At 37.7% G+C, this 72089-nt stretch overlaps 2 protein-coding genes across 2 annotated transcripts; both read right to left on the bottom strand.

Annotated features, from left to right (window-relative positions):
• Window positions 1–20038: 20038 nt before the first annotated feature.
• On the bottom strand, window positions 20039–32409 carry LOC139129760 (probable inactive protein kinase DDB_G0270444). Its single transcript, XM_070695447.1, has 10 exons — window positions 31632–32409; window positions 30230–30331; window positions 29183–29317; window positions 28067–28185; window positions 27377–27581; window positions 26181–26324; window positions 25680–25798; window positions 23578–23690; window positions 22476–22582; window positions 20039–22177 (listed from the first exon to the last, which is right to left on the bottom strand). The coding sequence occupies exons 4-7, from the start codon at window positions 28111–28113 to the stop codon at window positions 25742–25744; spliced, it is 453 nt and encodes a 150-aa protein (XP_070551548.1). The 5' UTR covers window positions 28114–28185; window positions 29183–29317; window positions 30230–30331; window positions 31632–32409; the 3' UTR covers window positions 20039–22177; window positions 22476–22582; window positions 23578–23690; window positions 25680–25741.
• Window positions 31997–46473, bottom strand: LOC139129759 (uncharacterized). Its single transcript, XM_070695446.1, has 4 exons — window positions 46304–46473; window positions 44798–44932; window positions 33446–33574; window positions 31997–32411 (listed from the first exon to the last, which is right to left on the bottom strand). Exons 1-4 carry the CDS (start codon window positions 46357–46359, stop codon window positions 31997–31999), a joined length of 735 nt encoding a protein of 244 aa, XP_070551547.1. The 5' UTR covers window positions 46360–46473.
• Window positions 46474–72089: the final 25616 nt, after the last annotated feature.

Genomic DNA, 72089 nt, shown 5'->3' on the forward strand with positions numbered 1-72089 from the left:
GGAGAACGTGACGTAAGACTAACAGGCAATGGAAAATGACTTTGCGGCACAGCGATGTTTTGACTCAGGTGCCACATTGCTTGCACAGAAGAGGTCTGTTCTAATGGAAATGGAGATTTGCAATGAATATTTATTTAGTTATATTGGAATTTCAGTTTAAGCTGTTCCGTAATCATTAGTCTTTTTATGTGTATTCCTTGGGTAAATGTGAGCAAAATTTTAATTTGTTGAAGGCACGAAGCTGCCAAATCTCATTTTTCTCTCGCATCAATTTTTATGCCACCTTGAAATGTAGTTACTGTATTTCCAACAAAGTGCTTGTGAAGGTGTCCCTACAGCATTGATACATTATAAAGACACACACGAGAAACTGGTTTGAAATGAACAAGTGAAGGTCAAGCATGGAGATTACTCATTATTTTCTGTTCAGCACTAACTGAGTCTGGTCCACAGTGAAAATTGCAGCAGCACTGTGGGATATCGTAGACTAGTGAGCAGTGTTGCATCAATGTTTGGCTACTGAGACGGGCTGTTTGCCTACGATGATCCCGAAATTGAATGTACAGTAGTGCTTGTTGTAATGATGGGTTGTTCTGTGATGTGCTTGCGATGAGTCAATGGTGGACTGAATTATCGTTGTATCAATGTTCAGATGCAATTGAACAGCAAGTTATCAAATGTTGCGTTGCAGTGAGTCAGTGTTAGATTACAATTATGAAATGATGCGAGATAATTGTTGGTGCAGTAATGCACATTAGTTTGTCCTCAGACCAAAATGTTAGATTCTAACGATCTTAATGTTTGGTTAATGTGATTCAATGTTGGGTTAGTGATGCCATCATCATGTTAACGTTAAATTCACTTAATGTTGGATCAATGTTGCTGCAATGTTGGATATTGCAGATCTGATCTTGAGAGCTGATTGTTTATCTGTACATGGGATAGAAATGACACTGTATACCGGTACAGTACTTCTCCCCATCCACCCCCTCCCCCCGCAGACACAAGGTTACAAAGACCTACTATTTAAACTATCTTAGAATTGAACTAAAGCTGTCATGAGCTCAATGTTGCTTTGTGACATTGCATATCCTGCAGGTTAAAAGCAATTAACACAACCAATGGTAGTGGTAGGGTATAATGAATATATCAGTCAAAGAAACATAAAAGCCGTAAATGAAAATTTCAAAAGTAGAAAAAGAATAAAAAGATTTATCTCAATGGACAGAAACACACAAAAAAGGCATTGATAAGACATTGCCACTGCATTTTTATTTCAATGTCTCTTAATTTCTTTCTCTGAAGATTTTGTCCTTTCAATAAAATATTCCTATTTTCACAACAGAACATTTAAATACCAGTAAAGCTTACATCAATGCAGACAACAGATGTTGCGCCTTGGTTTTTTCTTAAAGCGTTAATTAGCAATTTGCAAAGTACAGCTAATTCAGATATCCCCCTCTGGCCTCCGTGCATTTTTCAGCCGTGTACAATCCTCGGTGGAATATATTCTCATAACACTGCGCTGCATGGAACTCAATAATTAACAAATTATTCCAGATCATCATGTTAAAGAAAACCATTTACTGTCTGTGGACTTATCATGCTTATACAAAATGCGTAATTTGCGACTAAATGTAGCCCACAGGCATGGCACGGGTAAATTTAGAATCACATATAGATAAATGTTGGATTATCTTCCGTTGAAAAATTACATTTTTTGAGGTTGTCTGGTTGACATTGAAATACAAACTAAGCTCAAATACATATTCACAGGGGATAAGTGGGTTAAAAAAAGTCAAATTGATTCTAAATTGAAGACTCTAAAACACACTTTGGAAAAGGTTCATACATGCCAATTTTCGTTACTTCACATCTTTGAACATTTCCTGTGCAAGTTCTGCTAGAGTTTTTTACCTTTTACACTGAAATGTGACCAAAGACCACCGTCTATTTTATAAAATTTCATGTATCTAATATCCATGATTTTATGGCAATACTTGTTAAAAATTTGGAAAGTTATCAAATTACTCAGATAGGTTGGAGGAAAATCCTTTTTTTTCTTTTTCTTCTTGTTGGCTGAGACCCATAAAACATCTTTAAATTTAGAACGTACACTCATTTTTTTTTTTAAATGTGAAATGTCTTAGGTCAGAGGGTTTTACTAAGGTGAGACAAGATACCAGAAAGACATTTTTATTTATTTCGCCTTCATCGTTCTGAAAACGAAATGCTTCTTTTTCATGATTTGAACTTCCCCACTTTTTTTAGCCCCTTCACTAGGCCCCATGAGTAAAGAAGATCCCTCTTGCAAGTTTACAATAAACCTGGCTGTTATCCGAGAAGTGGATTGGGATTGAATAAAAAAATTGGTAATTTAAGCATTAACTGACACAGAACTGTAATGCGAGATCAACACACAGTACAAATTTCGCGGGATTAAATGTATCAGTACGAATGTTATGAAAACATCCCCTGGTTATAAGAGTTCTATACATTGAGACATTGTTGACACACTCACACAAAAATTTTTACCATTCACGAACTGTGTATACCCATTAAAGAGTGGGGACAAACAGGGACGATAGAAAATAACAGCCTTACCTACTGCCGGTGTTGCGCGTTGCCTGTGTAATATGTCCAAAATTTCCGGGGGAAACAAAAGGTGGAAGAACTCAGTATTCCGATGGGAATTTCCACAGTAAGAGGCTAGGTTAAGTGGCAATTGACAGATGGGATTCCGTGTTGAATCCGCATCAGTCAGCGTTTGGCTGATCAAACTGTCAGATCACTATCATAAGTCAAGACTGCCCATGTCACCTGGTCACTGATTGGACAGGGTCTGTGTCACATGGCGGTGAGGCCTAGGCAACACTGTTACACTTTTCCTGATTGGCTTAATCTGATGATCAACCATATCATATTTTTTTAATTATTGTAATTGTTCTGCTGGAAACTATGAATTAATCATATTTCTTAAAATAATTTGAATTTCTAGCAAAACTCTAGCACAAGCAGGAGATGACATTATATGTAGCTCATACTGCATCCAATTACCCCGGGCTCTTTGTTGAAAAAATGAATTCACCCATTTGCAAGAATTCATTGAGGCTACATGTATACTACAGTTTAGTGCCAAATGGGTGAAAACAAGATGTTGAACTTGCCAAAAAATAATTTCTACTCTGATATGATGTTTGTTGAATCAACAAAAATGCTGACTACCGGTATACCAACCGATTTCTACCACATACCAACAGAATATCTTTCCTTTTTGTCAAGCATTCTGAGCAAGATGAACTTTCAGCATAACACAAAACTTTTAATCTTGCTACAATTTTTTTCGGTCATTTTTGGCTGACTGTAGAGTTTTCACAGATAGTTTTTTCACAGATAAATTCCCTGAGACAAATTGAGTTTCTGTCAGAATATTATGAAAGATAACGGAAAACGATAAAGATATTAACTACGGTAGTTCTGTCTGAACACTACTGGCAATGTTCTTTAAAACGAAATTTTACAACAGCTCGGCCTCTCGCATTCGTAGATTCGTGCAAATGTTATCAATTAAAAACTGTTTTTGTGCCGTGTCCCTCTATTACATGCACCTCCCTAGAGAATACTGTCATTAGACACACACCACACACACACACGTTAATGAGGACTGATTGATTAATTGCTACACAGTCAGCATTGAAAACAAACAAGTGAATTCCATGTGCATTCTGGTGAGCTTCAGAGAATACTGAATGTCCAGATGATTAAAAAATGCCCCCCTTCAGTTTGCAGCTGCCGCATGAAACATTGGGAAGAGACTTCAGCAATGACACTATACCGGTATATCAGTTTTGAAAAAAGTCAAACTTGGCTATGTTTTTTTCTCTTGGCAAGTTGTTTGAGTGTATGTTTATGTTTTAAATTTAGTGAAAAAGAGGATAAAATGCATCAAACACAAATCCTACATATGCGCTACTTTCTACGAGAATTTCAGTTACCACACACTACTACCAGCATAGCTGTGGCACACATGAAGCAAGTAAAATTAGCCTAAGATTCACATTCCATCAATATATTGGCATTTCCTTTCACATTCAATATAAATCAATTGCATTTCCTTTTCTCATTCAATGTACATCAATATTTACGACATCAAGGACATCTTAAAATGATACGCCTAATGCAAACATACTCCATATACATATATTTACATATTATTTGCATATCAATCACACATGTAATAAATTCATATGATCATACAATTAAATCCTTGATAACAGATATCATTTTGTTTTAGGTCGGTAGTTTTCATTTTTGGATGATAAGCATATTACGGTAGTTTCCACCTTTACAGTCCTTATCAATGTTTTGTATCACCCTTTCACCACCATAGTTTGGCCCCAACCAAGTGTTATCAAGGGAGGTTGTGGACCTGTTTACTGGCAAACAGGGGTGAATACATGTAGGTTAAATGTTTAAACTGCTGGTCACTGTCTTGTCTGTTTTAACCTTACGGAAGTGTGGCTTGGGGCCAACACTGGTCATTTCAAATAAATGTACAAGTATTTCCTATTCACCCCTATTTCTGAGTGTACAAGTCGGCGCATCCAACTGAAAACTATGGTGAGTTCAAAATTCTGGTACTGAGTGATTATACTGAAAAGTGAAAGTTTCCATCAAAACCACTGTGTAATTTTTACAGTGAGCACGGTCCCGTACAGTGGATGTGCGCATTGTACAGTGCGCGTCCTATTGTTTGCAGCTATGATGACGTAGCAAGTGACTCGATCACCCTTATACCAGTATACACCAAAGAGGTTCATTTCTGCAGAGTTTCAAAGGCTTTCTGACTTGGTTTCAGTTAGAATCCACCTCTAGGGACAGATATTTGGACTCTCAAACTTTTACAATTCTTTTCTGATCTACTACTTGTGGCGGCTCATTTTAAAGCTCTTGGAGCACGAAAAAGTTTAAACATCTCAGTTTTTTTTAAATATGAAATTAAATTTTCTTAATGTTTTCTTGTCCAAATCTTTCCAGCACAGACCTTGAGTTCTAACCATTCATAAATTAAACCATTAAAACCTGGCCACGTACATGTACATACCCTTTGAGTGTTCTAATTTTTCCCGCCAAAATTTCAGTACAACATTTTACTAATTTTTCTGAAATTTTATTGATAATTTTCAACCAAATGGACATCACATTTCATTGGATACATTTTTATTTAAATTTTGACAGAAATATGAAAAAAAATTGACTGGTTTGATATATTTTATAAAGGCAACAAAAATTGACTTTGGCGCTCAAAGGGTTAACCAACATGGTGGTAAATATCTCACTACACAGTTTCTGACTGCACTGAAGTAGGGAAACCTGACGATATAGGTAGGGCCAAGTTTGTTTTGAACAATCCGCTGTACAGTTCTACGGAATCGTTCTCCAAAGGGAGAAGATTGTCGTTTTACCAAGAGTAGTGCGGAGTAAAGCAATTACAATCACGTATTAAAAGTCAATTTTTCAAGGCAGCATTTATGATATGTTTTATGAGTCAGGAAGACAAACGACCTTGAAGGTGACTGTCAAAGAAAATTAATCACGAGTCAATACTCAATGCAAAGAATAATGGCATATGACCTAAATGGATTCATCAATTTGAGAGAGAAAAAAATTACACAAAGAATTTAATATTATGAATGAAAACAAAGCAATAATTGATTAATGACCTTTCATTAGTAAATGTCAGAGAACTTTAATTGCTTGTCCTTGTGTCAGAGTTATTGTAATTTTATGAGTGACAAAAAAAAAAAGTAAATGGCCCAATAATGAACTTGATTGGTGATTATTAATCTTGATGTGAAATGTACAATGTAATGTGTAAGATTTTGATGAAATTTATCAGTTTGGGTTAATTTGGTGAGGTAGTTTGCTTAGTCAGAATTGAGACAGATTTCTGCTAGGTTCACACTGAGGCCAATGGCTGCCTGGGCCTGACGGAAGACAATATTAAAAGAAGAATCGGTCTGCGTTTTAAATTTCATGCCTTTGAATCACTAATTGACCTCCCTCTAGGCCGACTGCTAGGGCATAAACTACTGGCAGACCAAGCGCACACCTACATGTACGTCCTAAACCATTCACGCATGTAAAATTTGGGTCTGGTCTCAACTTTTCCACGAATTTATCTTCCCGTCCTCCTTCTGCCCAACTCACTGATACCCGTACATTGTAGCATCAACATTTTGTATTTAAATTTTCCATTATGAGCATTTTACTGATCAGTAATTACAGCTCCCAACAATACTGTACATTTTGCTTGTACGGTACAGAGAATAATTTTTGCAATAACATGACGCTGAGTGCATGGTGAATTCGGTATGAATTTGCCAGGAAGGAAGACGCCGCTGGGACAGCTTCCTGAATCCATTTAGCAGATTCTTAATTTCCCGTTTTCCAGTGTTGCCGTTAACTCGGCGACAATGGAAGTGGACACGTTCCTGGAATGTTAACATAGTTTTTGTTGTCTAGACATTTAACAATAGTGCTACAGATCACAAAGTCCCTAGAAACCAGCCATGAATCAGTAAGTGCGTGCAATGGTATAATGAATAACCAATTACTGAATGATATGCAATCATGGGTCTTTCGACTTCTGCTGAGGTAGAATGTGAGTTGCGGACAGATATTAGAGTTTCAAATATTTTTTTTCTCATCTACCACTTATGAGGCTTCATTTTTAATCTTTTCAAGTGAGAAAAATTTCAACCTCTTAGCTTTATTGGAAATCGGAAATTTATTTTTTGCAATAGAGTTAACACAGGGATGGCTGCTATTTTGAATTTCAAGTACGTATCAGTAAATGTCGGGTAATTTGTTTCCATGGTACCAAATTTTGCATGGTCACACCTGATTTTTATTCTTGATTTGGTTTAGGGAATGGTTGAAAGTTCTGAAGAGAAAAGTTTGAGAAAAAATTTAAGGCTTTCACTTTTGAGGTACATACTGCCTTAAACTACAGTAATTTTTTCACAATTTCTGTTCAGTTTGTAAAATATAGTTTTGTTACCCAACTCCTAAAATCATGATGAAATTCCTAGCACTAGTAGTATATGACTTGTCATCACAGCCTTTATTTATGCCATGGTCAATGTCATTATCACAGTGTGGATAACCAAAGTCTTGTCTTTGCTAGATTTTATTTGTCAACAAAAACAGTTTTCTCCCCTTCAATACATGGTTCTAGTGGCGAGGTCCTTGGACAAGAATACGCTACGGATTTGCTTACTAGGCTAAAACACTGTCCCCATCGGACCGTGGTGTAAATTATATCTGTAATGTGATGCACTGCATACATCCTATGAACACATATCAACGAATGAAATTTGTGTTGCCTGTCTAATGACAGAATGTAGATCTGCTCTGTCAATTCATTTGAGAACTGGACATATAGGACAGCCTAGCTTTCAACCCTTTGAGCGCCAAAGTCAATGTTGGTCGCCTTTACAAAATATACCTCAGTCGATTTTTTTTAGATTTCTGCCAAAATTTTGCTAAAAACTTATAGCCAATGAAATGTGATGCCCATTTGGTCTAAAATTTTCCAAAAAATACTGAAAAATTCTAAAAATTTTGGTAAAATGTTGGTGGGAAAAATTACAGCACTCAACAAGGTTAAAAATGCCATTTTCATCTGCGCCACTCGGAAAACGGAAGAAAACAACTTTACACACAGCTGTGACATGCATTCCTTTTTCTTGACTGATTACCTTCAGTGCATTTTGTAAGGCATGTGCATATATATGTGCGTATGTGTGCACAGCGGACTTCCAAGTCATTAGCGATAAGTGTAAGACGCTAATGTAAGTTCAAATTTGTGGAACTTGAATTTTCAGGCAGGGAGTTGTTGTTTGGAGGAGAAAGACAGTGGACAAACATTCAGTGCTCTGAAGTTAATTGATTTTTGAAGTCATCTTACGTCTTGTCCTTAATAGTTTTCCCAGAGACAAATAGTTATTCTATTGATCAGTCGGTATGTAATGGCAAAACTAACACACGATAGGGGTCTTTCAGGTTCAGTTACCACACCTATTTTGGTGTATTACCTAAGTTTTAGTGCCAAGCAGGACAAAAGTCTTATAGCGAGCGATACACAGTTTGTCTGTGTCAAGATGTCTTACGTTTTTTTAATATTTTCATTCAAATCGATAAAGTGTGTCTGACTGAATACTGGGTTCAACAGTACGGCAAAAGTTGGATATTCTTTTAAATATTGGCATACTGTATTTCTGGATAAAAATCTCTTTGAATTTGCTCCATGGTGGTTGGTACAAGTCACATGAAAAATTTTCTTGTATAATGAAAGCTTTCACCGTTATGTGACAGAAAAACTGACTGGTTTTGATACAACATAATATACGGTAGATCTGTATCACCGACATGTCAAGGGACGGCATTTTCACTAACACCTGTATGAATGTGGCCTTCCTTCTTAAAACTGCAAGTTTGTTTTGATGCTTGGTGATCAAACGCTGGCAGATGTATAGAATAAAGATGTTACAGATGTGGTGTACAGTAAAAGGTTTGAGGAGAGGACGGATGGGAAATTGTGATAGTTGTGCGGGATGCAGAACGTGGGTACATGTATAACAAGGGGTGTTGATTCACGTGGCGCGTACGGAACTGTTCAACAATATCACTTACCTGGAAAGCTTTGTTATTGTAGTATCTGTCTTGAAGTTTGGCCGAGAACTCCGCCGGGTCCAAGCCTTCCTCTGTGAATACAGACAAAAAAAGAAGATGAGAGACACACACTTTTATAACTTCATGATCCAACAACGAAGCCAGACAACAGAGGAAAGAACAAGAAATGACGCACCGATTGCGCACTCGGTAGAATGACACGCTATATTGCATTTTAATATTTCATTGGTAAAGCCGGCAGTCAAACAGTTTGATTGATTGATCAAAAAAGATAAATTCACCAATACCGATTAGCAATTTGTGTTTTCTATTGCGGGGTAGAGAAAAGATAATCAGCAGCCTCGCCTTTAATTTACAGAGCTGAATCTTCTTGTATATTTTGTATCACCATAAAAAATACTACCACATCATAACAATTAACTTCAGCTATTTTTATTCTTTAATATTTTAGATATCAATATCAACACTTGGATTATTTAGAAAGGGATATTGCTAGCATGACTTACAATAAAAACCTGGCTCATTAGTGCAAGATGTCATTTTGGGCTGTACTGTACCTTCATTAAAAATTTGGCAAACATTTATGCAAATTGGACACGACAATTTATCCCTCAATGACATGCCAATCCTACAGGAATAGATGGGACTTTTCTCTGAAAATGGCAGCAGTTTGGTGGTAATCTCCAACACTGTATACTCTCCCATATTGTAGCTGTGTGTTGTAGAAATCCTATGGGATTCATTCCCAAGACAATTACGTTGGAAGTGACGATACCACCTCGGGAGAAGTGGATTTACATTTATAAGGCTTGTTCACAGTGGAATTCTGCCCGATGTCATATGGTATAGTTCCTCAAAAGTTGAGGACACTATAGATGAGAATGCCTGTTGCCGTATGTTCTCAATTTCAGTCTTTACTGAGGTATTGTACAAAGTTATGGTGCAGTATTGCAGCCAGGAATTTTAAACCAGGGGAAACTGTCCTACTGACATGTATTTTGGGGGATATTTTGCACATTTTTTGGACAACGAGCGTCAGTTGTCAATCAAATTTCGTATTTTTTTGTAACAAACTAGTTTAACTGAACAAAGTTCAAGCTACCGGGAACGCACCTGTGTGTTTGAATTCGAGGCACTGCAGCAGTATACCGTATCTGCCACCAATCAGAGCTCAGACGGACTACAGTCAAGCAAATTATGGTATCAAGCGGTGTTTTAATTACTTTTAATCATAGCTAGCTCCGATAGCATGTAAGCGTAAGCCTCAAAATAATTATGCAAAACAAAGGTCATCGTCAATAACAGATATTACTTGCAGACTACACCCAACACAGTTGACTCACGAGTGCGCCTGAGGTGACCTGCAGTACGAAAGAATGCGGGACAACAGGTTCCGTTTTGGGGACATGTCACAAGGGCGTGTCCTGGAGGCAAAACTGAAAGTGTGTTATTATTTTGCTATGTGCACTCAGGTAATGTTAAAAAGATTTCATCATTCTTTTTTCATTTTCATTTCTTGTCATTTTTACATATTTTATTGAAATGTTAGCTGAGATTAAAGACAAGAGTACATATACTCGTGAAAGAGGTTGACATGAATTTGGAAACAAAAAAAATAATTCACATGGCCACTGTACTCCAAACTTCTCCGAAAAGGCCCTTGTCTTTTTTCATCAATTTCACTCAATTCAAGCGTAATATTAATGCGAGGTCAGACACTGACCTTTGCTATAGAAACAGCATTGTTGAAAAGAAAAGCCTATATAGCTCTAATATACACGTATTTGCCATCCATCACTTTTTTCTACGTGACAGCAATGCATGGATAATCACATAATTTGATTAAAATATGAAAATTATCACATCGTGCTGATCACAGACAGACAGCCAGATGCTGTACACTCTGCCCGAGGTCAGAGCTGACAAATTCTCAAAGGTGCCGCCAACCTCTAAAGTCAAAGTTTTGAACTTTTAAAAACTTAGGCCATGATAAAATATGCTTTTTTCTGCTGACATGCTTTCCAGAAATACATAACGGGTAGGTAAATTGGGAAATTTTATCATTTTTTATTTCCACAAAAAACAAATGCAAATTTGTTAACATCATGATTTTTGATTTAAAAAAAGGTACGGGTAGGAGAATTTCAAGAGATAATTTAGATCTCAGATTAAGCCTTTTAACAGGGTAGGTTTGGTTACTAGAAACAAGGCCACGTTACTAGAAACAAACATGCCCGTATATATTTTTTGCTTTACAATATTTATAAATTTATAATGCTAGCCATTATTTTTTCTTTGCTAACCATATGCCTTTGTACCAGCAGCCAGTGCGGGTTTATATAATACCGTATAATCAATAGTTTATGTACTGTCACTTCTACAATGTGGTATCCAGCTAAACTAATCGGAGAACCAGATTTTTTTTTCTATCACTGTTTCAGTGTTTGCTAGTTTGCTATCTTGTTTTTCAATTTTTCGTGCATTAAAACCATACAAAAATTTTTAAAAATCATTTTTTTTTTTCAAATTCAATTTTCCTAGTATATTGCTTCCACAGAACTACCATAAATTAAACATTCTTTTTGGCCGAATATCGATTTACACCATTTTCTCTTTTGTACTTCCCCCCTTGATTATGAGAAACGTCATCGCTGCGGTTTCTGCAACGCTGGTTTGTTCCTGCCGTTTTTGCAATCTATAAAAGAGCAAACAGTTGGCAACTTCATTGACAAACTAATTTCTTTTCCACTATTATCACACAGTATGGAAATGCAAAACCAATGCTGGGACAAAAAAAATCAATTTTGACTAAAATAGAGCGTGTCAATAAATGGAAATTCAGTCGTGTTGCATATTTACCGTGAAAATATTTCTAAAATAGTTCAAAATGTACATTTGAATACTGACCTGTGATAATTTACATCGGGTGGCGTTGAAATATCGTGACATGAGTTTACGAAATATAACCACTACTTAATTATTAATTATGATCGATGATTAATGATGAATTAAACAGTGCTCATCATTTTGCTTTAAGTATTTCATGGATGATAATGTTCCTTTTCAAGGAAGACTCAGGACCTAAATGTCAGACAATGTGGTGAATATCAGAAATTTATCAATTTTGTGGTGCAATTAGATTTAATTTAGTGGACCAATGTCTGACAAAATTAACAACTATTGTCTGACATTTAAAAAAAGTGTCATTTTTGTACCATATCTACACGTATGTGAGTCCTTCAAATGACCAGAGGGATTTTGGCACAAAAATTCTAAAACAAAAAACCCATACTGTATCTGCCCCCTTGAGCCAGCGTGTTGCAGGACAAGACCCTCAAATTTGACTCTTCAAGTAAGATTTCATTGAGAAAAGAAATTACCTTTCGTGCCCTGACAAAATCTTCTTGTCACCTTGCTCATTTGTGAGGAGAAAACTCTGTTATGTACTAAGTATGTGCAGATGGAAAGAATGTAAAATGCTGAGTCAGCATATTTCCTTGCACGGCCACCATGTTTTGTTGTGGATTATGACAGAATTATGATCTAAACTCCACTACGAAAAGAAAGCACGATACTTTCCACTTTCTGGTTTACTCTGGTAGTATATGCTGCTTGACAGTTCCCACCCCTCCCTAACCTAATAAAAGTAGGATGGCTACAGGGTCTGATGCAATTGGCCGTACTACGCATATGGTGATACCGTGTATATTAAAACCCTTTTCCTGCCAGACAGTATCACTTCCCCATCAGCCAAGTCAGTAAAAAGCGGTATTGAGCCAAAACATGACGTATTTTCACCCACTTGGCTTGGTCCGGTAAAGCATCTTTAGTCAAAAAAAATCAAGTTTACAGTATTTTTGTTTTCAACAGCTTTCAAATTTACAGTATTACCAAAATACACCATATGGAATATGTTGTGTTTCATTAATTTTAACCATCTTGACCTGATTGTGAAATATGGACTTGGCAGGAAAAGGGATACGGTAGTAGAATCCACCTCTAGGACAGATATTTGGACTCTCAAACTTTTACTATTAGTTTTACAATTCTTTTCTGATCTACTACTTGTGGCGGCTCATTTTAAAACTCTTGGAGAAAGAAAAATTTTCATCATCTTAGTTTTTCAAAAACCTAAAGTTTTATTTTTCTCCACAGAGTTAACACAGGGATGATAGCCATTTGGAATTTCTAATATCAGTAAATCTTGGGTTATTTGTTTCTCTAGTACCAAAACACATGCGATGACCCCCGAATTTTATTGTTGATTTTGAAAGAGAGCAGTTGAAAGATTCCTTGAGGAAAGTGAGCACAAAAGTTGAAGTCTTTCACTTTCAAGGTGCATAGTCCCTAAAACTGCTTTGTTGCCATGCAGTGTAAGTTTTCACTAAGAAATCTAGCCAGGATGGAAATTAGCTTTACAAAGATTTCAACTGAAAGTTTTATAAAGATCTGACTTTGTTAACATGCGATTGCACTCCTAAATCAATTTTTTAATCATATCATTTCCAGTGCTGCACATTTTGTTATCATAGGGAAATTAATGACGTGCAAATGTCGTCACAAAGCACCCTCCCCCGCCTAGAAAGGCACTCTAAGTTGCAAATAATTAAAATGTTATTAGAGCCATCGATAATGTTATTTGTTTTTCTTGTAGGTACACAGAATCTAACATCTCTATATTTGGTTATTAATTTTTGATAAAGCGAGAAAGGCAATTTTAGCAAAGTCCCTCGACAAGACGACACAACAGGCGTGTTTGAAAGTGGCGAGTTCTGCTTAAAATCTATCAATGCGTCTTTCACAAGACACCATGCATCAACTACTTGATACGTTGTCCCGGAATTTCCAAAACAGAAAATGAAATTTCCCGACGCAGTCCGATGTCAAGCCAGAAAAAAATTTATAATATGGTTCAAACATTTAACAGCAAGAAACGCGCTCCATGCAAAGAAAAATGCTAAAACCTATGAAGTTTGAGAATGCATAAATTTCGAGATGCAACCGTGTATGGGAAATAAGTCAAGAACACTGTTAACTTTCAATATACAGATTTCACAAAATGTGTTCAGTTATCCTTACCTGTATAACAGATCCCTACTCTGTTGAAGAAGAAATTTAAGACAGTGGTCGATTAACGACGGAGTTATGACAGAAACGAATTCTCCCCACTAACTAATGAATATTACAGCTACTGCTGTAGATCTTTACGCTACCACAGAGGTAAAATTATATTAATATCATTAGCGACCATACCATTTTAGGACATGGGGGTGAGCAGCATGGCTTCAGCTGAGCCATACACTCCCCAAATGTTTTATCCTCTAGGTGCATGTGTTGTAGTCGATTATTTGTTGATTGTGAAACGTTTTTTTTGTGAAATCTTGGGGGATTCAATCGCTTAAAGAAATTGGCTAACACTGTTACAGCGCAACTAATTAAGAAATATGTGTGGGATTTCAGGCAGATTGTTTATCTTCAATCAATTTCTAGTAGTAGAAGCTCTCAACGGAATTTAGATGTCATTATTGAAAGGCAAATGACAGAATATCTCATGTAAAAGGTACACGTATAACAAAATACATACAAACAGACAGACAGACAGACGTACACTTTTTTACCAAAGAAATTATGACTCAGATATAGTAAGCTTGTAGTTGTAGGTCCAAGTATTTGAAGACAGGCATAAATATTTCAGATTTTCAAGACTGTTTTCTTAAGAATCCTTGGGTGCTGTACCAATACAGTTGTCACTACATCTATTTTTGTACCCATACCGGTACATAATGTATGTATATCTTGGTATTACATTTGTTTTATAAGAAGTTAAAATTGAAATGCCTTGTTTTGGTAGTAGTGGTGCCACTGCTACATATTTCTAAGTATGTCCTGAAAATCTTAGAGAACAAACAGAAAAAAAAGACAACACCAAGAAGTAGGACAGACTTTTGATACATGTATGTACATGGGTAGACTATTCACAGCTGTACAATGGGCAAGTGCAGCTGGTTACTTTTAAATGGCGGCAACTTGATCAGAATCATTTCACGGTATAATATCTGCGCTCCTCGGAGGATGATAAGGAATCGATTTAAATTTACAATCGGCATTTTGAGAAATTGCCAGCGCTTAAAATAGACGCACCGACGCATTAGTAATGTTATATCTGACTTTTGTATCTTGAAATTATTGCTGGTTGGCGATACTTTTTCCCGGTCTAGAAATGCTGTCCAATATAGAAACTAGGACCGAATGGTGTCACATAATTGCTGAATATTTTTCTGCATTAAAATTTTAAAATTTTGCGATGTGTGTCACAACAATAGCAAAACGGTGGCACCACAATATGTATGTAAATATCAGGAATGCAGAAAATAGCAGGCAGCCGACAAAAACAACCGGCTTTAGGTTAAAATTTGCCGGCTGTGAATATTTAGTTTTAGTAAAATAAGACATTTTGCACAAACTTTGTGCGATCACACACCACTTTTAACTGCCTATACTTTTTTGTCACGCGTACTAACCAAAATTTTCTACATCCTTGAATTTAATATGTTCAAATAATCCCCATTGAAAAAAAATTGGATTCGACCAAATGTGGTGCAGAGAGGGTACTCTAATCCTCCATGGTTTGGCCCAAACCCATTGTTATCAATGGTGAGTATGGACCTATACAAGACAGACTCAGTGCAATTTATCGGTAAGTTTCATGATCACAACTTATTGTATACCGCCATGACAATACTAATTCTGGCTGAATTCCCATCAGCCTAATATCAGTGTTCATTGAAATTTTACTCATCTAATTTGCAGCAACCATGGCAAGAGTCAAACACATTATCTGCATAACTGGTGGCATTTCAGATTAGTATGTGACATTTAAATAACCACTACCAGTGGCCATGGCCACCATCATGAGATGCAAAACAAATCTGTCATTTTTACATCGTTTACCAACAAAAAAATAATAATTTTGATGTATTTTTTTATCAGATTGGAGCATGACAGATGCCCTAGAAATATCAATGCATGCTGTAGACAATACATGCACACTGCTAGAGTTTTGTGAGTTGGCTGAAATGCATGATTTTTGATGTTAAGAGAGACTTTGGCAAACGGAATAGGTGAATAACTTTCAGGGGCAAAGACCATCAAATTCAATACTAATTTTATTGATACATAAGGACAATAATTTGGCTAAAATAAACCTGGAGAGGACAGTTGGATGTCATGTCATTGTCAACATTGTGATCTGAAAAATGTGAAAGAAATGCATAAAAGTTTGTTTTTGAACACTAGAGGGCTTCAGTCATCTGCATCTACCACAACTCCCAAGGCTATGTGTGTTTTCAAACTCCTGACATACCAGGCAATGACACCAGGTTTGAGAGATAAGGGTTGGCGATGGGCGGAGCGGGGCAGGGGTGGGGGGGTGGTCAGTCCAGTTTACACAAAAACAGATGTGTAGCCCCACTCAGGATTGTACTGTGCATTCATATCACCGTATACCGTACATTAGTGCTGGTACAGGCAGACAAGGGGTAGTGGAATCAATTGATGCAAATTTTGCTACCCGAGAAACAAATTGGAAATAAAATTCCTGATTTTCACAAAACTAAGCCAGTGAAAACTTTATTTATTCCATAAGCTTTGAAATGAACCCCCACACGTGGTCGGCCAAATGAATATAACAAAAGTTTGATAGTCTGAACATCTGTCCCCGAAGTGCATTTTACCTTAATAGAAACACACTCGCATTGAAACCATTAAATCTTAAAACATCCGTTCACCCGCATACCAAGTCTATTTGGCAAAAATCCTACAATTTATACGACATGGATATATTACAAATACAATAACTGTCGCTGAATGCAGAGATCAAGAAATTTTATGAATCAATCGATGAAAACACTTATCTGAAGAAATGACGAGCGTAATTAAATTGCGATAATCTATCATTGCAGCTTGTAATGTCTCGGGTTGTAACATCCATTAAATGTTCAAACCACTTTTAAGAGCTGTACATTATTTCCCTAAATGCTGTCAGTAAAAACACGATCACAAAAAAAAAATCTGCACGGCACGCACAACATGAGATATCTACACACTTCACAGGGTATCATGGATTATAATATATTACATGAATACTTTCAATATAATGGTTCATAAAGTCTACAAAGTCAATCCTTCATTTTACATGGCATCAATAAATTTTAACCCTTTGAGCGCCAATATCAATTTTTATAACCTATATCAAAATATACACCAGTCAATTTTTTTCTAATTTTTGCTAAAATTTTGATAAAAATCTGAAGCCAATAAAATGTGATGTTCAGTTGGTCCAAAATTGTCAAAAGAATTACAGTTAATTTCACAAAATTGGTAAAATGTTGCACACTATAATGTTGGTGGGGAAAATTGCAGCGCTCAAAGGGTTAAACACCAGGTCACAGACTAATAGACCTCTAGATTAGCTTGGAGCGGAATCTCTCAGTCACTGTTCAAGTTTATTTAAAAATGTGATCTAAAAATGTGATCCATGGGCAGTATTTGGTTTGATTACATTAATCTATCCACCATTTGTTGTTTTTATAAGAGTTTGTAATAACCATGACAATTTGCTGTCACTTTTTAAAAGCTGTCATAGTCAGACATTGCATTCCGCTGATCCGTTTCTTCACTGTCTATGCAGTATAGTATGCTGTAAGGCTTTTTTTTTGTGTTACTGGTTTTCAAACTGGCGAAGACAAAAATTATGCAACGAAATGCGCAGACTGAGAATATACATGCCGGACTTGAATCACTCCATGAGAATTATTTTAATGAATTTATAATAGAACTGGCAACATGTGAAGAACTTAATGTTCATAGAAATCTACATCTAAATGTTTTTATAAAATGAAATAAGGTATTGAAAGTAACATTATAAGCGGGTAATCTTTTCCTAGGCATTACATTACTGGTTTCATGGGTTTTCTTATTACCGTTTAGGAATTAGAAATTTTACTGATGATGGTGTGAAAAGGCCTTTTGCTAAATTTATATAGTATTTTTGAAAGAAATTCGTGCAAATATTTTATGTAATCATTTCTGGTGACAGACTGCTAGATTGTCTGTAGCCTGGTCATTGCCATTGTTACAACAACTTTGTTTTTTTAATTAAACGACTCCAATGTACCAAGTCACACTTTCCGTGCTGGATTCATCATAATAGGGTTAGGGATTCTGACAACACACAGGTGCCAGACGTCGAAAGTGACAACGGGTTTTTCGCAAACAAATGCTTCCGGCGGGCAGGGAGGTTAGTGTGAAAATCTCCAGCACTATAGGTGAGAATCTAGTGACACAGTCAAGATGTGATCGCCTTCAACATGCAAACCGCGCTACGTTGCTTATCAACAACGCTACGATAGGGGAACTATTCAGATTCAGTTCAAACGCTCCGCAGTGATTTTGGCCTTTCACTTTTTTAACTGTTACTTGTCTTATGGCTAGGCAGGGTTTTTGGACATAAAAACACTCGTAGCTCGATGTTGAATTGACATGTAGCCTAAAAGCTAATTGTAAACAGGTAGGTCGTAATATTGGTGGCAGTAAAGATTACCGATTAATACTGTGGGATTTTTACCCGATAAAGCTGTACGCTTCGGTTACAACGTACAGCTGTGCGCGAGTTTGGTATTTGTCAACACAAATATCTCGCGCACTGTTTGCCTGTATTAATCTTAGAAAATGGCATTTCTCGACACTCGATACAACCATTTTTCGATGCAAACATTGGGAAGGTTACTGCGAACAGAGAACAAAAACCTTACCTTCTCTAATCCTTAAAAGCTCGTCGAAATAGCGTGCTGAAAACTGGTAAATATTTTCTGGTTGACTTCTGAGGACTTCGCGGGCCAGACCCTCAAGAAGGGTCTGGAAACCGTGAGGAACTCGTAACTTGGTGTTGGAGAACGGGACTGCCATCTTAGATTAAATTTTAAGAGTGAAAAATACGGCGTAACCACGTAGAAATATCGATTTGCACCTTGAAATATCGGGTTCCCTAATGTCTGTGGCACAGCTCAATGCTTCAATGGACGCCTTGCGTTTACACCGTGTTTCCTAACGACAACTCATGAATATGCATGACTATTCAACAATCTCCTTTGGGAGGGAAAAACAGCGCCCTCTGAAACAAATGAGTTCAACCCAACAATTCTTTTGTTTGGCGGCGTTATTCAAACTGTCTGCGAAATGCCGACAAGTTGCAAAGTACACTGTACATGTTACCTCACAGAAATTCATGGTTGTATCACCGATATCAGTAGTGGCTTCTCAGTGGCATTTTCGAAGGATTGCTGGCCAGCTGTTGCACACACACAACGTAAGGTTCAACCATGGATGTACAAAAATATTTTTGTACATCCATGGTTCAACTGACTTCATTCAGATACAATATAAGCAATCATTCAGAGCAACTTTTTTTTCCAGCTTATTTGCAGTCATAAGAATTTAGTAAATTACATAAACATTCAGGCAAAGAAATGTTAGGTATGTTTCTCATCCTAGGTTCCTGGTTTCCCACAAGAATGATGGCAGGATATTGGATTTTATTTTACAATTTTATATTCTTTTTTAATAAGCTAAAAAGATTTGGCTAGTAAAAAGGATACAACAGTAGAAGATAATTGAAATGATGTGATCTTTCTGACATGCTGCAAGATGACGATGATGATAAGTTCACTGTTGAGTGGCATTGTGTATGATCCACGACATTGGCATATTCCGTAGAGCGCAGCATACTATTAGTTTTTTGCTATGTACCGGTATTGATATAATTTGTTTCCATGCAAACATGGAAGACATTTTGATGCAGCTGCTTGACACCCACATACAAACATAAGGAAAAGAACTAGATGAAAAGGTAGCATTAATAAAGAGAAATCAACCACAACATACAGACATATTTTGTGCCAGAGTTACTTTGCATAATCTGTCTCTTTGAGAGAATGCAGTTTACCCCTCTGTATCCCCCTCCATCGATATATTTGCATCCAATGTCAATCCACTATAGGGCAGCATGGACCTGCTGTTTTATGCATCATTCAGGGAGTAGATCACTGATGACCTTGACTTTGACTTGCTACTTTGACTTGTCATTTTACTGAGTAACACTTTAGAACTTCAACATGTAACAACCCTTTCTCCTTGAAAACCAAAACATAACAAAATGAAAAGACGGCAACTCAGATCATTTCAGTAACAATCAGTAGAACACTTGATATTTACAAACGATTTACTGCAAAGCTTACCTAATCCGACAATCAATAAAAAAGGAAAACAAAATACACTTTCTTCTATGATGTCTATATTGTACAATTTATTTATAGAAACAAAAAATGAATACATTATATATTTACATACATGTACATACAATGAAATATACAATACCCTGGTGGAAATTAGGTAGATCAAGTCCCTTATGTGATTGGTGTTTAGGAATACTGCACCAACCAATCAATGTGTCCCATACAAAAGTGACATCTTGTAAGCTATTATTTAAAGGGACGGGGGTTGTTCCATATGCTGCTGCTGCTATGTATGGGACCAATATAATGGGTATGTTACTGTGCACAACATATCCAAACAGCCGTACTAAAACTGGTGACTCTGCAGCTGGCTGACGCAGCTTCATACAAACGAAGGAACGTGATTGGAAAGCAGTGATTGGAGAGCTACAAAACTGGTGTACTATGAACATGCATCAAATGCTGAATTTGCTTCCCATTCATCGCCAATTTCTGGGAAGATGCAACGTTTATCAGCAAGAAAATTGTCCAGCCGCAGACAAGACGACCTCCCCCATCCCTTTAGGCAGCCTCCCACGTTTACAAATTTAGAAATTTACAAAAATTCCAGTGAATTCCTAATATAATAATACCTGTGCTTACATAATTTGATATGGATACATTTAATGTGATTGCACTGGTAATAAAGTACTGTGATTGTGTTAATACACTGAGTGAATTGTGAATTTGAACTTTACTGCATATATTAAAACAATATACACATAGTTACTTGAATTGTAAATTTGAATTTACTGCAAACATCAAAACAATTTCACCTTTTTGCTTTCATTGTTTTAATACAAGCAGTTGAAACAATTAAGTAAATACTAATTCATATGACACGAAACCACAGTCATGATTGCAAGTCATTTTTTTGAATGAGGAGATGTCATGTGGAAACTACAGAAAACTGTTAATTTGCACTCTTTAACAAAAAGTCCTTACAGTATCATCTGGTATATAAAACACAGTCTTGTTGACATACATGTGTCAAAAAATATCAATAATGGTATTTACATAAAAAGAAGCTTCATGTATAAATTGGTAACAGTTGCATTTACCTTGTGAAACAAAAACATATTTTACAGAAAAATAAATTGCCTTCTTGATACATTGGTCTACACTAACCCACACTAACCCTCTGGTGTGTGAATAGTTTTAAACTTGAAATTGCCACAATCATTGCTGACTTCAAATTCAACAAGATTGCTTCCAATGCCTAACAAAAAACTTTTACATGTTTATTCATATCACAGTCCCTCTTTGAGTTCCTATCTTCACATTTATTGTTACACTTACGTGTTTAACTGTATCACATCGTGTGTGCATTTGACATACCCATCCCTTCGCCAACATGGTTTGACCCAAACCCACTGTTATCATTGTTGATTGGTGAGTGTGGACCATATTTCAGGAAGTGTGGGGATGAGGGTGAGCAGGTCCAATATGGGAGCATTTTCTACAGCTTTATTTCTATTTTACAACAAACATGCCCAGAGACATTCCAATGTACAAATTACAGAAAAAAAGAAAACAACAGAAAACACTGTGGGAACCAAACAGAATGAAAAGATTTTTTCTCCAAACCGAACATCTTGAATGTGTCCTCGCGTCTCAGTAAATAAGTCCGTTCTATTATTATTTAGTAAAGCTTTCAGCTGATTGCCTGGCAAAGGGTCTTGGACTAATTCATTTCCTCTTCTTACAGTCAAAAAGCATGTACCTCAATGAACCAAATGTAGAACATACTTTGAAATTCTGTCCATGAAAGTGATAAAAAGACTCATATTGTATGTCCATTTGTTGGCATTCTTTTACTTATAAATTGCAGAAAGGCGTTTTTGATTATTTTTGAAAAAATATAGAATTACAAATGTGACTTCTCTATAGATACATTATGTACAAAGGTATATTCTCATTTTCAGAAGAGTTAATCTTATCATTGTTGTTCAATTTTGAAATGCCTGTATACACAACCCCTATTTAGCTTATAATGGAATCTTCCTCTAGCTCTGTCAGGTCATGTACATCTAGGACAGTTCCATTTCTTGGGAGTGCTTAGGATGATCAGTGTCTAGAGTTTCAATATATTACTCTTACCCATCCAGATTCTGAGGTCAATGGGAGGGGTGGGTTGGGGGGACGGCACTCTGTCAAAATAAAAAAGGGAGACTAATATTTCAATCTTTGATGTTGATCAATGTAATCTCATTCTGAAAATGCATCATAATTCATGAATACAAAATATGTTAATGAGTATCAATTAAGTTACGCAAATCTTTATGATCACGACTCATTATCAATGGTGAATATTCATCAATTGGGCATTGTATATTTTATACATTACTCAGTGCATTGACACCTATGCCATGAATTCCAAACCTAACCATGCCCTTATTACTTAAAAAGCTTTCCATATTGTAAGAAAATATTAAAATGTGATGTTACCGTGGTGATTCCTCTTCCGGCTGATCCAGTTCTGTCTCGTATTCATGGAGGTCATCCATGTCTGCGTCCAGTTGCTCTCCCAGCTCAGCTACCAGGGAATTCATCAACTACAATCAACAACAATGTTTGGATATTTATTTTTCCCCACGGAACAATCGTGGTGAGTTTTGTCATCTTTGGAAAGTATGTATAGAGGAAAAAAATTAACTGAAAATATGATTCAAGAGCTGAAGGTATCTGAATCTGCTTCATTCAATGTCTATATTGGGGAGCATTGGGTAAGGAGGAAAATATTTCAAGAATGTGAGGAGGGGGAGGAGACCAATAGCACTATAGGGAAAAAGTGCGTGACTAGAGCGAGAAACTGACGCTTTCTCGCAATCGGTGAGAATCTGTTCTTATTCTCACCGCTGTCGGTGAGAAAATTTTAATCTCCACTGGAGATTGGTGAGAAATGCACTCCTTGGCGAGAATCAAGTGTGAGAACAAATTCTCACATGTGAGAATGGAAATTCTCACTAAGTACAGCGAGAATTGAAATTCACTGGCGAGAATCATCAAGACTCGCCGTTCATTGGCGAGAATCATAAAGACTCCAAAAGGCGAGTCTTGATGATTCTCGCCAGTGAATTTCAATTCTCGCTGTACTTAGTGAGAATTTCCATTCTCACCGGTGAGAATTTGTTCTCACACTTGATTCTCGCCAAGGAGTGCATTTCTCACCAATCTCCAGTGGAGATTAAATTTTCTCACCGACAGCGGTGAGAATAAGAACAGATTCTCACCGATTGCGAGAAAGCGTCAGTTTCTCGCTCTAGTCACGCACTTTTTCCCTATAGTGATAGCACAGAGGATGAAAATAACATCTGCATTAATAGTTCTGACTACTAGACCACCTCTGGCAAATATTGTTTCGCAAACTGGCAGTGGGAGTCCTTATCTTGGTGTGCATGGGGAAGAAGACTCCCTAACTAGTGCAGATTTGCACAGCCCCTGCTGAGAGTCGCTGTCTTGCATCTCCGGTGAACTTCAAACTGTATATGTTGTGCAAATCGCACAAAGGTATGTAAGAAACAGAGAGGGATGGTATAGCAGCACTTACCGTGTCGGTTGTGAGGTCTTCGTGGAATTGTTTCATAGCCCTGTTGTCCTCTGTCAGTTTCCTCTGGTCTCTCACATTGAAATATTGATGTATTAGAATATCCAAGGTCATGGCTACAGAAATAGAACATCAAATCAAAATCACCATCCACTGATGTTTTTGTACTTATACTGGTGGGTGACATAATATAGAAATGTCATGCCTCTATTGCTAAAGTACATCTACATGTATATCGCTGAACGATTTTGGAGTATAGATACTCAGATTGTTTTCTATTCACAACAAACGTTACGAATGTTGTACCCTTTCACCACCATGGTTCAGTCCAAACTAATGGTTATCAATGGTGATGGTGGACCGAACTACAGGGAAGTGGGGTGAACAGGTTAAACTGTGATCCAACTCACTATTATAGCATTGATAATGCAGTTGTTCAACCTCCTGACAAAATGTACTTGTGCTTACTCTTGCTGCTTTTTGCAGTAGTGTACTTGGATTTCTGAACAGGGAAATTGGAGCGAAAGTTATGAAACGATGTCAGGGTTGGACAAATGCTTTTTTCTTATAAAACAAGTCATCGTTGATGACACAGTCCCCACTTGTTAATGGGTACTTTGATTACAGGTCCTCAGAGAGGATAGAGTCCTCTTCATTAAATCTGTGATAAAAATACTTTTGAAAAAATTCGCTGGATACATGTCTGAGTTATCGTTCAGGACATAAAAAAATCGTAATAAAATGGCCACACGGCGACCATATTGGATTGTATCACAAAACAAATTAACGTGCATATGTATGATATTAATCAATCTCCTAGCTTGTACCAACTTTTAATAAATTTGCTTGATACATGTCTGAGTTATGGTTCCAGACATGAAAAAAACGTAACAAAATGGCCACACCACAGCCATATTGGATCGTATCACAAAACAAATCAATGTGCATGTGTATGACATAGGTCAATGTCCTTGTACCAACTTTGAATAAAGTCGGTTGAGATATGCCAGAGTTATGGCCCTGTACATGAAAAAATCATGACAAAATGGACGCACGGCGGCCATATTGGATCGTATCATAAAACAAATTGATGTGCATAGCTATGATATTGGTCAATGTCCTTGTACCAAATTTGAATAAAATCGGTTGAAACATGCCTGAGTAATGGCTCTGTACATGAAAAATCGTAATGAAATGGCCGCTTGGCGGCCATATTGGATCATATCACAAAACAAGTTCATGTGCATATGTATGACATAGGTCAATGTCCTTGTACCAACTTTGAATAAAATCGGTTGAGATATGCCTGAGTTATGGCTCTGTACATGAAAAAAATCGTAACAAAATGGCCGCACGGCGGCTATATTGGATTGTATCACAAAACAAATTGACATGCATATCTATGACATTGGTCAATGTCCTTGTACCAACTTTGAATAAAATCGGTTGAAACATGCCTGAGTAATGGCTCTGTACATGAAAAAATCGTAATAAAATGGCCGCCTGGCGGCCATATTGGATCGTATCACAAAACAAATTGACGTGCATATGTATGACATAGGTCAATGTCCTTGTACCAAGTTTGAATAAAATCGGTTGAGATATATGCCTGAGTTATGGCTCTGTACATGAAAAAAATTGTAACAAAATGGCCGCACGGCAGCCATATTGGATCGTATCACAAAACAAATTGACGTGCATATCTATGACATGGGCAATGTCCTTGTACCAAGTTTGAATAAAATCGGTTGAAACATGCCTGAGTTACGGCTCCGTACATGAAAAAATTGTAATAAAATGGCCGCCTGGCTTCCATATATTTGATCGTATCAAAAAACAAATTAACGTGCATCTGTATGACATATGAAGTAATCCTTGTACCAAGTTTGAATGAAATCGCTCCAGGCATCTCTGAGATATCTGCGTGAACGGACGGACGGACGCACGCACGCACGCACGCACGGACGCACGGACGCACGCACGGACATGACCAAACCTATAAGTCCCCCCGGACGGTGTCCGTGGGGACTAAAAATGAGGAAACATCACAGACTGTGAGAAAATAATCATAAAAAATCATACTTCCGTATCAAGATGACACTCACCATCCAGGAATTTATCAAAGTACTCCCTCTCTGTCCAGATTTGTCCATCCTTGCAATCATTGTCAAAAGGTAATCCAAAAAAAAGCTCTCAATAACGACTCCTCGGCATGGGCGGATACCTGTGGAAAAGACCACATTAAAACTATAAACATTTTAACCATAAGTGATGGATGGGCCAACGAATCACATGCCAGAAATAAATTCACAGCATGTAATGTATGGAACATTTCTATTATACAGTCAAATGTTATCAACAGCAACTAGGGTTTAATCCCTTCAGTGCATCCATGTATGGACTCCAGGTGAGAACCAACCGGATGAGTTGACAATTCATAATGTTCGGAACTTGACAATTCATAATGTTCGGGAAGGGAAACAATCAGCCCTTTCACCACAATGGTTTGGCCTGATCCATTATTATCAAAGGTGACCATGGACCTGTTTGCTGGAAAATGGGGGATGATGAGGTTAAACATTGAAGCAATATCCAACAACGCTTACCTCTCTGTGTTGCTTCTTAATGACAGCAGCATCATATCTGGCCAACGTCTCCTCTGCCAGTTCCTTGTGAAGTTCTAGAACTTCTTCCTTGACAAAGTCTTCGACAAAATCCTCCAGTATGACTTCAAATATTGCCTCACGGACCTGGATCAAGAAAAAGAGAGAATGTAAAAGTTGGTTCGATGACCTCCTGCTATATACAATCAATGGCACAGCTATGTTTCTGAAAAGTATTCTTTTGATTTGGTTGTTAGCCCAACAATGTCGATATGCTTTAACATGGCCGGCATGCCAAACTACGAGGAACTGCACAGGGTGAAAAACAAAAAGTGTGATGTTAATTTCAAACCACACTCCAAATCGCAACTGAGGAAAGGTTTTGACCAACAAACTGACAACATGTACGTACACTGTACATGTATAAGATACAAGTAATGATACAATAATATGCAATATTTACATTAGGTGGAAAAGGATGCATCAATGTGTTTCTCTCAAATCTGAAGTTGAACGTTTTGTATATCTTTATTGCATCAAACGTACTTGGGTGTTGCTTGTCGTTCTACGGAACTTTGCTACATCCAGAGTATACATTACATGAGGAAAAATTGAAGTTTAATTGACACACCTGGAATTTGACATCAATCACTTTTTACCTTGCAGGGGAAGTCATTATTGCGAGGGGCGGATGCATAGCAAACAGTGTGCCTCGCTGTGCCCTCTATGTAACAAACATGGATTTCTGGAAATTTTGTGTCAATTTGACATTGTGTGGAAATTTCTTTGTGTCATGCCCTATATCTCTACATGAAGACAAAAAAGTCCGCTTGTACCACTGAGAATTTTGTTTGCATCATGGCATCATACATTGGACGTGGGGGCACACTCATAGCTACAACAACTAGAGAACCATTTTGCTTCAGAGCAGATCTAAAGGTCTGTATTCACTAATATACACTTATGGCTGTAAATGTGATTGTGTTTGTTGTAATACAGTGCTAAATTTCACATACTAAGATAAGACTCACAAGTCTTCACATGGTCTCATAAATGTGATTTCATACAATGTATGTTGTACTACATGACGACATGTACAGTTTGGATGTTCAGAAATGTCTGCACCTTGAAAAAATCATGAGTGAAGTTTAATCAGCTACATGTATACTTTCACAATGGAAGAGAAAGAAAAAACTCACAGCGTCCTCTACATTGGGTTTCTCCACTTCCTCATAGAGTTCCATGAATGCATCGTAGACAGCGGCTCTGTTGAGATGATCCTGCACCAAGTCTTCTATAGTATCGGCGACCACTAACTCCACACTCTCTTTGACCACTTCATCTACCAGGTCACTGCTGAACTCCTCCACGTGATCCCTGGTCTTCCATTGGTCAGCCATGTAACTGCAACAGCCAATGAAACGAGAGAATCAAAGTGTGGATGTTCCATTTCTCCGTATCGGCAAAAATTCAACAGCAGTCGTAACTTACTGTATAAATGTGGTGAATGTGAAATTTTTTTTAACATGAACATTTTTACAAGACTTTTCCGGCCTGCTGCTTGTACGGACTACTGGTACTAGTCTAAGAATAAATGAAATTTTCACCATTCCTGTTTTGTGAAAAGAGAAAAGTGATTTCCTCAATAGTGTCAACACAGAGCACAGCAGTCATTTTGGATTCAAAATGTTGGTAGATTTGGGATAGTTTATGTTTCTGATCCATAACTATGCATGGTGACCCCTTATTTTTCTTCTTGATTACGATTTCATGAAAACAGTTTCTGTGAGGAAAGTCTGACCAAGACTTTAGAACTTTCAACTTGAGATGCACACTGGGTACCATTCAAGAATGTTACACAGAACTAGAGAAGCAATATGAAGACGGACCTGTCCAGCCTTGCTGTAGTTGATTTTATAACCATCTCTTCAATCATTTCTTCCACTGTCTCATCCACAATGTCTTCACAGGACAGAACAGCCGGTACAAATAACGGATGATCTCGAGGCTGAAAAGAAAGTACAAAGAAAGACCCTCATCTCAAAATTGCTAAATTAGTTTGTTTTGCATATATCTCTACACAAATGACCCGAGTACCTTCATAAACAATACAAAAATAATTATTTTGAATTCTCATATTGGAAGATTTTAGTCATGAAATGAGCATATCTTCAATTCAACCTTGAGATGGAAGGCAAGTATCACACCTTTTTGCCGATATATATGGTAGTTTGTGTGGGGTTATTTAAAACTTTCTCAAAAAGTCAAGTTTTGTCATATTTCCCTGAGGAAAAATTTGAAAATTTAATTTTGTCCCATGGAGTTCACAGAGAAAATAACCATCATTTGGAAACATCAATAGCAGTAACTTATGTATATTACTTCTCCAGTCAAACAAAATTTGCAAGCTGACCACTTTTTTAATCTTTTGTTTGAATTTTTCTAATACAGAGTGTTGGCAAATGTTTACGAGTTTCATTTTGGAGGTAAATCTTACCAACAACTCATCTGTCAAGACACCTGCATACACAAATGATCTTTATAACTGGTTGCATTTTCTTCTAAGTTTTGAACTTTTCAAGGTGTTACTGACAACATCATATGATAACATCTACATCTGTTTTGAAAAGTTGTCTTTTTTTGACTCATATACTTAAGCAATAAAGCACACCCAGTGACGGTATACCATGAGATTTTGACCAGTTCACGACATACATGCATGAGCGATAGCGAGTGCATATACATGAAGTGAACTGGTCAAAATACGAGTGGTATACCGTCACTGGGTGTGATTTATTGCTATTATATATCATACGAGTTATATTGAAATTCTGGCATGGAAAATCAGAGAAAGATTTTTGGGGACTTGCCGAGAGCTCATGTGTGTGCTAACCATGGTATATTGCGAATATACCGGTACCACGGTTCTTTTCACGTCTCGACCAATCAGATTGCTGCATTTGCGTCATCAATATACTGGAATGATATAATTTCTCATATCTTACCAGGTAACGTTTCTCAGAGAGTGCTTCTATCAGCAGATCTGGGACGATTTCTCTCTCTATGGTTCCATTGATGAAGTCATCAACGAAGGCCTTCGCTTGGTCTTCATTCCTGAGGTAGTTTGCAGATTCTAAGCCCTGCATTGCAAGAACAAGACCAGTAAGATCTAATCTAACCTTTGCTGTATTCTCCAGTATTTTTCAGGATTTTTTACATTCTACTTCAAACATCATATTTGGTAGATTACCCAGCCGGGCCAGATATTCAAACTCAAAAACTTTTACAGTAATCTTTTGTCTATCACTTGTGGGGATCATTTAAAGCTCATGAATGTACTAAATGGAGTTTTCACTGGCATATTTCAGTGAAAATACAAAATGTAATTTTCTTGCAAAGAGTTGTCACTGGCATGGCAGCCAATTTGAATTTGAAGTGTCTGTAAATATTCAGTAATTTGTTTGTCCGGTAACAAGCTTTGCACTGTGACCCCTGATTGACAATCTTGAATTTCTAGAGGGTTTATGTTTTATGATGGAAGGTTTGAGCAAAAGTTTAAGTCGTTCAATTTTGAGGTGCAAAATATACTACACAGTTTTCATTCTAGGATGTAAAAACAGGGGGCCATGATGGGCCCTACTCCTGTCCCAAAGGGGCCATTTTAGAAAATTGGGGCCATCATCAACACACATGTAAAACCCTTGAATTTTCTGCGGATAATACTATAGTATATCAAGTAAAGAAAAGGAAATACAAGCAATGGATCGCTGCCAACCCCCCCCACCCAACCCAACACCCCCAGTAACCAACCAAGCCTTCTGCAAAGTTGTCACCCCCCCACCCCCCGTACGTACGCAACAGGTCCAACAGTGGCAACAGCAAACTAACCTTTTGGTTTGTCTACCTGTAAATAACTACCGGGTAGTGTTCAATTTTTTCACACATATTACTCCCTTGATAGTCAGCTGGTGAACCTTTCTTATAACATTTACGGAAAAGTGAAATCGAGGATGAGATTCTCAAAACTCAGATTTCGAAAAACTGCATCTGACCTGTCTGGTTCGGTACCCTCTGTAGACACTCTGGATAGCCACTGCCGCATCGTCCGGAGTACTGTATCTCTTCTTTTTGTTACGTTTTTGCCTTTTCTTCTTCTGAGGAAATCAAACAAATAATCGGATTTGGCATAAAAATGGCATCATTAAATTGTATGTGAGTGCATGTGAAACAAGATGCAGCGTATATGCATGCATGTTTAGAGAATTTCTTCATTGAGGTGGAATGTGCCTCGGGGATAGATATTAGGACTCTCAAACTTTTACAATTCTGTTTTGGTCTACCATTTGAAGGAGTTGAATTTGAAGCTCTGGGAGCAAATTAAGTTTTCCCCAGGTTAGTTTTGCGAAAACTGTGAATTTATTTTGTCCCATGGGGATAACACAGGGATGCCTCCTCTTTGAATTTCAAATTTCGGTAAATATCGGTAATTTGTTGGATGTCTTGATTTTGAAAGAGAATCGTTGAAAGTTCGCGTGGGGAAAATTTAATCATAAGTTTAAATCTTTCATTTTTGAGTCACAAACTCCCGTGATTTCCTGACAAGACGCTTCACTCTCCAATATTTCTTGGGGAGACTTGTCTTGGAAAGACAACATATACCAGTAGATAGGTATACATAAAAAAATCTACTGCAATGGAAAGCCTCAGCTGACTCAAGTTTACAGATAGTAGAATATTAGGAGGTTGCATTATTATTTTATTAAGAAAGAATACTACTTTATGTACCAGCACTGTGTTTTAGGCATTACTGTATCTGAAACATTAAGATATTAACCCTTTGAGTGCTGTTATTTTTCCCACCAAAATTTTAGTGCAACATTTTACTAAATTTTATGGATTTTTCAGAAAATTTGCTGATAATTTTTGACCAAATGTATATTACATTTCATTGGCTACACTTTTTTATCAAAATTTTAGCAAAAATCTCAAAAAAATTGACAAGGGTATATTTTATAAAGGTGACAAAAATTGACTTTGGCGCTCAAAGGGTTAACAATGTCAGTGTATGCATAAAGTATTATTTAAGGTTCATTAGGTTTATATATTATTATTTTATGTTTAAACACTATACCGGTAATATTATGTGTCTACAGTGGTATTTTATTTGCAAACATAACGATGCTATGGGCATAAAGCGTTATTTGATAATTAAATAATATTATTTAAACTTAAATTATTTAAAGTGCAAACTGTATGATATTGTGTTATACAGAACATTATGTTCAAACATGAAGATATTATGAGCGCAAAGAATTATTATTTTTCAAAGTAATTTCTGATTAGTAAAAGCTATTTAAATAGAACATGGCTATAAATGGCTGCTTCTCCAAGCAGAACAGTATAACTGCATTATAGTGTCATGTGCCGTAAAATCTTGTGCAAATGAGGACCTACCTTGAGCACTGAACCAAGATCATCATACACTGACGCCCTTCCAGAAGCGTTCTCGTTCAAGGTTGACAAGGCTATTGCCAGACCATCAGGACTGCTTGGTTTTGATTTTCCAGGATTGGCATAGTCCGCACCTACTGTAAGGTAACTTATCGGGCCGCTAGGACTTCCATAAGGATTCGACGGTAATGGGTTTATATACTGCAATGTCTCGTCAGTTACTTTGTATGGATTACGTTCCCCTCCGGGCAAATAATCATTTCCGGGATTCAGGTATTTTTGTTCGCCTGGCAGGTATCCCGGCTGCCTGTATGCACTGCTAGCTCTACTGGAAGTATCAGATTCTGTGTCGGAAGTTCTCCGGGACCTTACAAGCAATTTTCTCTTCTTTTGGTTTTGGGATAGCGGTATATTCCGAGAATGGAGGGCTGAAATCCATTGTATCGCAAACTGGAATACAAATCATCAGGCTCGGCAACTCCGTTGGTTTTGTGGGACGGATTACGGCTATATCCGTTGGCGACTGTCTTTGATCCATAGCTGCCTTTGGGTTTCCCGGAATATTTGGAGCTCTGCTTACTGCGGTTGGAATATCCGTAACTACCAGGGTTACTGCGACCTTTGCCCTTGCCAGGGTCATGGCGGGCATAGCCCCTGGGGTCTGACGGATCAAGAAAGTTTCTCTGATCAATCGGGTCCGGATAATCCCTATGATATCTTGGGTCGTAGTGACTGCTTCTGTCTCTTGGATAATCCGAGTAGTGACTGTCGATGGATGGTTCTCTGTAATAAATGAGGAACAGAAGGACCTGTTGTGATGCAAGCAACCTGGACTCAGAAAAAATTGATTGTTTACATACCTGCCCAAAACAAGTTAATTTTTTGTCAGTCATATAAAATGTTACAATTAACTGCTTGATAAGAGGACACATGAAAATAATTTCCAGTTTTTTGCTTCCTGTGATCAGAAGTTGGGTACACCAGGTATACAGTATGAAAGACATAATTTTCAGGGCTGTGCCATATTCCATTGGCAGGCAAGTTTTTAAGCTACATTATCCAGACATTGGGTTTTTAATTTTATTTTCAATGAATTTTTATGCTGCTACATGTAGACTAGTGGAATAACTGACTTTCTTAGTGATAAACTTTTTCTTTGACAGACCGTGATTTCGTAGATGTACAAAATCTGTCACTTGATTCATTTTCAGTGTTAGTATAAGGGTGAGCGTTGTACCTGGTGTGAAGTACAATGCATGTGATGGCAGGCAAGAGTGAAGATCAGTGGACCCACACAGAATTTGCATTAAATAACTAGTAACTTGGGGAGTCACTAAGGTTAGGGGTGAAGTACAATACATACGGTAATCTGATGACCCCTTTAGTTCCTATCTGAAGGTTTTTATTGTACCTTATAACCACCACTTGTGTCCCTTGAACATGAAGACAGACTACAATACTCTTTATACATAGCCACTATGCTGCATGCAAGTCCTCTACAAAGTTTTAAATTTACATGCAGAAATTTTAAATACCCTTTAGTAAGACCATATATTTCTAGACTTCAGGAATGCGCTTGGAGATCATAAACTGCAAAGATTGCGTAAAAGAAATTGTTTGTTACTAAATAAAGTTGAAAGGCAAATCAATTTATCAAGAAAATGTAAACAAAATTGCATATTTGTTTTGTTTTGCTTTTTTCAGGGGAGATATGACAAAAAGAATTTAAAACAGGAATTCGTGACGCAATGGTAATTATTTTTGGCTTTACAGGGTAAAAACTTTTTACTTTATTAAGGGAGGGGGTAATTTGTTACCTTTCAAAAGCATCCTCCCGCGGCACTAAAGGGGGCACAACTTCATAGGTGCTCCTCCGCAGGTTGCCAGGGTAACCAGACACTGGGGTGTCGATGGACGGAGTGTTGTGACCAGGTGGAGTATCCAGTCTATGAAATCAAAGAAAGTGAGATTAATGCATATTGGGTATTGTACTGAATAGGATAAACATAGGGCCAATGTCCCTGAAGCTACTATAGACATGGATACAAAATTAAGTATTTCCTGACTGTATGAAATTATCTCACTTAGGTCATCCTAGGGACTTGTAAACCAATGTCTGACCAGCGGTTTTGAAAGAACAAGCAACTCAACAGTTGACAGAGCTCTGCTGTGTTATGTAGAGAATAACCTTTTGTGACACATGTATTGATGAAGAAGGTGGATATCTTTGATTAACATTGTAAGTGAGTTCTGTTGAATAAGTTGAGACTGTACATACTCAGAGAAAGCACACTGAAGATACAAATGTTTGAAACTTAAGAAGTTCAAGGTCATCAAAAGCATTACAAGGAATCTGTAACTTTCATTGTACTGTTTACACAGATTGCATAATTGCTATAAATAGCACATGTGGAATCTTACAGCCCAGCTTTACCATAAAACCCCTATCACTTTGACCACTCTTTTAATTGACCACTCTATTTTTTTCTCAAAACGTAATTTTATTTTATCCTTACCAAGTAAACCAAAATGGAAATTAGAACTTTCTCTATCTCTATCTCTATCTCTATTGACTATTTTGAGCAATTTCTTTTAGATAACATACAGGGCACAATAAATGACGGTTCAGAATATGTCAAAGTTGGGATTCAGGAAAGTTGCCTTTACATGTTTTAATCCTCCAAGATGGTAAGCATTTCACTATGAACTGTCAAAAAAGTTGAACTTTCTGATAATTCTACAATAAAATTATTTTGGCTTTGATGATTTCCTAATTAATTCAATTATTTAAAATCATATTAATTATTTTTTTCTGGGTGAATTGATAGGGTTTATACAGTACAAGAATTACATACAATGTAAGTCAAATTTTGACCAAAAATGACAAAAAAATTCCTTAAAATACACATTTGCATATTTCATCACAATTTGAACAAATCTAAGTTGGGTTACCCCTAGGGACCTGTATACCAAATAACAAAGCTGTCTGACCAGCGGTTATGAAGAAGAAGATTTTTTACCAAAAACACCTTTTTTGGCATTAATTTGCCTATTTTCAACAATATCAAAAAATTAAAAAAAATAGTTTCTCAAAATCATATTTTTCATCTACACAACAAATATCAATCAGTAACTACTGCGGTTCTCAAGATATTTGAGTGGACGGACGCCTCACAAACGGACATACATATACATACATACATACATACAGACTGACGACGGACGCCGGACGGATACCCATCCCAATAGCTTCTATAGACTATAGTCTATAGTAGCTAAAAAAGCACATGAGCTTGGCATTTCATTGTTCTCATGACATTGAACTAGTAGTACTAGTAGTATACTAGTCTATGGCAAACCCATAGCCTTTACAAGGGCCAGAAATGCAAACTTCTGATGTTTTGTTCATTATTTTTATTTTGTATGTCAATGGCAAATTCGTATTTTACTCCCCAAAGAACGTTGTAACACACTATTTAGTTTGCCAACATAGCATGTACATGTGTAAAATGTATTGCTTACTGTTACCGCCTTACATTTGAATTCTTGTCAGGACCAGAATCCACTATACAGTTCACACATGTACAGGCCAAGTTGACAAGCTGAATACTATATGTATATCAACGATATGCTTTGGGGAGTAGAACAATAAATTATGGTTGACATTAAAAACTAAATGGCAAAAAAATTAATCACCAAAAGTTAGCATTACTGGCTCTTTTATCTTTCATGCTAGAGTTCCTCATTGACAGGCAATCACACAATTGGAGATTAAAGGGACTGTTTTGACAAAACTGTTCAATGCAGAGATGTTGAATTTGAAAGAAAAATGTATGATGATATTCATTATTTATAAGTGCTTTGTAGTGTCAACTGTAAGATTTCCATTTTCAACAGAATTGCTTTGATTGTTGACAAACAGTTTTTGAGGTTTTTTTTTTCTGTAAGGCACCAAGTTAGCAAAGCTATTTTTTGTTTCATTTGTTTGTTTAGGGATTTTTCAGTAAAACTGCCTTATAGTTGATGTTTAGACTATTTCTTTCAATATGATTTTTGAAGCTGAAAAACAAAGCATACCAATTCATATCATAAACAAACTTGAAAAAATAAATCGAATGTGACAGCTGTGGAACTCAAATCCACATTAGCAGCATCTTTTTTCCTTTTTTTTTGATAAACTGTTTGAAATTGAACGCAACTTATGACCAAATGCTGACCGAAGTGTCACCACAGAATACTGTTTAAACATTTCACCACCATGGTTTGTCCCAAATCCATTGTTTTTCTATGGTAAAGTGGACCTGTATACAGGGAACTGGGGCTGAAAGGGTTAAACATTTGTGATGACCATGGGGCACTAAGGTAGAAGTGCACCTCAGGGACAGATATTCGGACTCTCAAACTTTTACAATTCTTTTCTGATCTACCACTTGTGGGGATTCATTTTAAAGCTCTTGGTATGAGAAACATCATAGTTTTTGGAAAATCGAAAATTTTATTTTTCTCCATAGAGTTAACACAGGGATGGCAGCCATTTTGAATTTCAAATATCAGTAAATCTTGGGTAATTTGTTTTTCTGGTACCAAAATTTGCACAGTGACCCTAATTTTTATTATTAATTTTGAAGGCAAATGCTTGATAGATTCCTTGAGGGAAGTTTGAGCAAAACTTTAAGTATTTCACTGTTGAAGCGCATACTACCGGTACATGTACCTCAAGGTTTCTGCCCATGTTTTGACTGACACCACTGCACAAAAGGCTTGCAAGAATCACAGTAAAAATTGATAAGGGAAGTCATTACTGCATGCATCAGCATACTAATTATGAGTCATGAAGAACAGACATAACAAAGACTCAGTATTCAACACTTTACTAGCAATCCCTTGCTGAATAAAGACACAACACTCTGTAACCAAATCACCATTGTTATTTGATGTAATCCTTTGCAATATTTTTTTACAATGGTGAGACTTTGGGAAAGAAATTGCACAGGCTAGTGAAGGAGGTCAAAAAAGGTTAATCTTACATTGCACAAACAGTTTGCTGTAAATAAGTTGAGTTGCCAGTACTCTCTCAAACATGTCAACGCAGTCAATCAGTTTGTAAAACATCCCTAATGGAATACATTTGTTTTATACACATACCTAACAATGCTTTTGAATAAGGTAATATGCGGGGGATCTGCGCATGCGTCAGCCTAGCTAACCTCGTGGAAGACGGCTCCAGAAAATAGCTAGAAATTCACCCTGAGGAAGGTAGTCGAGGTAAGGAAAATGCCACAAAAGAATCCGAGAAGTACTGAAGGGACCGGAAAGGAAGGAAGAAAGGTCAGAAGAGTTGATGAAATGCTCACAACAGACCAAGAGCGAACCGACCTCCAGGACCAAATCATCCAAGATGGCGACCTCCAACGTGCAATGCAGCTGCCAAGCAAGGAACGATCGGACCTTACGATGAACTGCTATTCTCTATCAATGCAACCATTGCAAAGATAGACCCAATGAAGACAATGCTCGAAGAAACTAACAAAAAGGTGGAGGACTTAGAACACTCGCTCAATCAAGTATACGAACGTGTAGAGGATTTCGAAACTCACTCGGGAAATCGAACCAAAGAAATAAACGACCTGAGAAGCAAAGTACAGCACAGGTGTCCGGAGTTGCTGGTGTACATGCATAGAGAGAATGGGAAGGTTTGACACGATTTTGCCCGCCGGAATCCTGTAGACAAAAAAAATCCACGTATATCAACGCATGCAGTCAAAAACTACCTTCCTCCGACAGATAAATACCTTTGACGTTTAATGTCCAACCCTGAGACGTGTTAATCGTTATTTAGTCTCTCTTTTGGCCCTAAATTCCTGGTTACGTACATCCTCAGGCTGTTACGTACGTCAGCCATTTTGAACGGGACAAATTACCCATGGTTCAGCGCGCATAAGTGATGAACTCGTGACCTTTGCACGATCAAAACAAACGTAACAATGGTAAACTTTCCCATGACTTGAGTTTGTGCAAAACGCAAAGCTGGACGTTGTGTGCACCAATACTTGTAGCCTATTTGATAGTGGATTTAAATTTAGCGGTTGCGGGGTCACGGGTTCATGTCGAATGCTAATGACCCGCACTGCACTATGGGAAAGAATCTGGTTATTAAAATGGCTGCCGTATGTAACAGCCTGACGAACGGGGTTACCAGAGAGTTTTGGGCCGATATTGAGACTAAATGCCAGTTTGCCCACTTGAAACTTGAGCGTTAAAGGCAAGAGGTATTTCGCTATTGGCGTAGACCTTTTATTTGACTCTAAACTCCTTATTTGTATGGATTCACGGTCCGGCGGGCAAAATCGTGTCAAACCTTCCCATTCTCTCTATGCATGTACACCAGCAACTCCGGACACCTGTGAGTACAGCAGCTAGAAAAACGAATGGAAGACAGTGAAGCAAGGAACGAAGACCTAGAAAACAGAAGCCGAAGAATCAACATCAACTTCATGAACTTCCTGAAGGAATAGAGAAAAGGGATCATAACGGGTCATGCTCGGACTTTATACAGCATTTCATCACGAGCCATATGAAAGTGAAAGGGATTACCGGGCGTATGGCCATACAACGCGCACACAGAGTGCCAACGCAACCACTACGTACGGGAAAACCGAGACCCATAAAAGTCGCCTTTGTGGATGCCAACATAGCCAGAACAGTGCTATTTGCTGCTCCGGGATGCCTGAGAAGAAATAAATACGAAGGGAAAGACATCTTCGTCACCGACGATGTCAGCAGGAAAATCCTGGATGAAAGAAAACGGCTGATGGCGTACCGGAAGCAGTACCAATCTGAAAACCCGGGCAGAAAAAGCTACATCGCATGGAAAGTTCCCGCTACTTGTATGATAGAGACCGAGGACGGTCGGATGAAGCCAGTCACAGTGAAAGACATTACAGGGTAATACGATCCATAACATTGTGTATAAATGACGTAACTGCCTAGCTGTACCGTATTACACGTACACAGACACGGCCGCTGGAAGTGTGACACTTCTAGAGGCCCTGATACAACCTCAGGGTAAAATAAGGTTAACACAGTGATAAATGGAGCCGTCCATGTAGCAGATCAGTACCTTTGAGCTCAGTCTTTGTCTTTTATAGTTCCTTTTTTTCCGCTTTTGACTTAGGGTTTTGTTTTTCTCATTATTACTTTATTTTTGTTCTTTCGATAGTATCTTTGAAAAAATGGGTACCAATGTCTTTTTACTGTGTACAAACAAGGACCATAGTACGAACATAATATGGACACACAATTATCGTTATTGACTTTCAATACAAGGGGACTCAGAGATTTCAAAAAAAGGAAAAAATAGCTAACTGGATAAATGATAAAAATATTGATGTTATTTATCTCCAAGAAACACATAGCACTCCGGCAGACGAACCGTTTTGGGCCTCCCAATTCAGGGGCAGGTGCTGGTTTTCACATGGCTCTAACGACAGTAGGGGTGTAATGATTATTGTAAGAAATACAGGTCTAACAATCACTAATATAACACGGGATGATGAAGGGAGGTTATTAATGCTCCAGACTGAACTTGATGGGTCCCCATGCATTCTTATCAATACTTATGCCCCAAACAAAGAATCGGAGCATCATCACTATTTAAGGAATGTTGGTAATAGACTCACAGATCAAATTCCAGACCCGGACTGTACCATTATTTGGGGAGGGATTTTAATTTTACTTTAAACAATGACCTTGACAGGTCGTACAGCAACTCTCGGCCATGGAAAAAATCGCTAGACATTTTTGATGATATACAGGAGCAATTTAGTTTAGTGGACATCTGGCGTGTAAGAAATGAAAACAAACGACATTATACATGGCGAAGGAGACGCCCCTTTATTCAACAAAGTAGAATAGACTTTTTTATCATATCAGATGAATTACAGAATGTAACCCACAAAATAGAAATTATACCGGGCTTGGGCTCAGATCATTCTGCGGTATTCCTGAAGCTGCAAAACAAGTATCAAAAGCAGGGCCCAGCCTACTGGAGATTCAATTCGACATTGGCAAAGGACCCCAATTATAGTGAACTACTTAAAGATCAAATTAAGACATGGATAGAAGAATATAAAGACATTCAGGACAAAAGAATTTTATGGGACTTGATTAAGTACAAAATACGCGATTTTTCAATGAAATATAGCAAAGAAAAGGCAAGAGAGAGGAGACATAATCTTGCTCAGGTGGAAGATAGAGTCAAACGTGCTCAGCTAAAGTGCTCCCAAGACCCAAACGAAGTAAATTATGTGGAATTAGAACAACTTCAACGCGAGTTGGAGGAGTATCATGACTACAGGACAGAGGGATCAATAGTAAGATCTCGAGCAAACTGGTACGAAAAAGGGGAAAAAAATAACAGGTACTTTCTGGGGCTGGAAAGATCTAACAAAAAGAAGTCATCTATTAAACAACTCCGTAAAGGGGAAAATTTGACCTTAACTGAACCTAAAGATATTCTCAATGAAATCAAAACTTTTATTCAACTCTCTATGCTGAACTGCCAGAGATCAGCAAAATGACACCCTTCTTAATAACATAGAGACCCCCCAGCTAAATGAGGAAATGCAAACATCTTGTGAGGGACTGTTAAGCCCTGGAGAAGTATTTAATATGATGTCCTCAATGAAGCAAAACAAAAGCCCAGGTAATGACGGCATTACTATAGAATTCTACAGGGCTTTCTGGCCATTGGTTGGTAAGCTACTGGTAGATTCATTAAATTATGCATTTGAACACGGGAATTCTCTGTCTCACAGAGACAGAGCATGATTACACTAATAGAAAAAACTGGAAGGGACCGTTTGATGCTTAAAAACTGGCGACCAATTTCTTTAATGAATGTAGACATTAAAATAGCCTCAAAATGCTTAGCAAAGCGGCTTGAGAAAGTTTTACCGGAGTTAATTGGTCCAACTCAAGCAGCATTCGTAAAGGGCCGTAACATCAATGATATGTAGGCTCATAGACGAAATTTATCAGTATACCAGAGAAACCAACATAGGAGCATTACTTTTGCCATAGACTTTGAAAAGGCATTTGATACTGTGAGCTGGTCCTATTTATTCAAAGTTTTACAGAAGTTTAACTTTGGCCAAAACTTCCAACAGTGGATAAGTGTGTTGTACACTAACAGTGAAAGCTGTGTAATGAACGGAGGATTCAGCACAGGCTATTTCAAATTAGGAAGGGGGGTAAGGCAGGGAGATCCATTGTCTCCTATGCTTTTTATTCTCGTTTTGGAAACTCTCCTGGTTTCAATACGGTCAAACAAAGACATCACTGGCATCACCATAATGGGGGAAGAAATTAAGGATGCTGCTTTTGCAGATGACATGACTTGCTTCGTGTCTGATACTGAGTCTGCCGGGGTGCTATTCAATTTGTTAAACAAATTTCATGAATGCTCAGGCCTGAAAATCAACATGGAAAAACGCAAGGGGTATGGCTGGGAAAGTGGAGGGACAGGAAAGACAAGATGTTTGGGGTCAATTGGCCCGCGGAGCCTATCAAGATAGTAGGAATTTATTTCTCATACAATAAAGATGTTAAACAGAAAAATGTAAGCAAAGCAGTGGATACTTTGAGAACTATTCTCAACTCATGGAAGAGCAGAAAGCTCTCATTATTTGGCAAAGTCCAACTGATAAAAACGTTCGGAATTTCACAGTTTACATATATCCTAAATTCCACTGCTGTTGAGAAAAACACCATTCATGAAGTGCACAAAATAATGTATGACTTTCTATGGAATGGAAAAGATAAGATAGCAAGGAAAACAATGATAGGGTCCGTGGGCCAAGGTGGCTTAAACATGCCAAATCTAAATTTAATGAAAAAACAACAAAGAATCATATGGATACAACGTTTTATCAACCCAGAGATTTCACACCCATGGAAGCTTTTCATAGAAAAGAAATTGGAAGACTTGGGAGGAAATCTCTTATTTAAATGTAACTTTAACACACATAGGCTACCGGTGCGGTTTACAGATTTTGTCACAGAATGTCTTGATGCTTGGTCCGAGGAAACTGCTACGCAAAATGAAGAAAAAAATCAGATTGTGTGGAACAACAAAAATATACTCTTAGGGGGTAAATCAGTCTATTTCAGAGAATTTGCTTCGAAAGGAATTTTGAGAATCTCTGATCTCTTCGATATGGACAAAGCAAAACCATGGCCAATAATTGAAGGGGCACATTTCTCCTTGTTACACAAACTTAAGTGGATCGGTCTAATCTCCGCCATTCCAGGCGATCTTAAACAAAAAGAAAATGGAGTAGACGATATATTCACATTCTGATAAACGAGACACCAAATGTATTAGAGGCCTATCAAGACACATTATTAAGAATGAATTGACAAGCAGGATCTTTACCGCACCGGCGAGCCAAGCAAAACTGGAAGAAGTTTTGAATTCAGGTACTCTGGATTGGAAAAAAATGTATAAATTAATGCTGAAGATGACCATCGACAGCAAAATGAGGGAATTCCAATTTAAATTACTACATAATATTCTTTATACCAATGAAAAACTTCACAAACTAAATCCCAATAAATTTCCAACCCCTCTGTGTACATTCTGCATGAACGAAGTTGAAAGCTATGAACATTTATTTTATGCATGCTCATTTTCAGTGTCCCTTTGGAGGAATCTATTGGGGAGACGCTCTAGAGTTGAGCTCACCACCAAGCAAACTCTGCTTGGTTATTTCAGATCCAAAGAATCTCTGTTAGTTAACTTATTAGTTTACTTGTGAGAAAACACACCTATTACTGTAAAATGAAAGGTGTTAAGCCAAGTTTTGCAGGATTGGTGTCTTTCATACGACGGATATATCAGATAGAGAACTTCATTGCAAAAAAGATAACAAGATGACAGTGCACTTGGAAAAGTGGTCTCCTATATTATTATTTGTGCGATAATGGATGTATTTACAGAGAAAAACTAGTACGCTAGCAAAGAATTGTAACATTATAAGGAAAATACCCAATAAATTCTTTAAATAAAAAAAAAAAAAAAAAAAAAGGTAATATGCACCTCGAAAGTGAAAGACTTAAACTTTCGCTCTAACTTTCCTCAAGGAATCTTTCAATCATTCTGTTTCAAAATCAAGAATAAAAATAGGGGGTCACCGTGCAAATTTTGGTACTAGAGAAAGAAATAACCCAAGATTTACCGATATTAGAAATTCAAAATGGCCGCCATCCCGTGTTAACTCTATGGCGAAAAATAAAAATTTTCGAATTTCAAAAACTAAGCTGGTGAAAAGTTTTCTTTCACCAAGAGGTTAAAATGAACCCCCACATGTGGTATATCAGAAGAGAACTGTAAAAGTTTGAGAGTCTGAATGTTTGTCCCCGAGGTGCGTTCTACCTTAAACGCTTTTGGATAAACACGTTTGATAATTACAGTTTTGGATAAGTCAGAGTAGCGTTGTTCCGCAAATTTATAGACATGTCCATTTATCAAATTCAGAAGTGTGCATCAAAAGTGTAGCAACTACCAAAATGACTCAAGTACTGAGGTTGATAAATCCCAATCTATATATGTATCCCTTGCAACTTTTCTGTCACACCGGGAAACCAGAAAAAAAAACTTTTGTTGGTGTTTTCACAGAACAATGGCCATGTCTGCTGTGCACTGGTGCTAGTCAGTTCTTCCTAAACACCTTAGTTTGTGGATACAATCTCTTCCCAGAGTGACACTATGATTATTCTATGAAAATTCACACCAAGACTAGGAGTAGAATTTTCGGATCCAAAACTCATTTTTGGTAAGTTGGCAAGTACTCTGTGAGTTTTTAATTAAAAGGGCAATGTCCAGAAACACAGATTAAGTAGACAGTAATGCCTACCTACAGTGATATTTCTGTTGTATGGTAGTGTGCACCTCGAAACTGTGCGACTTCCAAGTTTTTGTTCACACTTGTCTAAAAAAAACTTTTGACCAAGTTCTCTTTCAAAATCTAGAATAAAAATCAGGGGTCACCCTCCACATTTTGGTAATAGAGAGAGAAATTACCTTATATTTACTGATATTTGAAATTCAAAATGGCTGCCATCCCTGTATTAGTTTTATGGGGGAAAACTATTTTTTTTTAAATGTCACAAACATGTGTAGCTGGGGAAATTTTTATTTACTCCATGAGCTTTACCATTTAAGCCCCCCATCCGTAATAAAAGCGGCAGACCAAAAATATGTTGTAAAAGTTTCTGATGAACAGTCCAAATATCTGTCCCCAAGGCAGATTCTACCTTTTATTGAAATAAATTACAAAAGGTCATGATGACTTTCTTTTAGCGTGTAATTATTATGTACCAGTAATCATTATACCCCGGTACATGCAAACTGTTAAGCTGCAGAGTACTATGTTGTCACACTGAAGTGACTGTTCCCAGACACTTCGCACCAAAACCACTTCGCACCATACCATCTCGTCCCATACCATTTCGCACCAAACCCACTTCGCACCAAAACAACCTCGTACCAAAACCACTTCGCCCCAAAAGTCACGTCGCCCCAAACCATTTCGCCCCGAAAACAATGCAACTTTGCCCCAAACTTATCGCCAACCGGTAAAGCTGAAAAGAACCAACTACTGCCATCGAAGTTTTCATTACCGTTTTCTATCATCCCAGGACTGAAATCTTGAAACTGTACACATTTTGAGAAAATGACATCATGCAATTCCATGCACGACACCTGAGACAAACTTGTAGTTTGCATGTTTCTTTTTTCTAATTCTACCGTTTATGGTTTCATGCAACAATAAATGGTTCGTGGTGGCAAAAATGTCCTGACACATCAATGCTTCCAAGTTGCAGGTAAAAACAATGTTAGAATACGTCGTGGCATCGTTATTTTAGGACGAGTTGATGGTACTATACTTTGGGCGAAGTGGTTTTAGTACGAGATGGTACTTGGGGCGAAGTGGCGTTGGGCGAAGTAGTACTTGGGACGAGGTGGTTTTGGTGCGGAATGGTTTTGGGACGAAGTTGTGTGGGGCGAACTGGTTTTGGTGCGAAGTGTCCGGACCCCGAAGTGACACAGGATTGCATTAGGCAATTATGAGCTAAGAATTGGAAAAACAAAACCAAGCCATACTTACTGTGGTAGATGTTTTGGGGGTGGTGTACGGTGGTACCCATTCCTGTAGCTTGGTGATACCTTGCCGGCGTATGACCGGGTGCTGCTTGCTGTGTTCTGCCGCGACGAGCTCTGTTTCTTCCGGGCTTTTTGCAACCTATAGAAAACAATTTATCAAGTGTTTATATGATTTTCTCCTGTTGCCAAGAATTTGTATTGGCCAGACATCAGATTTGGGACTGAATGTCAATTGTCAAATTTCACTCAAATTGTGCCTCTCTTTTAGGTATAAACCCAATCGTGTACTTCTGAATTCATTCATGGACTGGGTCTAGTAATGTAGCTTACAGTTTTTCCCGATGTATCTGCAACGACATAGACCGTATGTCAGGAAAAGCCACAGTCCCTGCGGCAAAGTAAAAATGTCTAAAAGCCAAAGGTAAAAGCAGTGAACAATCTACTTTATTCATGGGCTGTCTTCGCAAATATACATGTATTGTGAGTAAAAATTTTCACAACTGAGTAGATGCCATTTGAAATTAGCCCCCAATTGCACTGAACTGAAATTTTGCATTCATGCAGGATACTGGTACTCCATATCAGATCAACAAAGATTCACAGCCCCCTGCTACCCCCTCCCCCAATTTAATTGGGAAACGAATCACAGGGACGACTCCATCAAAAGCAAACTGGAAAGAGTTTCAGGTCAGGGTTAGCTTTAGGTTTAGTGTAAATCACAGAGATTACATTGTAATCAAATACGCTGAAAGTTCGTTTGCCATCATATCCTTCCAAAATATTTCTCTCCTTACAAAATGTATATTATTTTTTATTTAAAAACTGATTCTGGTCTCTGTCTGAAGAGAAGACTTTAGTTAATACAGCAAAAACCGACTAGAGACAGCAAAATGTTCAGTTACTTTTGCTATCTGGTCTTTAATAGTCATCTTCAGGACAAAAACAAGCTAAAGCTGGGTTTACTCCTGCGTGTGTGGGGCATTAAAACATAAAATGTTAATGATAAACTGCACTGAAATTTCTTGTCAGTTGCTTTGTGTACTAGTACCACACCATGGCACATGATGCTCTCTATGAATATTAACATTCGGATGTGAGCGTAGACAAGCTAAAATAGTATTTCCTTCGCAAACAATCTCGTATAAATCATATAATAAGGCAATTAAGGTGTTCACAGATTGTGTGTGTCTAGTGCAAACTAATCAATACACCTTAAAAAGACATCAATGGGGAATAAAATCAATAATTAATGAAACTACTTAGCTGGTAATCGAAGAGGAAAATCTGGAGAGCGCTGATTTCACCTGCGAGAAATCGAGGCTCGTTTTACCGGGGTTGTCGGCTTTCATAGTGCATTTTAGATGGCGTATTACCCCTAAATTCATTATCATGTACTCTACGACAATGCATATAACGGGTCCATGAGAAATCCTCTGGGCTGTCGACATCGCGTCGGGGAACACGATCGATTGACCAATCTTGTTACGCCATCGAACGTACACCTACTTACTTTTCTTGGAGTTTCTCCCAGGTTTCCTCTCGACCCCTGTCGTAAATATTCGCCATTATCGCCCACTCTTCGCGTCAAAATCGTCGAGAATCCTACATGGTTGCCCCATTATGCGCTCAGTTTGTTTGGTGTTGTTAACCTACATGGAATGTCCGCCATTTTGACATAAGAGTGTCTGCGCACGCGCCGTAACTTTCAGTGACCCCGCCCCCCCCCCTGGCCCAAAAAACGGCTGGCCCACTTCACATCGACACTTTGACCCAAGGGATCCCAGGCGAGGCAACAGATGGAAACTTGCGCTAGTAAATGGTTTCGCGAAATGGGAGAAACGGCCTAAATGATGAAATAAAGAACTGAAAAATAGAGAAATTAATTGCCACCTAAATATGCTTAATACGATGTCAATAAGGTACCGTTCAGTTTTTACGGCCGGGGGGGGGCGGCAAAATCCAGGGGGGGGGGGGGTCATCGTAATTTTGGATCCGCAAAGGGGGGGTCATTGCTTTTTCACTGGTAGGAAAGGGGGGGTCACCACATTTTCAAAAACATAATACCAACAATAAAGTTCACTTTATGCCATGGCCATGATCAACCCTCTTTACCGGCGGGCCGCCTTCGGCGGCCCACTACAATAAATATACATTATGTATTACCCATGACCCTCTTAATGGGCAGACGCCTTTGGCGGCCCACTCCAATTAGGTTTACTTCATGCAATGGCCATGATCGACCCTCTTTACCGGCGGGCCGCCTGCGGCGGCCCACCACAATAAATATATTTTTGTAATACCCCACGGCAATCTTACCATAAAATTCCAAATTGAAGCCGCGGCTTGTATTAGAAACATTTTTGAGGGACCCCTGGGATCACGCACTGAACAATGGTAATGGCCGCGCGCCTTCAGCGGCCCTGTTCAGTAAAGTCTACTTTATGCAATAGCCATGATCGACCCTCTTTACCGGTGTGCCACCTTTGGTGGCCCACTAGAATAAAGTTGACTTTACGTAATGGTCCATGACCCTCTTAACCGGAGGGCTGCCTTTGGCGAACCACTCCAATAAAGTTTACTTTATACAATGTCCATGGACATGAGTTGTCTATGGAAATGAAGTTAAAAATTGCCTTGCAGTCGTCCCAATTAACAGACGTTTCAATGGATGTGGCTGAGAAGTTTGTGCACTGGCATCTCTGCTACACGAATAAAGTGCGCCGCGTACCGGAGTTCAAATCCAAACCATGCGGGTAAATTTGACATATGGGTTTTGGTTATTTTTCGGGGGGGGGGGTCATCAATTTTTTTCGTCTGACAAAGGGGGGGTCATCATTTTTTTCACAAAAAATGCAGGGGGGGTCTATATTTTTTTGAACACCGGCGACAAGATTTTGCCGGCCCCCCCCCCCCCCCAGGCCGTAAAAACTGAACGCTCCCTAACCAACGTCGTCACTCACAATAGTTTCATGATGAACAGCACCTTCGGCATATGTTGTACACACGTCTATGTTCAATAGAGAAGAGCGGAATACTCCGAATAGGCCACAGTGACTGAGGCCACATGCGTGTTGTGCGCTGGGTAGTTTGCTGTGATGAGTTTATGCTACGTAAACATATCCAGCTCACAGCACACCTGTGACCTTGGCAGCACCCGACACCTTCCGCTGCACCTGTGCTATCCCGAGTTCAAGCCTTGAGGATAGCTGTTTCCAGACTACCCATGGCCAGCCAATACGCGCCTGAGGCTGTTTCACAGGAAAGTACGTCAGCAAATCCAAATTCTGCAAGATTGTTCTTCTTGCATGAAATGTAGCCATCAGATTTAGGCCTAACCTTCATGACAAATGTAACGTTGCAGTTGGAAAAAACAAATGGGAATTGTTTATACTAAGAAAGTTATAAAATGAAATCGAGATGAATAAAAGGGTGAGTTTTTTACCACAGAATTTATACCTTTTTTCTTTGATTTGTGTAGGCCTTTGGCTAATTTTCCACCACGACATCCGCTTGTTTTGTTCTTATTAGGCTTACTAAATAGCCTAATGCTTCGTTTTCTCCGATTTCATCATTGTAATCACAATCACATTGTAAGTCACCTTTTAATCGCTCATGATTTATTTAAATACGTTTGACTATCACGTATACTGCCAATCAAGATTTATAATTATGCCAAGATTCGCCGGCACAAACGCCGTAGGTTCGAAATCATTTCCATATGAAAAGATACCTTACTTGAGGTGTGGAATGACGTCAATCGGTGATTGCTCTACAAATATCACAGGGCGATGTCATATTCATAAACATTGTGATCTTTTAACTACTTGATCGGTAGTTTTATTTACTCTCTGGGGAGTCATAAGCCGTTAATTCGTAATGCAGAATTTTTTCCGCTCTCAGGGGATTAGTCTACCTACATGGTTTGTGCCAGCCGATCCCCTCATTATACAGACTTTTGGTGTCTTTGTTTTATATATGGTAGCGCTGGTTTTGTAAAGATCCCTTTCTTTCACTGTGTCATGTATTTGTCCTTTAGGCCTAACAATCTTCACGAAGTTTTATCACTGTGTTCCGTCTTTTATTGGTGTGATTGCCTGATGCTCGAAATCAACCAAGGGTAAGTTAGCTGTGGACGCTATCACCAGTCTATCACCGGATTACACGTATAAACTTTGATAAAGTCAACAAAGCACGCACTAAGGTATAACATCCTCTCTTTCTCTCTCTCTCTCTCTCTCTCTCTCTCTCTCTCTCTCTCTCTCTCTCTCTCTCTCTCTCTTTCTCTGGAACATCAAAGCTCTGGCCATCGTCAGATACCCAAAGTATATACATGTATCTAGATGTCTACTTTCACCGTTTTGTCCAATGTCAGTGCATTCGAACGACGGGAATAAATTCTAAATAGGTCTACTTCGCAATAAAATGTCACAGTCTGACTTCCAATGTGTTATATGGAATAAAAATATTTTTGAACTCTGATATAACATTCCACAATAGTATTCCATGGGGATATTGCCATGCGAGTTTGTTGGGATACATAAACAAAGAAGATGCTCTCAATCTTCAAAGTTCACACCCGTTTATTTCATATAAGCTTACGAGTTACATGTAATAAAGTTACATGTCGTCATGGGTAGGGGTAGCGGAGCCCTCTCTCTCCTGTGGTCTTGCTCCTCTTCTCCCCGATATTACCAAAATTATTTTTCTTATATATAAACACAAAGGCGTTATTTGGTCCAACGATAGATATGAATTAAAGATAAAACAATTTATCCAATCACAAATATCTATACAGATCTTGATCTTAAATTTACATTTCATAAAACTGCACGCAAAATAACCCTTCACCGTGTAATATTCATGATTATTCAATAAGTGTTAATTATGTTCATTTTTTTACATCATTCAAACATGATGACCCCCTGGAGCATTAAGTTTGTGTGTGACAAACTACCTTCATAACACTGATTTCGACAGTGTTACATGGAAAACGTACGCTGAAGACGCTATGTAATAACGGTATGAAATCGATATATATTAAACATATAATTCTATCTACATTTATTTCTGCAAATGGTTTTATTTGTACGTAGACCGCGGTCCATCCGGGCTTAACCTGTTATTCGATGACCTACAGATAAGTCGTCCATGTTCAGTATATGTCGGTGAATTTGTAGACAGCAGCGCTTCTTCCTGCCAGGGAGTAAAAAGTCCAAGATATGGGACGTTTATAGATGAAGTATATTTAGATTGTAATCGTATCAACTGACAAATGCTCTCGTTGTACTGATATAAAAGCCGGATTATCGTAAATCTATGCATTTCATTCTTTCATTTTAATTGCATTTTTATTATGATATATTTACATTTCATTTCTATAACATAATGAAATAAAAATGTGAACAAAATGAAATTAAAATGCCAACAAAATGAGAAAATGAAATAAAAATGTAATTATAATAAAATAAAAAATATAAACAAAATGAAAGAATATCATACAAATGCCAACACAAGGAAATAAAAATGCAAACACAATTAAAAATGAAAAAAATGTAAACATAATGAAATAAAAATGTAAATACAATTAAATAAAAATACAAACAAAATGACAGAACGAAATAATATAAACATAATGAAATAATGTTAACACAATTATTTTGGCACTATCTCACAAATACATTTTGAATGCTACGAGAATTCAAAAACTCCCGCCCACTGAGTGTATGCAAATATAGCTGCGTCATCAGTAATTCGAGCGGTCCTGGAGGTTCCTGTTTCAATGACTCACCTCTGATGAACTTCGGTACCACAACGTTGCACCTACTGCGCATGTACCCAGTCTGACCGGTACCATTCTCTGTGTCAGAGTACTGACGTTAAAACTCGCATAGAACCTGCATACATGTCCTCGCATTGAAAAGAAATCTGGCAGAATAATGAAAACCAGATATGAACTGAAAATGCTCACGTGTTTCATTATATATTTAAGTTATGTGTAAATTTGAACCTTTGCCACATGTTTGCAACTTCATTGAAATTATTATGATCAACATAATGAACAATAATCACCGCCGATTAATTCTAAAAGGTCATGAAGTATACAAATATGTAATTAGCTGAAATAAAAATATTAAAGTTATTTGACTGCTCTTATTGTATCACCACTTTATATAGCAAGTGTAATTACCGTTGGCCAAGTCCTTCAAGCCATATATGCCGAGCTGTGAAAGCTCATTAGATATGCAAATTAGAGCTGACATGAAAATGTGAAATGACTTTCGATGTTGTTTTAACCTAGTACCTGGTATAATCGTCAATGTACATAGCATGTTTTGCCAACTTTGATCAAGTAAATCCCGGTATATATCCTCAATAAGCAAAGTTCATTAAATATGTAAATTAGGAATTGGCTTAAGTAAAAATGCTTAATGATTGTCAATGTTGTATCATGGTATCTGCAATATGTGTAGCAAATTTTGTCAACTTTGGTCAAGTCAATTGAGACATATATCTCTAATTAGGAAAGTTCATTAAATATGCAAATTAGGAATTGGCTAAAGAAAAAATGCTTGATGACTTTCAATAATATTGAATTATAGAGTCTTAATATACATAGTAAGTTTCATCAATTTTGATCAAGTCCATTAAGATAAATATACCTAATTATGAAAATTCATTTAATATTAAAATTAGGTTTTGGCTGAAGTAAAAATGTCTTTGACTTTCAATAATGTTATATCACAGTATCTTTGATGTATATAGTAAGTTTCAACAACTACAATCAAGTTAATTCAGATTTATATCCCTAATTGGGAAAGTTCATTAAATATGCAAATTCGGAATTGGCTGAAGTAAAAATGTTCAATGACTTTCAAAAATGTTGTATCATAGTGGCTTCAATACATGTAGCAAGTTTCATCAACTTTGGTCCAGTCATTTCAAATATATATTCCTATTAACAAAGTTCATGAAATATGCAAATTAGGAATTGGCTGAAATTAAAACGCTTAAAGACTTTCAATAATGTTAGATCATAGTATCTTTAATATACATACCAAGTTTGGTTAATTTTGATCAAGTCAAATCAGACATATATCCCTAGTTAGGAAAGTTCATTAATATGCAAATTAGCATTTTAATTAGAATTTTAATACTGAAACAATGCTAATTAATGTAATCTGCATATTTGAATATCATTATACCTCGCATCTTGCACTAATAGCCGCTACGGACACCGATTGTGCATGGTTCGAAAGACTTCTGGATTGTTTTAAACTCTGACGTTATTGCTGTCATCACTGCTAGGTTCACAGAAGATGGTGAACTCTGTGAATAATTAACACTGTGTGGGTAGAATGACAGGAGTGAGCCCCATGGACAGAAATTCACGGGTTCTCATTTTTACAATGCCTTTCTAGTTTACTATCGTTACGCTGACAGATCTTGAAAGTTGTTGTGTGATGTAGTTTTCACCGTCATTCTTTTGAAACTAGAAATTTGATTTTTTCTTTACACTGGACATAGGGATTGTGATAATTTAAATTTCTAATAGAGGCAAATATTTTAGATACGTAATTTGTTTGTCTATACCAAAATGTGCACAGAAACTCCGACTTTAGCCTTGATTTTGAAAGAGAATGGTTTAAACATGACATAAGGAAAGTTTACACGCAATTGTTCAGATCTCTCAGTGTCGAAGGCACGTACTACCTTATATCCAATTGATTTGAGTTCAAGCGTTTCTTAGATTTTTACTGAAACATTTCCATACATCAAGACCAAGTAGTTATGCATAAAACTTGCCTCTGATGGATCTTGATACCAAAACCATTCACGTCGTCTGTTCCGTGTCTCTGCAAGACGACTTACATTGTAATCATACAGGGAATCATTATCATTCTCTTCGCAAGCAACTGATAGCTACAAATAAATAAATAGATAAACAATAAATAAATTTCAGTTCAATTCAGTTCAGTTCAGTTCAGTTCAGTTCAGTACAAATAAATGAAATTTCTCCCCATAGGTCGCAAAGTATTTAATAAATATGGCTCAAAAGCAATGTTCTATTATTTCAATTGCGTTGCACATAATTAGACCTAAATACAACTCTGTGAATTTTTGAAAATTTGGAAACGGAAAATTGAAACAAGTCGTCGCCAAACTTTTCTTACCTTGTCCATCATCATAATATCCACTAGAAATGTTACCCTTGTCGTTGATAAACATATCATGTACTATCTGAAGGCACGATGTTCTTGTCTTCAGAATCCTCGAGGTTGGTACTCAAAGGCGTGAATGCTCTTCACGGTAAAAATACGACGACCCGTTGTGTGCGTCATGATAGTATAGTCGACGCACGGTCTGTCAATGTACGGCACTACATACGAGAGCAATAAAAGTTTATGGAAGAGCGAAAGCAAGTGTTGTAACCCAGGTTAGATTTGCTTGATGGGTATAGTATTTCGGAAAAAATACTATTTGCTCCTTGCAATCTTCGTGCATAGGTGAATAACCTTGTATTGTAGCTTTATACTATTTATAGCATTTCTAGGTCTTCGGCCCCTATACAAGGAAGTTACAGTATCTAACGAAATTGGTTGGCAAAATTTAATGATATGCGTTTAAAGGTCTGGTGAAATCAACCTGTACTGCTGAGCTATTTAGCTTCCGGGTAGCAATGTCGTTACACTCCGATCCGTGGGTGAACGACCTTGTATTGGTACACAGTCCTCTCACTACGGCCCCCAAAGGCGCCCTATTTGGGCAATACACTTTCGCCAAGCATACGTTGAGTACGCGTACAGAGAGTAAAATCCACCTCCCGCGTCGTGTTGAAAATTTCGCCGGATTACCTCGCTGCACTGTAAACTATTGATGAAAAAGTTGCCTACTCCATTTCCCCTACATTTTGCCCTTTCAATTATGTTATTTTGACAAGAATATCACGGACAAATTGCTAAAACACCTAAGCGATAATAGTCATATGTAAAAGTCGGGGTAAAAGTACGTGAAAACACAGCCAACAGCACAAACGATGGTTAACTCGTCATTTCATAAAAATAAGACGGAAACTCAAAAAATAAAACCATAGAGTTTTAGTTATATTCATGAGATGTGTAATCTCAAATATTGTAAAAAATGACGGCGAAATGAAAAATTAAACCGACGGTTTTTTTCAGATGTATGTCATAGAGAACCACCGACACCGAGGTGGTTCTTGGTTTCGAATCGCCGAGGGCCGCAGGCCCGAGGCGATTGGAAACCAAGAACCGCCGAGGGGGAGGTGGTTCTCTGACTTAAACCACGATCCCCCATGAACTACGACACACTCGGGGCCTTGTTTACTATCAACACAAAAATATTTGAAGATAGCTTGTAAAAATAGATCAAGAAATATTGATAAAATGAGATTTATTCCTGACTGATGAGAGCAAAATTTGATTAGCCACCCCTTTCAGAAAAATGAAGCATACAGCGGGGGTTCTAGAACCTACCGCTCTTTGTGTAACATGTGCGAACTCGGAGCAGGTGTTGACATTACTGTCTTTTAAGTTATTTGAAGATACAATCGTGAAGATGTTTAAAATGAATATGCATGATGGTTTCTTTCAAGCAAGGCAGGTAGTGTGCGTTATCTTGCACAAGGATGTTTCTGATTGGCCATTTCCATTGTCAACGCAGGTGCATGAATGTTGCCACCTGTAAGAGTCAGTCTTCACACATCATCGATGTGTGCAAGTGAGGCAGTTGTACTCTCGACGTGGCAGAGGTAAGATGTCTGACTCCGATCAAGATTTTTCATAACCCATCTAGAGCTCTTTTAGGCCTGTCGAATCAGATAATGGTTCTTCTAATGACGATATGTGCGGGTTTTCTCCCACGAGATTTTTGAATGAATTCGATGCGTTTCAGTGTGCTAATAGCGACGAATTTATTGCTGATGGCCAAAAAGTGAAATCTTGAATGTGAAGGCAAAAGTGGTCGACGAGACTTTACGAGTTGGTGCACTAGTTTCGGACTCGGATTTGTTGAAAATTTATGATGAAAAGATACCTGCAATCACTATGAAAAAATGCAGTGGTCTGCGCAGTTATTTGAGAGGTGGAGAAACGAACAAAGTAATAGACGAATTTTGGAAGGTGAAGTTGAAACTGAAAATTTAAGCGTTATAGAACCTTCTCTACTTCAAATGACAAACGATGAAATAAATTTCTCTTTGGCTCGCTTTGTTCAAGAAGTAAAAAAACGGGATGGATCTAATTTTCCAGGAAATACCCTATATGAAATTATCATGGGCATTCAGAAATATGTAAGTGAATATGCTAGAATTGTCAAGTTCATGAACGATCCAATTTTCAAGGACCTACAGAGAAGTTTGGATTGCGTGATGAAATCACAAGCTAAAAGTGGGCTTGGTGTACACAAAAAAGAAGCACAAATTATAACTTTCGCTGAGGAAAATATACTTTGGGACAAAATGCTCTTGGGAGATCATACCCCTCAGTCATTGTTGGACACCCAACTGTATCTGTTTGGTCTAAATTTTGCTCTACGGGGAGGTCAGGAGCATCGAAACTTGCGACATAAGAATTCACAAATTCAACTGAGAGTCGATGCTGCTGGTAGAAAGTTCCTTGAATACCATGAGGATGTAAGCAAATCCAATCAAGGAGGTCTAAAATCCAGAAAACTCCAGCCAAAAGTAACGAGAGCATATGAAAACACTGATATGCCAGAAAGGTGCATTGTTCGTCTCTATGAACGATACAACCAGTTATGGTAAGTACTGCCAATCTTGAAGATTGTCAATCACAGAAATAGATCTCTAGCTCTTCGAGATTTGAATACTAACTCGTACTTCCTTGTTTCCTTCTTTATTTGCTCTTTATTTGCTAATCTGCTCAATGATCAAATTTTATTTACAGTCCGTCCGATCGACCCGATGGTGCACACTACCTATATCCACTCTCCAAACCTACCACTATTTGCTGGTATACCAACCGACCTTTGGGCCATAATGCTTTGAATGGGACAGTTGCACGGATGTGTAAACAAGCGGGAATTGATGGGTATCGCTCTAACCATTCCTAAGAGCTACTGCTGCAACCAGACTATTTGATGCAAACGTCGACGAGCAACTGATTTGCGAAAGACGGGTCACCGAAGCAACGCTGTAAGAAGCTATAAGAGAACATCTGATCGACAACAGCAAAACATCAGCAGAATTCTACAAGGTTAGTGAGATTTTTGTCACTTTGTTGGCCTTTGAAACAATTGTAACTATTGGTGGCAATATCCATATATTTTGAGGTCTCCTCGACTAACTTTCAGCTGGTTGCTCATTTTCTACTATTTTTATAGTATTTTATGCAAACGCACACACTTATTCTACCTGCAACTTAAAACTGATAGTGATTTTGTAGCTTTACTATTTTTCATAGTATTTGGTAGCCGGTATCAGACAGTTCGTGTTCGTGTCGGCTACATGGACGATCTGCATGTATTCACGGCCTTGGCGACTCAGCCGAGGTTCATTGATCACTGAGACAACCTAAACTTATTCAAAAAGCCCAATCACATAGCGATATACAGTGGTTATAACTACTGTGTATAATTACGGCAGGCGGTAAGAACATATGAAAAAGCTTATCAGGCTGCTCGTAACAAAGGCAACACCATAGGCGCGTCCATCAGCCAATCACACAATTTAACAAGTGAAAGATCGGGCTCAAAAAGCTACAAATGGGTATTTAGAATCTGTTTTATGTTTGTGCAGTTCCGCGAAACTGCTAATCGTACGTGTGCCGTCTAACAACTGGCAGTGCGATCCCGAAATTAATAGGTCTATAAAAATAATCTAATTACGTTAAAAGTAGCCGGGAAAAAATGCAAAACAGGCGGGTTATTTAACCGGCGCCCGGCTCCCAAGGACAACACTGCCGTATCCTTTTACTTTAAAATGTCATTATACTCATATGCCAGAATTCAAAAATCCGAGATAAGTCTTAAAGTCTCCTGGTCTTCCATGTGTTATTCTCTGGCCTGGTCTTGTGTACAAGTATGTTTCACTGGCGACGTCATGAGCGTCATTTGACCCAAACTATTCGTCAGCTACCATGTTAATCAGAGTCAGAGCTATCACTGCTCAGGTATGATGCCGTGACAATGACACTGCAGTAGCAAGGCGGTACCTGATAGTGACACTGCCCGTAGGCAGTAGCTGTATCAACTTGGATAATTCTGACAATTTATTTGTTCAGTTTTGATACAACCGTGTTCTTGTTCTACTCCCTGCAGCATCAGCATCCCTGAGCATGTTGAACTGTCCAGTATTCAGCTTGCTGACTTAGCCTTTGAATGTGTTCCATGTATTTGTATCACTGACAACTGACTGTCAATCTAGACTCTAATTAAATTATAACCTGTATATGACACATTTATTAGGTGATAATTTAATCAGAATCCAGATTGACAAACTGAATATTGTGTGTTTGAGGATGCTGTAGGGAAACAGCAAGAAACTGTAGTTGATATATTGCTGCACAGAAATATTGCAAAAATCATCAACAGTTGCAGCTTCTGCCCTGTTACTAAGCTCAAGTTTGTTTTTTTACGACAAATCACACATGTTTGGATTTTTTCAAGATAAAAGTCATGAAATGTGACAAAATGGTTCTAGATTTTGTTAAATTATTATAAACATTACAACAATTGGATGACATAAAATAGTATTCATTTTTCATTGAATTACCAACAAAAAACTTGGAATTGGAAAATGTAAAACGACGGTAAAAGTGAACAAAAAATTTTCAAGTTCCCCCTACAGGCAGAGCAAAACTTTCATCACGTGATGCTCTACTACCCTAAAAATCTTCAAGTCCCCCCTAAATTCCTCCAGCCCCCCTAACCATTTTTTGCGAACGCAGCCTTAAGATGAATTAAAATGGAGAGTTTTTAACCACATAATTTTTCAACCTTCGTTCTTTGAAATGTATAAACCATGACTAATTTTGCTGTTCATTTAACTGTCTCTGATTTTATCATTTCGCATTTTTCGTTTTTCATTTTATTCTGTTTTGTACGTAGTTGTTACCATTGTGTGTTGTATTTTCCTCTTTATCAGTCCTCTAAAAAGGCGACTTGTCCGAGACTGTCGCCGAAACGTTGGTTATTAATCAGCATCACCCGAAGATTGGTGGAACCGTCTTGGCTCTCAATTCATCACTATGAAAATAACGCATTCATGATTTCCAAGAAAGCAAAGAAAAGAGAATTAAAAGTCAACTGTTAAGCAATACAGACTCAAATTGGCAAATGAATGTTTAATTTCTTGACTTCAATCTAGGAGACATGACATATAGATCTAGATTGTTAAGTCGTAAATTTCACGATCAAATTCGAAAATTTGGCCCCTGATTTGACGTGCAAATTTGATCCAATCATGAAAAAAACTGACAGAAGCATACAATCACAAAATTATCATGTTTTCTTACTGTTCTTGTGAAGGTAATAAGGTGCATTGATTAACGAAAATATTACAGCACCTATTAATCTTTCTTTTAAATAGTATATACACAGCCGCTGTTCCTTACGGTCTTTGACTATATTTATCCTCTTTGCTCTCTGTCGTTTTAACTCAGGTATTTTGCGCAGGAAATACCGAACGGAACCGTTCTTATAATTTAAGAACGTTGTGAATTTGTGAAAATTCTGTACAAGGTGAATTTAACTATAGGGTGTAATCATGACCTCTCTCATTTATGATGGCAGTTCTTCATTGTCAATCATTCATAGCTCATAGCTTCATGTCGTCATTTCCATTTTTATCCGAGATCGTGATGACCTCATCCGGGATATCAAAGCTCTAGCCATCGTCAGGTACCAAAGAAGGTGCAGATTTGGATGTCTGCTTCCTCCCTTATGTATAATGTCAGTACATCCCATGCCTGATCATGAATCAATTCTAAAGGGGTCTATTTAGAAATAAAAAGTTGCACTCTGATTTCTACTTGTTATATGCGGGAAACCGTACGCTGAAGACGCTAAATATTTACTTTTCTGCACACGGTTTGTAATTTATACGCATACCGCGATCCATCCGGGCTTCAACTGTTGTCCGATGGCGTATATATCAGTCGACCACCTTCAGTATATGTCGGTATTGTAGGCAACAACGCTTCTTCCTGGACCTAAAAAGTCAAGAGATGGGCGTTTACAAATGAAGTATACTCTTAGTGGTACTGAGATTTCTATATAAATATTAGAGTAAATTAATGCCAGCATTGACTCACCTCCAATGAACTTTGGTGCCTTAACGAAGCTCCTGTACCTAGTTCGTCCCTCCTTTGTGTCAGAGAACTGACAATAAAGTCTTGCATAGATCCAGGAGACATGTCCTTGCATTGAACGGGAACCTGGGAGAACAAAGAAATGACGATTACTTTATCCAATAACTCGAACTCCTGCTGCGTATCCGTTACGACAAACTGGCACCGATATAAAGATTGCGTATGGCTCTAAATGCCTCTAGATTTGTTTTAAGGTAATATGCACCTCGAAAGTGAAAGACTTAAACTTTTGCTCAAACTTTCCTAAATGAAACTTTCGACCATTATCTTACTTAAGCAAGAATAAAAATCAGGGGTCACCGTGCAAACTTTGGTACCAGAGAGACAAATAACTTGCGATTTCTCGATATTTGAAATTCAAAATGGCCGCCATCCCTGTGTTAACTCTATGGCAAAAAATAAAATTTTTGATTTTTGAAAAACTAAGACGGTGAAAACTTTTCTTTCGCCAAGAGCTTCAAAATGAGCCCCCACAAGTGGTAGGTCAGAAGAAAATTAATAAAATTTCAAGGCCCGAATTTCTGTCCCCGAGGTGCATTCTACCTTAAGCAGCGATGTTATTATATTGATAGATGTATAGAAGAGGAAGAAACCTCTGTGAATAATTAAGGTAGTGAATAATTAAGGTAGAATGAGCCCCGTAGACATATATCAGCAGATTCCCAATTTTATGACTTTCTAGTTTTCTATTTGCTCTGACAGATTTCAAAGGTTGTTGTTTGTAGTTTTCGTACACTAGACATACGGATGGCGGTCATTTTAAATTACCAATAGCGGCAAATATTTTAGGTATGTAATTTGTTTCTCAATACCAAAATCTGCACGGAAATTTTTAGCTTTGATTTTTAAACAAAATGATTTAATCACTGCTTAATACGCAAAACTGTTTAGATTCCTCAATGTGTAGGGCATGTACTACCTTATAACAGTTGATTTAGTTCTAACTTTACTGAGATTTTTATCTTAACTATCCATAGATCCAGATCAAATAGCTACGGATGAAACTTGCCTCTGATAGGGTTGGATACCAAAACCATTCACGTTGTCCGAGTCTGTTCCGCCTCTCTGCCAGACGACTTACGGAGTAATTAAAGGGAATCATCTTCATTCTCTTCGCAGGCTATTGGTAGCTGGGAATAAATAAATAAATAAATAAAATAAATAAATAAATATAAATAAATAATCTTAGTTCAGTACAAAATCAAATATCGTCCATATCACAGTGTATTCACTAGATTATTTTTTGTACTCGCATACTTGGTCGATGTAAATAACACCTTAGTATATTATTACCCATGGTCGAATTTCTGACGATGTCATCTCTTGAAAATACATTATTGGAAACACTTTGTAACCCGTATTATTTCTGATTCGTGTGAACAAGAACCTGCGTATCCATAATAGAACATGTATTCAGTTTTCTCAGTAATATTTTTCAGTCCTTCTTCACAGTAAATACGTGACTCAAACGATTTATGGCAAGTAAACGCGTCATCCACGGTCAATTTAATTTTAACACTTTGTAAAAGAAGTGAAGAGCTATGGGACTTTTTAAACTATAAGAGAGCAATTGAATTCACTTTATCAAAGCTATTGCTGTAGTTTTAGACCTAAAGATGGCATGGTTAGAACGGTATTCTCCATCGTCTTTCCTGAATATACGGAAAAGTGACAAGAGCCTTCCGATTTATGTAGTACACTGCACTGGGTACCATGTGGTCATATGCGATTTGAACGGGAGGTTTGGCGCGGGGGGTGTCTGAGTCATAGAGTTAAAAGATGCTCATATGGACGTGTCTGCATTATGGATACACGTTGGCCTACATTTTGCATTTTGGATGATATTTTAAAATAAATCTGACCCGTAATATACATTGCAAGAATCATGTATTCCCGAGATGATTCTTCTAGAAAAACAACCGAGATAGAATTGGCCAATTCAAAAACTAAGTTCGGACTTGTTCAATATACCTTTGCAATATAGTATAGACTTTGAACTTTTGTAACCACATATTTAATATTATATCATACCAGTATATTGATGATGCAAATACGTACAGCGATCTGATTGGTCGAGACGCGAAAAGAACGTATATTGACGATATACCACGGCTGGCATGCGCACTAGCTCTCAGCTTGAGGGAAATTCCTTTTATGACGTTCCGCGCCAGAATTTCAATATACTGTCATGATATAATAGCAATAAATCACATCCAGCGACGGTATACCACTCGATTTTGACCAGTTCACTTTATATATTCACTCGCTATCACTCGTGCATATATGTCGTGAACTGGTCAAAATCATTTGGTATACCATCGCTGGTGAGCTTTATTGCTTAAACATCTGGTATTAAACTGGATGTAGAACGCGCCTGGGGGACAGATATTCCGACGGACTCTCAAAAATTTACAAAATTCTAACCTACCAGTTATGGGGTTCATTTCGAAGCTTACAAACTAAACGAAGTTTTCAATTCACCGGTTTTCATTTGTGAAGATCGGGATTTCCATTTTACTGTTAGAGATCGCACAGGGATGGTGGTCATTTTTAATTTCAATAATCGCTACTTTTGCTGTCATGGACGTAAAAAGTTCTAGAGTTGAAAAGGTTTAAGGTTTGCGTAGCCGTATCTCACGATCGCTACTACACCCCAAGCTGCAGGTGCCTGTGGTTCGATACGCATCGAGGCTCCCGTCAGCTATGGAAAAAAGATGTACAAGTATGGAAACAGAATATTCATTTCTTAGATCAGTTCTGGTACGTTTGAAAGAGACAGTACTGTGATTGAATCTTCTGTCAGTCTGTGATAGCTTAAAATATTAAATCCGAGTTTAAAGATTGAGCCAATGAGTGTACGGTAGCTGTTGTTACCAAAGGGTCCCTTATAAACTTGTACCCTAAAATGCATAGATAAATTTTGACGCAAAGAAGATAAAAGTTAATATAAATTAAGAGTAATAGTTGAAGCCATCGATGCTAGTTCATTGGATAAATTGTGCGTTTTTGTGAGACAAGTCGTCTCCCGAATGGGCGACACTTGTGTAGCGGTCACTTTGCTTTCGAACCTCATCTCTTTCGAATCCTTTCTTTCGAATGGCCGTGACGATTAAAGAAATACGAACTGAAGAAAATTGAAGAGACGAACCAAATGTCTAGACTTCGGATCACTCACCAAGCAGCTTTGAAGGATATACATTGCAGGCCAACCAAAGCAAATTCATTTAAATAATTAATGAGCTGCGCTAGTCCTTTGAAATCGTAAATCGGCCAATCACGTTACCCGTATTGGCAGAGTCGGTCGACTCATTTGGTGCGACGCGATTGGCTCATTTACGATTTAAAAGGATTGGTGTAGCTCAACGGACAACACAGCCACCCGGGTGTTTTAAACTCCTCATGCAGAAGAACAGAAACCGGAAGAAATGGTATCAGCACTCTTTAGAACTTGCCAGAAATTGCTTTCTTTTTTCGTTGCTTGCTCTCAAGATGAACATGGGAGCCCATTCATATCTTTCCCAACTGGCTGCGGTGAGACGGTCATTTTATGTGCGGTAGGAAAAATTATATCACCGGTCATGTCATGGCGTGTGCGGCGCATTAAGTCAATCCCTTGTGGACGCATAGGAGTAGTTTTGCTGCCGTCGCATGTTGAATATGTTGCATGAGCTGTTGAGTCAACCATTTCAATCTTTTTCAATATGCTGCACAGGGCCATTAGGCATTATCAGTCATAACAAGAGTTTAAAAAATTAATAAATTTATGAGTATGAATACTTTTGATAAATATAAATATTTCTGTCATTATTGTATACTTACACAAGTACCCTACTGCACTCGAATCTTGAATGATGATCAGTTTCCGTGCCAAAGTCGCGCATTTGTATTACAGACACTGTTATTAATAACTTTATGATTACTAATATTCTTGATAAAAAATTAATATTTCTGTCATTATTGTATACCTTCAAAAGTACCCTACAGCACTCAAATCCTAAATGATGATCAGTATTTATGCCAAATTCACTCAGCTGTAGCACAGACCCTCAGAAATATGGTCAATGTAGTTACACTGCAACAGCATTGCTGAGTAACATGATGTGCGGTCACAATACTGTCTTGCAGACTCTCTAAACAGTAAATAATAGGAGTAGACGGTCTACCGGTACCTTATGGGCAGCTAACGAGTTATTTTGTCAGGGCGATTAACAGAATCTGTTAGTTGCCCTCCCTAATCCCATTCATTAATTTGTTCTGCCGATCACCAACGTGGGGGTTAATCGTGGACTGTTTTCCTTTGAAATACTATACAGAGATAGCGAGATAATGAATAATTCATGGTAAATTTTGCATTTACCTAATTTTGGTAGTGTCATAATGTTTAGGAAATATACGTATCGATATGATAAGTACAGCTCTACAAATGATTGTGTGATTGATTTTTCTCACACATATAAGCTAAGAAAGACAGAGTAAAGAATATTCTCATATGATCTTTATGAACTGGCATGCCTTGTTAGACCCGAGTCTCTCTATACAGACCATTATACATTGATAATGATCGACAACCATAGATAAAAGAAAGCTAAACTCAGCCACGATTTCCAAGCTTAATTGACACAGTGCTTACATCGCTATTTAAAATCAAACTGATTACACAATCTCTGGATACAGAAGTGACAGTTTTGTGAAATTCCAGCATCAAAACACCAAAACTTGACACATAGTGTGAACTGACATGCAAAGACTGCACGGAAAAGCAACTCAACATTCTAGTATCAAACGCTCTGCATCTTGTGAAAACAATTAACAACATAGCCGTGAAAATTTAATCTCTGTTTTTCAAAAGCTCCAACGGCTCCTGACCTCTCCCCGCGTTACGCGGTCGCTTGTGGTGCTTCGCACCACGTCTTCGCCCTCTTGTACAAAAAATCCTCAGTAGAACACTTTTTCTCTCTATAGCAAATACTGCATGAATAATCGTTTGTGAGTATCAAATGCTGAATGACAATTATCTGAAAAAAATTTTCCACCACAAAAGAGCATGATTTAGTCTTAAGGGACTTATGTGGCAAATTTCAAAGAAAATGGACAAGCCCTTTCAGAGAATACAGAATTTTTTACCATAAATGGCATAAATTGCCCTAAAAAGACAAATATTGAATTTCACCACATCTATACACATCCAATCAATTTGGACATGCTGCTACTGAGGAAATAGATGTTTTAATAAAAAAGGCAAAAATTATCCTGAAAACACAAATATGCAAATTTCACTATATTTTGCAAACAGCTTCTCAGCTTGTCAAAAGATGATCGCAACATTTCGAGAAATTTATCAGCAATATAAATCCCTAGGCCATATGTACCCGGCATGTTGCAATTGGGGTTACAGCACGCAATCTTATTTGCGCTAGTGATATGGATGTACATTGTATCCTCAGACAGCGTCGAACTAAAAAAACTATAAATCTAAAAATTTACTCAGAAAAAAAAATTAGCACAGCTTTTCTCATTTGGAATTTTTTTTAGAAATTTACAATTGTAAAAAAATGTTCACAATTTCATTGTGCCCACCCCCTCTCAAGATCTAATGGTCCGTCCCTAAGTTTTAAGTTCAATGTCATTCAATCATTCAATGTCCATTCACTTACTTCCTTTGATATCCAATTATTGTGTTGATACTGCTCGCATAGTTGTTTAGTGCAAGCTTAAAGTTACTATGGTTATCACTTGCCTCAAATATCAACCGCGCAGCTGTATTTTCCTTGGCTTTGGGATGACCTAAGTTGCAGACTTCAAAAGTAATCTTCGTTGATCCGCCATTTTGTCTCCCGTAGCTAAAACTTGAATTAAATTCTCAAGTATCGAAATCTCATGCAAGTCAGGGTACAAAGTCTAAAATCAAAGGTACATATATTGCATACTTGCTTTGTCTGGAATAGCGTTACACAATAGTCATGAGTTCAGGATATTTTAGATACTTAAATGCTTGTTTACCGAGGTATGGTAGTTACTTGACACTTGAATGACAAATCAATAGATATTTCTGAAATGTCAAGATTTCTTAGTTAAAGGACAAAGCCAATTAAAAACAAAATCTAATGTACTTACTTTTGCGAGAACAATAACAACCATTGGTTTCAACTTAAAGTGAAACAACATCAACCAAAACATGTTCAGAGTCAAAATATTCATCTCGTGAGAGGCATCACCAAAAATGAAAAAAAACCCAACCTGTTGTAGCACTAGTTATTAAGAACTATTCTTTCATGGTCTGAATAATAAAATAACAAGACTTTCATTTGCATTCAAGCGCCAAGCTTGGCTTTTCCCCATTTAAGTTGGTAAAGCCCTAAACTGCGATTTCTGCTTACTATTTCAGTCCGTTTTGTAAAAAAATCGCGGGAGTTATAATGGCGAAAATAGCTTTTCCAAATTTGCGAACCAAACTTTGGCACATATGTAGATACCAACTTTGGTGAACTTTCCTTTACATGAACTATGTACAAGGAGAGGAATTAGTGGAAAAGCATCTCTCGGATTGCTAACTAACATGATGATTTATTGAAGAAAATAAAATAAAATAAGACCACTTACCCCAATAAAATATGGGCAGTCTTTTATTAATGTGATTTTTAATGAAGTAATTTGAGTATTTATCCAATTATTAAAAATAATAATTTGTATACAGGTATAATGTAAGTCTCACATCCAGTTTCAAGCTCAAACCATCACCCTCCTTTATATCTAGTAATAGCCCAAGGTTACTCAGAATGCTGCCCGTTCAGTTTTACTGAGGGGTTGCAGCTCATGGGTTAGCTGTTCTTGCACACCAGACGTCCCACCACTCAGCTGGTCCCTGAGTCTCTGTATTAGTTTGCCGCGTTTGACTTTGTTTTTGTTGTAATTGCTGAACTGCCCGTCCTGTCGGGGCTTGCTAAAGCTATGCACATACACATAAGAAAAACAAAATAGTTGAAAGATGAAGGTTATGCAGTTTTTTAATCACAATACAGCTGGGTAATAAATTATGAGTAAAGTTAGGTAACATTACTATTGGCCAACTGTGTTTTCGAGCAATTTCTTTATTTTGTCATGTCTTTTGATTTGTTGAGTCACTCGGCAAAATTTGATGCAAGTGCGGTTTCATCAAGCGGGGTTCTAACTACAACACACGGCATTCAGTCACCTAACGGAGAAGTAATAAACAGCCGCTCAACCAAATCCCCACTATCGATAAAGAAGGTTCAATAAACTGGGCTAAGTTGTTACATTTTTCTAACTGCGACCTCTCCACACGTAGAGTTCTAAAGCACTCACGCACGCGCGCTCAACTATCACACATCGCACACAAACTTATCGAAACAAGAATACATACATCGCTTACACTAGGTGATTATCATCATTTTAAAAACAAAACTGCTAAACAGGTAGGGCTAAACATAGCTTCATTGTGTAATTACTATAATTGTAGATTTGTCATTTCTAAATACATGTACAATGAACCTGTCAACACCAATATATGCTGTATCAATCTTCAATGCCTGCCGGAGCCGTCACACTATTCAAATGTAATTAAGGGACGATTCAGAATTTACTTCCAGGGGGAGGGTGGAGGATTTTCAGGGGGGGCCACCCATTTTTCCCAAGAAAATTTAGGGGGGGCAGACAAAAATACCACAATCTTTTAGGGGGGGCCAAGGAAAAAAAACATCAATTCAATATTTGCCCAGAATTTCTGATCTCTACAAAAGAGCACCGTAGACGCTACCTGGGTGACAGATAAACTCAACATGTTTAGTTAAACTCCTTTAGCTGCCAAATTCGGTAATATTCACAGTGGTTTGTTTTATGCATCTACTCTTCCTCCCTGAAGCGTTATGAATGTCCAGTATTTAGCGTGTCAATACAAACCATACAGTGAACAGTCAGGGTTGTTTTTGTTGAAAAGAGATCTCAGATCAAGTCCAGACTAGAATTCATTTTTCAACAATAACAAGGGTCATTTATGTTCACACTGGTATGTTGCTAAATACAGCATTGGGTGTTCTATGTAGTGATAGAATAACAAACAAATGCTGATACACAGAGATGAACATTGAACAAATGCTAAAAATACAGCAAATGTCTTTTTAAGGTTGGGTTTACCTTGTAGCTTGTAAAGCAGTTGAAAGTTGCATGATAAAGAAGTGTTAATTTATGCAAATGTATGCAAATCACCTGATTTCTTGGCTTCTTTTGCCTCCCAATTTCAAAATTTCGAATGAATTTAACTCCACTCCGGCTGGGTCAATTTTCTGAAATTTCACATTGTTTTTTAAATTGCTATATAACACAACAACTATCAATTGGTTTTGTTTGGCAATAAAGCTCTTACATTTTTAAAAAGAGGCATTTTGAATAAGAGGCATTTTAATTTTGATGATCATGATTTTAATCAATTATTAGAGTCAGTCTTTAAACCCCTACAATTTTAAAATGAAGATGGATAATGCCAAGTAAAATAGTTGTTTTTTTCTACATGAATACTATCCTTTCAAGTGAAATATTACATTTCAGAAAATACTGTCTAGTTTATTTGACTTAAATTAATTTTTATCATTAATACAAAAATTGAGGTTTTTTACCCCAAATATACACCCACTTCATCCTTTGAGTAAACTACCGCTACTGCTACTCTTCTTTTCTGCTCCTTTTTTTCTATGTTTCATTCTCATCAATTTTACCCTTTCTAAATTTCTACATAACTTTTTACAGTGCTTTCATCTACATGTACTATAAACTTTTTTGAAAACAAATTTATGGCCGTCTCATCTTCAAGGTGCTTTTCAGCGAATAGTTATTTAATGTTGAAAATAAAAATATTATGTACTACTGTCAAAAATATATGGTGAAAAATTTACAAAAGGGTTGATTTTCCAATAATCCTGTATGTGCATCCAGAAGATCATGTGGCACTGCACCAATGCTATGGTGTCGCATTGTTGAAATATTGTGTACACAAGATATTTGCTGTAGTCCAAGAAGTGATCTCAGTGTGTATGAGGCTAGGAGAAATGTGGATAGGCTTACACATTGTGTATTGATGCTAATACTTTTGTGTCCCATTCATTCTGATATGTATAATCAAAGATTTTACAGTGGCGGCTGGCAGAAAAGGCAAAAAAACAATTAACATGTATTGTTTCGTGTCATCTGAAAACATGCGCATCATGACTATTCTAAAATTAAAGTTTGTTAAAAAAAATTTGAAATATGAATGCTCTGTCAATTTTGAAAAATACTGCTGACAAAATGTGAATTTTGACTTACACAGGGTTATCTGCATTTTAATATGAACATTGGATTGTGAATGGAATGAGCAGAATAACACGTGAATTCATGTTTTGGATAAGGTGTTTTGTTCAAGAAATGTTCTAAAATATTCCTCAGCATTGTTGCTTTCAGTGGCAGCAACTTGGTTTTATGACAACCAAATTAGAAAAAAAGAGAAAATTAAAAACAAGTTGCTTTCACCAATAATGTTTAAAACTTTCACCGTGAGTCTGCAAATATTCAGCATCATCAAATGAAAATGTATGCTGAACGTGTGCATGTACATGTACATCTCACTTTCCAGAAATATCTGGATATCTGCAAATGAGATGTACCATTAAACTTCAAGATATATATCACTTTGCCAATTATCTGCTCCTCTGATTTTCTGTTCACCATTTCTAACTGACATCTTTGCTTGTCTTTGTGTGCATCATATGTATCAGTGAGACATAACGAAAAAAGTATTCATATTTAGTAATTAACTTTTCTTCAGAAATTTACAACCAGATATGTTTATTGCTACCCTTTCCAAAAGTGTGCCACTTGCAGTCCCTGCAAATCATTCTTTTTATAGTCACATAACCCTGAAATGATTTGTTATATCATCGATTAATGTCCACTAGGCCCTACAGTTCCTGCAACTTCTTAGACTAGATATGTCTATAATGTACCGTATAAGCATGCATGTATATATTAGGGGGGGCCATGGAAAAAAAACAGGAAAGATGAGGGGGGGCCATAGATTTTTTCTATAATTTACTAGGGGGGCCATGGAAAAAAATCACCGAGAAAATAGAAAATCCTCCACCCTCCCCCTGGAAGTAAATTCTGAATCGTCCCTAAGTGCACAAAAAACAATGCAATAAAAGAAGTGTTTCTGGTGAAGGGTAGCCTCCTTTCCGCGAAAAACGTTTCTATCACACAACAGCATTATCGTTTGGGTTGACTTCATGCTCACAGGAAACGGAAGCGGACTGACCCCCAGTCGCTTGGTTCTTCTCGTCAGCTGGAGTTACTCTTGGCGTTAACCCCACGATCTAAGCATCGGCCTACCAATTATCGCGGCGGTCTGCTAATGTTTAGTCCTTCAATTTATGATATGTTTTCATATTTATATGGCCATTTACATGGAGCAAGTCTACAAACATAGTTGCAATCATGGTTCCTGTACACAGAGAGGAATCGCGCTGCCATATAACCTGTAGTCCATGAGCCGTGCGCGGCTTTTTCTGTCGTGTCTGCTATACAGAGCCGGCTGTACAGATCTGCTGTGCAAAATTTCCGCGTTCCGCTGTACAGCGTTTTCTATGGACAGGAATTGTAGCCCGACGCTACACAGCCAACATGACAGAAAAAGCCGGCGCACGGACAGCTCAGTGGGCTACAATTATTGCAACTCTTATCACGTTTGAGGACCGAACTTCAGTCGCCGTCGATCGATCGCCGAGGCAGCAAAACGCAAAATCCTTGTATGTGAAGGACGTAGGGGGATTCCCCCACAGCCCACGAGACATGTCCAAATTTGGTTGATATATTCAAAAGGGGCAGGGAAAATCGAGTTGGACAGTTGACGTTTCTTAAAATCAGTAGTGAAAGCCTTTGCACGAAGTGAAACCATTACGTCATACGCAAATACACTCAGAGGGAGATATTAAAGTTGTTGTCTTCCCTGGCAAAGCTGCCTGAGGCAGCACAATATAGGCCAGACATCCCGCTGTACCATTTAGCTGTGGGTCCCTAGCTGTGTTTTCAGACGGGATTGCTGCCTTTTGTGGTGGGGTTAAAATCGTAATAGTCAAAACCAGCCCGTAAAAGGCAGCAATCCCGTCTGAAAACACTCCAGCTATGAACCAACAGCTGTCCCAGCCACTGCAGGCCCGTGTGTTTGTGCTACAGTACTGCCACTTCGTGCAGGTCCATGGCACAGCAAGTTGTGGGGGCTCTATTTGGTAATTAGGCCAAAAAAAGATCGTTTCTGGTCACCGCGCTCGTCATTTCAGAACCTCGCGTCGTGTCTTTTGTGTGGTTTACATATTCATCATTACAGCTTTCCTTGATATCCCTGTTTGCATGTCCAAAAATTCTAAAAAGAAAACGGAAGTATCATGCAGCCAGTGATAAAAGACAATAACTGTTGCATCAATTGTGGCAAACCAGCATTGTTAGGAATAAAAGAGAGAGAAAGAAAAAAAAAAAAAAAAAAGAAAAAAAAAAAAAAAAAAAAGAAAAACCGCGTTACCGCATCACTTTTGCTGAATGTCAAGGACCAGAAACAGTTTTTTTTTGCCTTAAAAGTTTGATTGAGGTAAGCATTTTGCTTTCGAGACCAATACTGCTTGTACCCGTTCAGCCCGATGCCCTGGAAACAAGTTACAATCACCATGGATAAAAAAAGACCAACCGTTTGGGCCAAAATCGTGTTGGTGAAATGATTATGCTACATTCAAAGCATTACAAATACAAAGTCCTAGTTATGAGGTTGTAATGAATTTGTAAGCACACTGACAGCACAGGCGCACGGAGAGAGTTCGGTCCAGAATAATGTATTAGATTCTGCGAATATCTTAAACTTTTGCTCAGACTTCACAAGGAATATTTCAGCCATTCACTTTCAAAATCAAGGATAAAAAGCGGAGTTAAGCGTGCAAATTTTGGTACTAGAGATTGAAACAAATTACTGAAGATTTACCGAAATATGGAATTCAAAATGGTCTCTGTCCCTGTTTTAACTCCATGGATAAAAATATAATTTTCTATTTTTGAAAAACTAAGACCACAAAAAAGTTTCCTTTCTCAAGGGCTTTAAAATAAGCACCCACAAGAGAGAGATCCCAAGAGAATTGTAAAAAAAATTGGAAGTCAGAAAATCTGTTACCAAGGTGCATTCTGCCTGAAGCACCCTGTTATAATGTCGTAACCGTACCCAACTGCCGGAAAACAGGAGTACAGGGGTTACCTTGTGGTTTTACTAAAGTGAACATGGATCTTCAGTTGATTCAAATAATCTGAAGTAGCTCGTTATGCGATGACTCCCTTGTTGCTGAGAGCTTGTGAGCAAACTCTGCGGTAACCAGTTGTGCAACATTTATACTCGCAGTTAAATTTCTTCCTTTTCTCCTTTAACTCTAACTTATTCGTTTAAAGAGGTGGACTAGCTGAAAAAACTAGGGAGTTGTTGTTGTTTAAGAGCCGAAAAGCCGACACTAATAAAAGTGAGATGATCTATTACTAAATATGAAAGGAAAAAAGTTTGGGAAATGAGCAAAAGCTACAAAACTTTAATTTTACTTGTAATGCACCACGCCAAGTATGTCACATGTTACGCTGCCAGATTTTCGAAAACGTTCAATAACAGAGTTAATAAAGGATCCGTTATAGATTCTGAATAAAAAATTACATTTCTCATCCCGTAAATTCTAAGCCGAACCAACTTTGGCCCGTTCCCGCTGCACAGTACTTCCAGCGATAGCCTTTGGGAGGTAACCATCGCCAACTAGCGATGTTCAGATTCTGGCACAATTCACGGATTTGTAGGCGGATCCAAAGGTTCGTCAGTCGGACGCAATCTCAATCTAAATGTGACATCCTCTTCGTTCTCACTTTCTTCAAGAAGACCAATTTGGGTCA

Source organism: Ptychodera flava, chromosome 3 (assembly GCF_041260155.1).
Source record: "Ptychodera flava strain L36383 chromosome 3, AS_Pfla_20210202, whole genome shotgun sequence".
NCBI classification, from domain to species: Eukaryota; Metazoa; Hemichordata; class Enteropneusta; family Ptychoderidae; genus Ptychodera; species Ptychodera flava.

Coding starts and splice junctions, on each gene's coding strand:
- LOC139129760 (XM_070695447.1), bottom strand. CDS start 28,113: ATGATTGAAGAGATGGTTATAAAATCAACTACAGCAAGGCTGGACAG. Junction 27,582..28,066: donor ACTACAGCAAGGCTGGACAG/GTCCGTCTTCAT, acceptor TGGCTGTTGCAG/TTACATGGCTGACCAATGGA. Junction 25,799..26,180: donor TTAAGAAGCAACACAGAGAG/GTAAGCGTTGTT, acceptor TCTTTTCCACAG/GTATCCGCCCATGCCGAGGA.
- LOC139129759 (XM_070695446.1), bottom strand. CDS start 46,359: ATGGCGAATATTTACGACAGGGGTCGAGAGGAAACCTGGGAGAAACTC. Junction 44,933..46,303: donor TGGGAGAAACTCCAAGAAAA/GTAAGTAGGTGT, acceptor TGTTTTCTATAG/GTTGCAAAAAGCCCGGAAGA. Junction 32,412..33,445: donor CGGGAGGATGCTTTTGAAAG/GTAACAAATTAC, acceptor CATTTATTACAG/AGAACCATCCATCGACAGTC.